Source organism: Erpetoichthys calabaricus, chromosome 6 (assembly GCF_900747795.2).
Source record: "Erpetoichthys calabaricus chromosome 6, fErpCal1.3, whole genome shotgun sequence".
Taxonomy (NCBI): domain Eukaryota; kingdom Metazoa; phylum Chordata; class Cladistia; order Polypteriformes; family Polypteridae; genus Erpetoichthys; species Erpetoichthys calabaricus.
This window is the reverse complement of record NC_041399.2, coordinates 14,856,536-14,928,624: the sequence shown is the minus strand read 5'-3', so window position 1 is coordinate 14,928,624 and position 72,089 is coordinate 14,856,536. Positions and strand designations below refer to the sequence as shown.

The 72,089-nt window shown below is 41.7% G+C and overlaps 1 protein-coding gene across 1 annotated transcript; it reads left to right on the top strand.

The window, feature by feature from the left end:
- The first annotated feature begins 34,174 nt into the window (after positions 1-34,174).
- LOC114653861 (selenide, water dikinase 1-like) lies at positions 34,175-35,447 on the top strand. Its single transcript, XM_051929283.1, has one exon. It carries the CDS (start codon positions 34,216-34,218, stop codon positions 35,386-35,388), a length of 1,173 nt encoding a protein of 390 aa, XP_051785243.1. The 5' UTR covers positions 34,175-34,215; the 3' UTR covers positions 35,389-35,447.
- Positions 35,448-72,089: the final 36,642 nt, after the last annotated feature.

Sequence of the window (72,089 nt, the reverse complement as noted above, 5' to 3'; positions counted from 1 at the left end):
TATATATATCTATATCTATATATATCTATATCTATATATTTATATCTATATATATCTATATCTCTATATACATCTATATATATATATATATATATATATATATATATATATATATATATATATATATATATATATATATATAAATCCTCGCGAAGTACTGCTTTTAAATTTTTATTAAGAAGAAAAGCTTTTTAAATTGAGGGAAAATATCCCAATAGCAATTTGTTAAGGATCTGTTTTTTTGTGAAGCAGCCTTAACACAGCTTTTCTGCTGTTTTATAAACGAACGCCATATAAGGTCTTCCTTTTTCCTTTCTTCGCCAAGGAAGGAGCCTTTTTATTAAATCCAGGGGTTCTTCGCTTTTTTTTTTGTTTGTTTATTACGATTGTTATAGTTCTGTTTGTATACGACATTGTCAGGTCAGCACTCAGGTTGTAATATGACCAAGCTGTGCAAGCTTACTGTTAAGAATGCAACATATAGTTGTACATGAGAAAAGCAATCTTGCCTGAAATCAATGGCAACCTTTTGTAGGTCTATGAACTTAATTTAAAGTTTAGGTTTGCACTCATGAATATGTCTGTATGCGTCAGTCGCTCAAATCCCCGCGCTTCGCACCGGCGAAGTACTGCTTTTAAATTTTTTTAAGAAGAAAAGAAAACCTTTTAAAATTGAGGGAAAATATACCAATAACAGTTTGTTAAGGATCTGTTTTTTTGTGAAGCTGCCTTCACTCGAGTGATCACTTCGAGCTGACTTGCTGGCTAACCATAAGCGTTACCTGGTAGGTAACCACCCATACAATCAGTTTGTGAATCAGATTACGAATGCCGTGAATGTAATTACCCTGATCTACATGCTGTCAAATAAACGAACCACATGCCGTGGCGCAATTTTAGGGGCTTCGCCTCTAGCGCTGACGTCCGAGGTTCGATTCCTGTAAGGGAGTGAAGTGAGTGGGTGGTTACCTACCAGGTAACGCTTATGGTTGGCCAGCAAGTCAGGTAACATCAGCCACGGCGCCTTCAGTTGTGAGAAGCAGATCATAGAATGGATGAAAATAGTTTACTGTCAAATAATGCAAAGAGTACGCGACACGTCTTTCCCCCTTATTCTTGGCTCATCAGGCGTACACACTCACTGCACTCGCTTACGGTAATCGAACCTCGGACGTCAGCGCTAGAGGGGCTTCGCAGCGGTGAAGTATTGCTTTTAAATTTTAATTAAGAAGAAAAGAAAACCTTTTTAAATTAAGTCTTAAAAAGAGGTGTTAAGATATTGACAATAAGCTACGCAGACCCACCAAGACATGCAATCTTTTAAATCAAGGCGCGAGTCAAAAAACACCATCCCATAATATTAGTTAACGATTAACACATTTCTATATGTATTGTAAGCATACAATACGACTGATAATATGTTGCGCTTATTTATCTGGTGTACTGACATTTTTGCGCGTTTAACGGCTGAAATCTAACGTGGCTTGTGCCCTTCAGAATGAAAAGAGTTTGCATTTACCTTTTTAATAAAAGGCGAGCTTTTAAGCATGAGAAATCACCCCGTAAATGCACACGTTTAATTGCACATGTGTTAATATGTATGCTTACACAGTATTAAAAGACACTCAACAATTACACAGTATTAAAAGACAGTCAACAATTAACGTCATTTACCTTCGTTCCCGCGTTTGACTTGTGCTGTAAATCTCTTCCTCGTTTTCAGTTCACGTGATTACGTAGGAGGCGTAATACGTGATGACGCAATACGTGACTCCGTTTCCTCCATTAGAGTATATGGACAAAAAACAGGTTCCAGTTATGACCATTACGCGTAGAATTTCGAAATGAAACCTGCCTAACTTTTGTAAGTAAGCTGTAAGGAATGAGCCTGCCAAATTTCAGCCTTCTACCTACACGGGAAGTTGGAGAATTAGTGATGAGTGAGTCAGTCAAACAGGTTCCAGTTATGACCATTACACATAGAATTTCGAAATGAAACCTGCCTAACTTTTGTAAGTAAGCTGTAAGGAATGAGCCTGCCAAATTTCAGCCTTCTACCTACATGGGAAGTTGGAGAATTAGTGATGAGTCAGTCAGTCAGTCAGTCAGTCAGTGAGTCAGTGAGGGCTTTGCCTTTTATTAGTATAGATCAAGAAGTAATCCTGAATACAGAGCAATTGAAAGGCACAAAAACACAATGACTCATAGGCATGCAAGACAAAGTGCAGGATACAAAATGCATGAAACAACAAGAGAGAAATGCATGCCGACAATTGAGAAGATCATTAAAAAAATACTACTGTTTTCATCTAGCCTTTTGTTTTGTGACACAACATGCCCTCTGACTCAAATGGCTCCTTCTAAAAACAACATGCTCATAGAAACAACATTCTATTTTGCAATGTATTGTATTTATTTCTGCGGTGGGCTGGCGCCCTGCCCGGGGTTTGCTTCTTGCCTTGCACCCTGTGTTGGCTGGGATTGGACTTATCTTGCTCAAGTGAAGAATCCTAACTCACCTCTTTTAAGTCAGTGGGTAACTGATGTCCTATACTATCTGAAATTGGGAAAAATCAAATTCTCACTCAGATGATCTGTTCAAAACTTTTTTTAAAATATGTCAGGATCTAATCAATAACATTTGAGAATAAACTTCTATTTTGGTGAAAAGGATACTCTTCTTTCCTTGCTGCTTTAAAAGGATTGCTTTGTTGGCTGACTCTCCTCTCTTTTGGATGCGGGTTGATTTTTGGTTTTGTTAAGTTTGATTTGATTGTATGGATTGTTATTTTCTTTTAAATAAAATTAATAAAATAAAAAAATAATTTTGGATATACCTGTAATCTTATTCTGTAATTGTCCCTTCAATGCCTAATGTACTAAAACTGATATTATACTCTCAGTTAAAGTGTATGGTCTCTTTCCATAATGGAGTCTGATGGGTCCAGCCTTTGTTGTGTCGGGCCTGGATGGTTGGCTTCCACTCTCTTTATGAAGTGAGGACTTGGGTTTACTTTCTGGGTGCCCGGGGGGAGTGGCTTAAGGTGGCAAACTCAACAATCTGTAAGATGGTAACCTGGTTGCACAAGCAAATTTTCAAAAAGTAATGTAACATGATCTTCTCCACTCGTATCTTTTATTTAAGCGCGTATCCATTTATAAGATAAAATTAGGAAACAGACCACCTTCTCCATCAGCTTTTCACCAGGACAAAACCTTCAGTTCAATAAAATCAAGGACATGTTTGGGAACTTTGGCAAGTTCAGCGAAATGCATTGAAGTCAGCGTGGAAGGAGAAACTGAACTAGTGTTGGGTGGATTGTAATGGTGCAAGGGTCTTTTAGGTGTCAGCTGTGCTGGACTGATTATTTTTGCCAATAACGTGACCTGAGCTATAAGGCAGCAGCACTAACCACTGCACTACTGTGAGGTAAAATGAATAGATTTAAGTATCACAACAGTAAAATTTGTTACTAACAGCAGTAGACAGGACGAATAAATTCACGGGGGCTTGCCCCCCACAGATTCAATAACAGGTACTCACCTATCTTCAAATGAAAAGCACACTTTGTTTGTTTCTGACACTTTTGCTTATTCACTGCCTCTGCTTCCAAATAAGCGCAACACTAAAGCATTGGGATTCTCCAGTACTTCCTGTTGGTATCAGCTGCACAGAACTCTGGGTAATGCTAATAAAGGGGTAGGGTGTCTTATTACACACAGGTCACATATAAATCATACAAAAAGACCCAAAGAGACACAAATATATCGACACATTATCAGTTCTATTCTGTGTGCAAATTTTGTGTTTAAATATATTCACAAGTTTTAAGTACATTTTCAACCCACTGCTAGGAACAGCGTTATAGACTTGGGGAGGATGCCCCATTTAACATTGGCTGCTACAGCTCTGTGATGTCAGACCCAGGAGTGCTTCCTGTGGCACATGATTATACCCCTGGAAGCACTTCCAAGTCAGGTGGAGCCTCCTTACAATGTGTGAATCTTCTGCCCACAGCTCCCTCTGGTAACACCCATGTACCCAGACAGAGCTGTCCATTAGGGTTACAGTTCCCAAGGTGCTCTGTGTGTGTACAAATGGGAGCTCTACCAGAGGAATTCTGCCATCTGGTATACTGGGGGATTACATGGCACCAAAAGACAATCCTTCCCTCTCCTTCTATTATATCATCCTGGCCAAGAAAGGTAGCTGCAACCACCCCACCTGGGACAACTGTCTATCCAGATCCTTCCCTTATGGCCTCCCGTCTGGGTTAGGAACCACCCTCCCTCCTGGTCGGAATGCCCGTCCGTTTGCTTTGACACCTACAGTATGTATGTACAGTACGTATTTACTTATTTTGGAGCTTTTGTAGAATTTAATTTTCCCCTTGGGGACAAATAAAATATAATCTAATTTAATCTAATCCAAACAGTACAATGTTCAGTTAACAATTAAAATGCAACAGTTCTACTCGTTGGAAAAGGCTTCCATCTAGTGGTCAAAAAGAGCTTTGGCTGCTTTCAAAATATGAAGGAACTTCTCGTTAGTACTGTAAACAGAGTGGATACAATTAAAAATGCCTCCTCTTTTGAATTTCTGTTAATTGAAATTATTTACCAATTTCCTGTTTAGATGTCTTCTTTAAAAATTATTCATGTATATATATACTAGCAAAATACCCGCGCTTCGCAGCGGCGAAGTACTGCTTTAAAATTTTAAATAATAAACTGAGGGAAAATATACCAATAATTATTCGTTAAGGATCTCTTTGTATACCAAGTTGTCAGTTCGCCCCTCCGGTTGTAATATGACCAAGCTGTGCGCTGAGCTTACCCTTGAGCATGCAAAGTATAGTTGGCCATGTGAAAAGCAATCTTGCCTCAAATCAATGCCAACCTTTTGTAGGGTCTGTCCCTGAGACTTATTAATTGTCATTGCGAAGCAGAGCCTTACTGGAAATTGTAGGCGTTTGAATTGAAATGGGAGATCAGAGGGTATAACAGGGATGCGAGGAATAAAAACTCTCTCCCCTGAGCCACCGCCAGTAAAAATAGTTGCCTCAATTAGGTTATTTTGCAGACATGTGACCTGAAGTCTCGTGCCATTACAAAGTTTCGGTGGCTGTAAGTTTCTCAGTACCATTATTGGTGCCCCAACCTTCAAAATTAGATTATACTCAGGAGTGCCTGGAGGATTCAGAGTGTGGACCGAGCTGCAGGCTATGGACGTATATATGTACGTAAGTAGGATTCAGTTAGCGTTGGGAACCCGCGTACCAAATTTCTTGAAGATGGGCCCATTAAGTAACAAAGACCGTTGGAAAGTTCAATATGGCGGCTGACAGTGGTGTCATACCACCGAAATAAGTACGTTCATCGGTTTCGGTTAGCGCAGGGAAGCCGCCTACCAAATTTCGTGAAGATGGGGCCATAAATAAGAAAGTTTAACATGGCGGACGTTGTCGACCGTTATGACTGTTACGCATAGAATTTCGAAAGGAAACCTGCTTAACTTTTGTAAGTAAGCTGTAAGGAATGAGCCTGCCAAATTTCAGCCTTCTACCTACACGGGAAGTTGGAGAATTAGTGATGAGTGAGTCAGTGAGGGCTTTGCCTTTTATTAATATAGATATATATGTGTATGTATATATGTGTGTGTGTGTGTGTATGTGTGTGTGTGTGTGTATGTATGCATATTATATATATATATATATAAATATATATATGTGTGTATGTATATATATGTATGTATATTTATGGTTTTGGCAGCCAAGCGCTTTTTTTCCAACCTAGAAGACGTCTCTTGAGATCCATTTAATCGTCTCGTTGATTGCATGTCTTCCAAGGTAGTTTCAATACCCATTTCCTGCACTGAGTCATCTCCCCTTTTATGAATGACTGTGTTAGTGGCCGTACTTCGTACAGGTCTTTGAACGCACTGAATACTTGTAACTGGTGTCGCCCGTCGGCTACTTTCGACAGGGAATGGAAGCAATTCTCGAGTAACAAAAATTATTTGTAAGTGATTTCGTATTGAAGAAATAGTAAAAACTTGATCACTTGGGTCAATACCTAAAGAAATACACACAGCAAATGCAATTGAGAATACACCAGAATCTGTATGATTGAATTGTTGCTGTGCATCTTCATAAACTATGGGAGGTTTGTAAGGAAAGAAAGCATGAAGGAAACGAAGCTGCTCCTCGGTGGGGTTGAAATTTTTATCAGCGTTTAAACTGTCATAGACATGAATTACAGCACCATCATAATAGGTACACACCCAGTGAGTCACTCGTTCAGTAGCTGCAGAAGGTAATATTTGAATATGTTTTGCATTTTGTGGAATGGGCATTATAGGTATGTCAGGAGTCCACATTAGCAAAACCTCTTGAGGTTGGAAAATTGTATAAGCAGCTAAAATTTTGTTGAATTTGCTCATGTGATCTGTTGATAAATAATCATTATTTACCAACTCATTCATTGCAAAATCTGACAGTGGTAAGATCACTCCTTCCATAACACTAAACACAAACACTAAGTAGACACTAACAGTAAAAAACGGCAACACCGCCGGGAACAACACTAAATGAGATAAAGTAAAGGTCTACTAAACACTAAATTACAAAAACGAAGTAGAAAGTAACAGTAAACCACAACACCGCCGGGAACACCAGCACACCGGGTCTACTAAACACTAAGAAACACTAAGTAGAAACACTAAAGGAAAAAATACTATTCAGTAAGTAACGCGTCTACTAAACAGTAAATCAGTAAAGGAGAAACGACTAAACATTATGGAAAAAGTATGGCAAGACCGCATCAGCTGCGGAGCTCGGAGCGAAATGAAGTGAATGAAATGAGGTGAATGGGAGAGGAGATGATCACATGACTCCCCCACCTGCCTTAACTCTTCATTCCTCCACAAACACAGTCTCTCGGATCCCAACTCTCCTTTTGCACACCGCGTCTACTAAACACTAAGAAACACTAAATGAAAAAATACTATTCAGTAAGCACCGCGTCTACTAAACAGTAAATCAGTAAAGGAGAAAGGACTAAACACTGTGGGAAAAGAACGGCAAGACTGCGTCAGCTGCAGAGCTCAGCTCGGAGCGAAATGAAGTGAATGAAATGAGGTGAATGGGAGGGAAGATGATCACGTGACTCCAACACCCACCTTAACTCTCCATCCCTCCACAAACACAAAAACACAGTCTCTCGGATCCTAACTCTCCTTTATATATATATATATATATATATATATATATATATATATATTTGACTAATGGTTAAATATATATATATATATATATTATATATATATATATATATATATACAGTATATACACACAGTAGATATATGGATACAGTACAGATATAGATACAGTACATATAGATTATTACTGCATATGTTTAGATCTGGAATTGCCATGCTGACGCTTCAGTATGCAAGCAATGGAATGCAGTCTGACTTCTTTTTTTGGGCACATGCACACTAGTGTATGTAATAGCTGCAGGTGGAAGCTGCCGTTGCACTTTTCATAACTGATCTTTTCCTGAATAAGAAGTGGCATTGTACATGTACTTTGTCAGCATGCCCTTGTCAATCAAACAAAGGAAGCTGTGCAGTCTACTTGTGACTTTATGCTGTGGGGAGATAAGTAAATGAATCAAGGTAAATAACATTCGATCTGGCTTTTATATAAGTAACATAAAAATATTTCTTATGTTAAGACCATCACAAAACATAATCACAAACGGAACTTTGCTTGATACCTTGGCAAGCTCTGTGTGCCCTGATGTTTCGTTGAAGGACATGTGTGTGGCAGATTGATTGGCAGAATAACGTCCAACCTGTTGCTGCATCCAAACGGTGCCATCTTTCGTCTTTATGCCTGGTCCAGCTGTGTTGTTCTTATGTGTGAGTGGACGTTTCCAGTGGGGAGGGCGTCTGTTCTTTTTCTCTGATGTAGAACCCTCATCCTTATCTGAGTTCAGCTCTGTTATAGCACATCTTTATTTGAAAACAGCAGTGTCAGATCAGGAGGAGAGTGAATGCGACTGAGAGAATAAAACTGAATAATAAAAAAAAAAAACGCTAACCTTTACATGTACCATACATTTACACCGGCTGTTACAGACTCAAATCAAATGGATGTTTTTTACTATATAATAGTAACAATAAGAGGAGCTCACTACTCAAAACAATAATTTTGGAGAGTGCCTGGAATCAATCCCGCAACCTCTTGATTATGAGTTAGCAGTTCTTACCGCTGCACCACTCAAGTGGTCATGTCAGTGTTGTACCCTAACCCAATTTCTTTTTCTTTGGTTATATTCTTGAATAAAAGCGCTCATTTTGTTATACGTGTACCTTTTGTGAAAGTGTTTATTTGATATTTGGCCTTCACACATTATACACTTCATGTCAACATTTTGTCGTTAGTACTATAATATGAAAAAAGTTTGATTCAGGTATGTGTTCAACATTTCTTGCATTTCCTGTCATCCTACACTTACAGAAATTGTTGTAGACACGGAACACACATGAAACATGTGTTCCAAATAACGAGATATTATTTACCCTCTACAACTCCAGGCAATTCATATGCAGGTAAAGAGAGTTGAGCTGGGAGAACTTTTTGCCCAAGTTGAGCTGCGGCAGTGGGGGTGGGGGTTTGATGTGGAATAGCAGGCTGCTTGCTGCTTGTGCTGATCGACACATTTACAACACAAAAGAAGCTGATGGAGAGGTGCGAAGGGATTTAAGGTGGCCTGGGATTACAAGATTTTTCATAGGCTTCAGGGATTCTAGTGTTAAGGAAAGCATTTTTAAGAAATTGTTGAAGGATGTGAAATTGTGTGCCTTTATGCATATAGTATATCAGATCAAATCAAATCAAAATACAGTCCCAGACTTATGAAGTTAGAGGGTAACGTTAAATATGATTGCTTGAAGGTAAATAACTGTCCTGGAACAATAATGTTGACTTTAGCCCAGAGGATAAACAGAAACCTGACACTATTAGTGAGGTATTTTGTCTTGGGATTTCTTAGCATCGTGGCCAACACTAGATTTCCCACGTTACACCTGACAGGATAGACTTCAGCTTCCAGAGACCCTGTAATGGAAAAAGTAGACACAGGAAGTGAACGACTGAATGAACGAGCAGTTGTCTAGACTTGGTTTGTCATCCACGATTGATTCCTGCTTTGCATCTAATTCTCCTGTGATGAGAAAAAGCTGGATGGATGGAAAGAATTCTAAAATTACAGGAACTTCACAAGCAGACATCGAAAAAACAAAGACAAAGTTCCAGAAAGCATGTAGAACAAAGGCTGAATTAGGGTTCAACAGAATGCTGGCTTTGCAGATATTAAAAGATTGCCTGACACGAGTGTGACTGGAAGAAGCAGGACACACAGGTGTTTGACTCAAAAGCTTTGTAATTGAGCAGCATGAAATGAAAACAGTGGCATAATGTAACCTCAACACATGAAGGGTTATGTGAATTCTGACCAGAGGTTCAAAAGTGAAAACCAGGCCCTCGTAAAAAGTGTTGGGAATTAAAGGCAGAATAAGAGTTATTTTATGGTATGTATTTATTCTTATGAGAATAAAGGAAAGTGCCAGTTTTAAAGTTGCAGGTTTCGTTCATGCACGGATGCAGTGTTATATAGGCAGGCAGGCATACACGGTGTAGTGGTTAAGGCTTTGGACTTCAAACCCTGAGGTTTGAGGTTTCTCACTTAGAACTTCCGACACAATAAAAGCAAATGTTCTTTTCCCTCCATAATAGAATTTTCAGATAAAAAAAATAATTTATAATAGTTTTGATTTTGTAAGTCTTTCCCTTCCACTTCTGACCAATACACTGACAAGCAATGTTAGATTTGTTTTTGTTAGGCAAACCACAGTTTGTGAGATTTAACCTCCTTAGCGTCACTCGCGCTGTGAACACAGTGTTAAAAGCGTTAGTCCGGAGTGTAACTCAGGCAACTCTATAGATGCGTCTTGCATAAGCGTTAGTCCCGAAGCTTACTCGGGCTGTAAAATTGCTAGCAGTGTTTGTCCTGAGCATTACTTGGGTAATGGCGTAGGTGTGTCTTATGTAAGTGTCAGGTATGAGCGTTACCTTTGCAACAGTGTAGGCTTGTCCTTGTAAATAACTTAATGGTGTCTGGTAAAAAAAACGTTTTTCAGCAGCCCAGGTGTTGCACGCTCTTGACTGTGAAAAGAGCACTGAAGTTGAGGAGCCTCTCATCAGCAGTGATGACGAAGTGAATCAGTCTTCAGGCAGCGAAATTGAAACGGACAGTGAAACCGAAAGCGACTCTGAGGAATCCGAAAGTGACGCTCGTGTTTGAGTTTCTGTTGGCCCTGCTTCAAATAAAACAGCACCACCTCATTTTGACTTTGTGGGTCAACCAGAAATAAAAGTGAACATGGACAGCTAAGGTCCACTTATTTATTTGATGTTATTTCTTGATGATGATGTAATGGAAAGAATTGTAGTTGAGATGAACCGTTATGCTGAACAGTGTCAGGTAAATGACTGCACACATAAGCAGTTTTCACGGTCAAACAGATGGAAACTGGTAGCTGCTGATGATAAGGACCTTTTTGCCTCACTAGCAGGTGGTCAACGCTTTAGTAAATTAGACTTGTCAAATGCCTGTCTACAGATGGAGGTGGAAGAGAAGTCTAGGAAGCTGCTGACTATCTCAACGCAAAAAGGACTATTCTGTTTTAATCGCTTACCCTTTGGTGTAGCGTCATCACCTGCTTTATTTCAGAAGGCTATGGACCAAGTGCTTCTCGGATTGCCGTATACTCACTGTTACCTGGACGACGTCCTTGTGAGTGGCCCTGATGAGCAGACCCACCTCAAAACTCTGGATACAGTTCTGGGTAGGCTAGAGGAGTATGGCCTGCATCTCAAGCAAGAGAAGTGCTTGTTCTTCCAGGAGTCTGTGGAATATTTGGGTCACATAATTGATGCAGCAGGACTTCACAAATCACCAGAAAAGGTGCGTGCCATTGTGGAGGCCCCAGCACCACAGGAGGTTAGTCAATTACGTTCTTTTCTGGGAATGTTAAACTACTATGGACGCTTCATCCCTGACCTGTCCACTATCTTGAAAACACTGAATGAACTGCTAAATAAGGAAAAGCGATGGCAGTGGACATCAGCCTGTGAGTCCGCTTTCCAGGAAGCTAAATTACTCCTAGTATCGCAGAACGTATTGACTCATTATCATCCAGAACTGCCCCTTCGACTCGCGTGCGACGCTTCACCTTATGGGGTCGGAGCTGTGCTCTCACACGTCATGCCTGATGGCAAAGAAAAACCGATAGCCTATGCATCACGAACTCTTAGTAAAGCGGAACAAAATTATGCTCAGATCGAGAGGGAGGCGCTAGCAATAGTCTTTGGAGTACACAAGTTCCACCAGTATCTCTATGGTAACAAGTTCACGCTGCTCACGGACCATCGCCCATTAACTTCCATCTTGAGCCCATCAAAAAGTACGCCATCAATGGCTGCCGCCCGAATGCAGCGTTGGGCACTCCTCCTGTCTGCGCATGATTACACCATTCAATATCAGAAAGGTGCATTACATGCAAATGCTGATGGTCTTTCACGCTTACCAATCCCCCATGCTCACGAAGAGAAACTAAGCGCAGTAGACGTATTTTACACATCTCAGTTGGACACCCTACCAGTTAGTGACTCTGAGATCAGACGGCACACCATGTCTGACCCTATTTTATCTCGAATGTGGAAATGGTCACCACTGGGCATTTTCCAGCTGCAAAGGATGCAGATGGAGAAATGGCACCCTACTTACTGCGCCGGCATGATCTCACAATATAACTGGGATGCCTCCTGTGGGGTGTGAGAGTGATTGTTCCACCAAAACTGTGCCCCCGGGTTCTGAAAGAGCTCCATATAGCACATCCAGGTACAGTGCGAATGAAAAGCTTGGCACGCAGTTATTTATGGTGGCCTGGCATCGACTCTCAAATTGAGCTCCAAGCTAAATCCTGCCACTCTTGTCAGAGTATGCAAAAAGAGCCCGGGCTAGCACCTTTACACCCTTGGATGTGGCCCACTAGTCCCTGGGAAAGGATACATGTGGACTTTGCGGGTCCATTCGAAGGAAATATGTACTTGATCGTGATAGATGCACATTCCAAGTGGCCTGAGATACATATTATGGACAACACCACAGCCGGTAAGACCATTCAAGTGCTCAGGAGCCTTTTTAGTCGATATGGCATTCCACACATCCTTGTGAGCGACAACGAACCTCAGTTCTGTTCTGAAGAGTTTGGTACATTCTTGAAGTCCAACAGAGTAAAACATATCCGCTCAGCACCGTACCATCCTGCCACCAATGGCTTGGCCAAGCGTTTCATGCAGACATTCAAACATTCCTTAAAATCTTCTAGAGGCACAGCACTTGTGTAACAACGCCTGGATACATTTCTTTTAACATATCGTAATACCCCTCATGCAACAACAAAGGAGACACCAGCTATGTTGTTCCTCGGACGCAAGCTGCGATCACGGCTGGATTTCCTGAAACCCAATGTTGCTGGTGTAGTGCATAGGTCACAAGATGCTCAACAAGAGCGCCGCCAACCACACTCCAAGGACAGACAGTTTGATATAGGAGAGCCTGTCCTCGTGCGTGATTATAGGAAGGGGGAGGAGAGGTGGACCCAAGGTGTTGTCATGGAGAAGACTGGACCAGTGCCATACAAGATAAATGTGGGGCAACAAGGAGTATGGAAACGCCATGTGGACCAGATGCTGACATGACCCGATCCAGAGCTTCAGCAGTCTGCAGTGAACCTTCCTGTGGACTCCCCGGTGTTACTACCCCAGAGTGATAGTAGTACCACACATCACCCTAGTACATCTCACCATGACAAGAATGATCCAGTTCCAGAGATAGATATACCACCGAAAACACCCAAGTCCACTGATTCACGAAACACAGAGCATACTCTGGTAACAGAGACTGTCAGATGTTATCCTGTGAGGATCACTAAACCACCACTACGCTACCATGATGAGATGATGAGTGAACACCCACTGAGATGGAGAACATACAAGTGTGTGACTGTTCAAGTTCAGAGACATATTCTTTTTCAGAGTTCTGAGATATATTTGTTATATATATAAAAAAAAAAAAAAAATATATATATATATATATATATATATATATCTTTGTTATTGACAATCAATCTCTGGGAGGAGATATGTTATGTATTGTATTAAGGTACCTGTTTCACATTGCCGATAGTAACCAGTAGGTGGCACCAAGCAATGGATATGTGGTGCATACTAGAGAGTTTTTTTGTTAAGGCAATAAAGAAGTGTGTGGTCGGATACTCCGCTCTATACGGAAAAAGTCAGTGTCTGTGTGTGTTTGTGAAATTAGTAGCACGCAACATAACAATACTTTACCTTGATTGTTTATGATATGGTCTTATGTATTACTTTCTAATCTGCTTTTATCTATACAGATAAAACATTGTCTGCCACGCTAAAACTCACACACCCCTGGCTTTTGAGCCTTGATCTTAGTCTCAGTTGACAGCTTATGCTGTGACAGGCTAATGCTGTGACCCCTTAATTACATGTGCGGCCTGCTCTGGCCATGAAATTGGGCTCCTTGTCACAGCAGGTGGCCGCGTGGACGTGCGCTGTGGCTGACATCCTTCTCATCTCGCACCTCATGGCAAGCAACAACACACACTGTACCTGACAGGACAAGCACAGCAGCGGACGCCATTGACAGGAACAGCATCATGGGAGATTTGAGGTCCTTCTCTCGTGACAAGCAGTGGCACAGACGCGTCATGTGCCTGACAGGACTGGGGGCTTCAGGCTTTTCATGGAAAGCAACGACACAGACACACACTGTGGCTGACAGAACAAGCACAGAATTGTACGCCATTGACTAGAACAGCATAGTAGGGTGTTCAGGTCCTTCTCATCAAGAGGGGAGTTTAGGGGTGGCAAATGGTGTGACCACCCCAGGCACCGCACCTAAGGGGGCCCCGCTTTTGAATAAATGTCCCATTCAAACTGATTTGCCAAGTTATATTCTCCAGTTATATTTTGATAAAGTCTGTGTGTTATCTTGCAAAAATTTAGCTGAATACTGTAATGAGAAAATCTGGTGTATGTTAACATTATTTTTATTAAATTTGCATGCAAGTTTATAAAGTCCACACATACCAGTAACAACGTTTGACGTAACCAGCCCCGCGTGAGGTTGGTCAGCCCTAAGCCCTATACACCCCTAAGGCCTCCTCTGCTTCTCATTATAAGAATCGACATAGACACAAAGTTTAAGGGCAGTTTCACTAAACTGTACCAGTGCTGGCACAGTGGTAGCTCTGCTGCAGAGCAGTCAGGAGAACAGGGTTTGTGTCCCAGGCCCTCCCTGCGTGGAGTCTGTATGTTCTCCCCATGTCTGTGTAGGTCTCTTCTGGATTCTCCACTATCCTTCCACAGTGCAAAGACATGCAAGTCAGGTGGGTTGGTGATCCTAAATTAGTCCTAGTGTGTGGTTGGTGTGTGTGTGTGTGTGTGCGTGCGTGTGTGTGTGTGTGTGTTCGCCCTGTGATGGACTAACTCCCAGTCCAGGATTTGTTCCTGCCTTGTGCCCTATGCTGGCTGAGATAGGCTCCAGCAGACCACCCACAACCATAGTCTGGAATAAGTGGACTAGAAAATGATTGACTGACTTTACTAGTCTTTCTGGCAGGAAGTGGCGTTTCCAGGTGGACAGACACTGGAAGTGACATCAGTGGCGTTACAGCCGTCAGTTTTCTGGTCTGCAGAGGGAGGAAGAGAAAAGGCATTAGGACATAGCGCCAACCCCTGGAGAGGTGGGGAATTACCACCACTAGGGCCGTTGGGCTACCCACTGTGCACACGCGTGTGACAGCCTATATCTGGATATTTCAAACTTCATCTGGTGAATCTGTGAAGTTTCTGTTTGGTTGTGAATCATCATCACGTAGTGTTCTCCATTATGTACAAATCATGCCTGGACTTTTTGACTTATGATAAGACAAAATTTACACCTTCTCCAAAAGGTTGTTCCCTAGTGGGTTTTTCATCACTGTCATCTACATCTGGAAACTGGACTGTGTTTGTGTGTGTTAGTTATTTGTTTCTTTTGTTGAGGCCTTCAGGATTTATTTGCTGAAAATGGATGGGACACATGCCAGGATTGAACACAGCTCCTTACCCAGTGCAATGGAAGGACTTGGGGACACGAGCACTTCTGAATATTTTCTCACCCAATAGGCTAGATGGCAGCCTCCCTGGGTTAGGATTCCCATACAGACAGCTGCAGTGCATGCTGGGATCTGCATTTCCATGGGGCAGCCGTGTTGGGGGCTGCCAGGGTTGAGCTGCTGGGATTCACAATCCATACTTTCAGGGACTTCCGTTCGACCTGGAAGTGCTTCCAGTGGGTTATGTCCTAGCACCAGAAGTATTCCCAGGTCTTAGTTAAAAAGGAGCTGCTCGATCTTAGTCACGCAAGTCGGAGTAGGGAGAGGAGCTGGACAACACTCACCTGGGAGGAGAAAGAAGAACAACAAGTTTGTTTTGCTCTGCTGTATTGGGCTGTGCTAAAAGACAAAGCAATTTAAAGGTATTTTAGTTAATAACAAATGGTTTTTTTGCACCTGGGACTGTCTCTGTGTGATTGTGTTTGGGATTTGGGAGCTCAGTGGCAGTCCCTGGTGGTCACACTTGCATGTTTGCATTTCTTTTACAGTTAGGTCCATATGTATTTGAACAGTGACACAATTTTCATAATTTTGTCTCTGCACACCACCACAATGGATTTGAAATAAATCAATCATTATGTAATTGAAGTGTAGACCTTTAGCTTTAATTTAAGGGGTTAAACAAAAAATATATGAGCCATGTAGGAATGACAGCCATTTTTCTGAATAGCTCCCCTATATATATAGTCGACTATACTTCCTTAGAAGGCTGGCGTCCTTCAACATCTGCAATAAGATGCTGCAGATGTTCTATCAGACGGTTGTGGCGAGCGCCCTCTTCTACACGGTGGTGTGCTGGGGAGGCAGCATTAAGAAGAAAGACGCCTCACGCCTGGACAAACTGGTGAGGAAGGCAGGCTCTATTGTAGGCACAGAGCTGGACAGTTTGACATCTGTGGCAAAGCGATGGGTGCTGAGCAGACTCCTGTCAATCATGGAGAATCCACTGCATCCACTAAACAGGATCATCTCCAGACAGAAGAGCAGTTTCAGCGATAGACTGCTGTCACCGTCCTGCTCCACTGACAGACTGAGGAGATCGTTCCTCCCCCACACTATGTGACTCTTCAATTCCACCCAGGGGGAGTAAACGTTAACATTATTCAAAATTATTGTCTGTCTGTATACCTGCATTGTTATCACTCTTTAATTTAATATTTTCTTTATCAGTATGCTGCTGTTGGAGTATGTGAATTTCCCCTTGGGATTAATAAAGTATCTATCTATCTATCTATCTATCTATCTATCTATCTATCTATCTATCTATCTATCTATCTATCTATCTATCTATCTATCTATCTATCTATCTATCTATCTATCTATCTATCTATCTATCTATCTATCTATCTATCTATCTATCTATCAGGTAGCAGAAAGCTGTGACTTGTGGGTTTATAGTGAAGAGAGCACAAAACCAAGTAACATGGTAGAAATCTATCTATCTGTTTTCCAGGGGCCTGAAAAGTATTTGGACAAACTAACATAATCATAAATTTAATTATCATTTTCAGTATTTGGTTGAAAATCCTACACAGTCAATGACAGTCTGAACCCACAGGCATCTCCAATTATTGGGTTTCCACCCCACTGATGCTTTGCCAGGCACTTTATTGACGTTGTCTTCAGACGCTGCTCATTTGTTGGACTTTCTACCATCAGTTTTGTCTTCAGTAAGTGAAATGCATGTCCAGTTGGGATGAGGTCGGTTGATTGAGTTGACCATTGAAGAATACTCCACCAGTTTGCCTGGAAAAGCACTTGGTTTGCTGTCACAGTATGTCTTGGCTCATTGTCCATCTGTACTGTGAAGTGCTGTCCTATCAGTTTTGTAGCATTTGTCTGAATCTGAGCAGACAGTACAGCGCCCTCTACACTTCAGAATTCTTGTGCCAGCAGTCACAGCATCAATAAACACCAGTGACTAACTTCCATTCACAGCCAAATGTGATCAGGCCATAACACGGCCTCCACCATGTTTTACAGATGATGTGATATTTATTGGATCATGAGACGTTCCTTCTCTTCAACATACGCTTCTCTTTCCATCATTCTGGTATATATTGACCTTAGTTTCCTTTGTCTGAAGAAAATTGTTCCAGAACTGAACAGACTTTTAAAAAATGTTTTCTGGCAAAGTCTAATCTGTCCTTCCTATGTTTGAGTTTTACTAGTGGTTTGCACCTTGTGGTGAACCGTCTGTCTTCACTTTCATTAAGTCTTGATTGTAGACTTTGCCAATGATAGGCCTACCTCCCAGAGAGAGAGTGGTCTTAGTTGGGCTAAATGTCGTGAAGAGTTCTTCTTCACCAAGTACAGAATTCTGCAATCATCCAGTACAGTTGTCTTCTGTGGTTTTTCAACCCGTCTGGTGTTGCTGAGCTCACCTGTGTGTTCTTTCTCTTTAAGAATTGACCAAATGGTTGATTTGACCACTTCTGGTGTTTTTGCTTTCTCTCTAAGGGGTTTGTCTTGTTTTCTCTGCCTAATGATGGCCTGTTTTTACTTTCATGGGCAGCTTTTTGGACCTCATGTGGAGAGTTCACAGTGACAGCTTCCACATCCAAATTCCACACTTGGAATGGATGGATGGATGGATGGAATCAATTCCAGACCTTCTACCTGCTTAATAGTTAATGAAATATTGAAGGGCCTACTCACACCTGGCTATGGAACAACCTGTCAATCAAATGTCCAAATACTTTTGAGCCCCTGTAAAGGGAAGGGGGCTTTGCAGAAAAATGGCTGTGATTCCTAAAAGGCTCATACGATATGTTTGGTAAACCCCTTAAATTAAAGCTGAAAGTCTACACTTCAATCAGATAATGGTTGTTTTATTTCAAATCCGTGGCGTACAGAACCAAAATTATGAAAATTGTGTCAATGTCCAAATACATATGGATCTGACTGTATACTGGTTTTTCATTAACTGTTTATTTAACTCTTTCAGGGCTCATGTCGACTTTTGTCGAATTTCAGGGGTAGAGGATGGTAATCAGTTGTAAACTGCAACAAAACTTGCCCTTACCTTTAAGTTTGACTCTCTTTGCTAGAAGGAAAATTAAGTAGCTTTGTTGATTTAACTGTGATTCCCTGCGTGAGTAGTGAAGAGCAAGCAACCTCTAAAATGGCATCAACATCTGGAGAGAGACTAAATATGCCATGGACATTTTACATATTATCGCTGAATCGGACTCTGACTGGTAAGACTTGGAGTTTGATGAAAGTGATCAGGAGATGGACATCGAATATGAACGTGAGGTAGCAGCTTCAGCCGATTGGTCCCCAGTTGATCGTGGTGTTGAAAACATTTGTGTAGCTGCGTTCGCCTGGGAGGACCACCACTTATGATGACAAGAGGTACAAACCATATTGCGTCACACTACACTGCCACCCACCTGCTGTGCTAAGGCAGCCAGCCCACCGTGCATTCCTACAGGCTATCGAGGTGCCCCCGCACAGCCACTGCCTCCAGAGATGCCGAACATGCGCCAACAGCAACCACAGCACATAGCAACAGACGTTTTATGTTGATTTATGCGTGAAACCATTTCTTTGTGTGCTTTTCAGAAAACTGAGTTTTTTGGAAAAAATATTCAGCTCTCAAAAAGTTAATATCTTATTCTGATTTTCTTTATCTCAGTGTAATTGTCTCTGTGGGTGGGTGGCTGGGTGTGTGTGTATGCTGAGCCAGACATGGGTCCATTCTGATAAATTAAATACATTTTTTTAAACAGTGAGAGTCTGAGTGCCTTGTGACTGCTACAAATCTGTGAAACAAACCTCAGCTATTTCATAAATCTCTCTTTGATATGGACAATCACATGACTAGCTCAGACATCCAGTAGCAGCCCACCATTCAGAATCAGATCAGGCGGTCTGTTCCCCTCCAGGTATCTTCTTCATTCCTCACGTGAACATCGAAAAGCTGTTGGTGAAGTGGGATTGAACTTGAGAAATTAGGTTATCAGCTGGAAGGGGATAGTAGTGGCCATTAAGAGCAGACTCTCACTCTTGGTGACCCTAAGGATTGACTACTGTCAATCATGCTTAGCAAGTTTCAAGGCTATAAAATTACGGAGGTTTCAGTTACTCTTACTGTACATTTGCTAGACAAGTGTGAACAGTGCAGAACAAAATAGCAGCTTTTATGTTGAAATGACTGGCTTCTGTTAAGCATATGCTATATTTAGTTTTCTGGTCACATTCCAAACATAAGCACATCAGGTTGATTAGTGACTCTAAGTTGGCCCAACATGACCAAGGGTGAGCATTTCCATTACTGTGTCCTGTGATGCCTCATCCAGGTTTGGTTCCTATTTTCCTCCAATGATGCTAGGATAGGTAGTGGTGACCGACAACTCTGAACTTTACTGCCATCATGGCCGTCGTAGTAGGGAGAAACAAGGGTAATGATTACCCAGGGTACACTGGGGGTGGGGGCCTCAAAGACTGGAATGAAAAGTTTGTTTTTGAGAGGAAGGTGCCCACAGAGACTGCTTATGTATAGGGCCCAGATTTCTGTGCTACACCCCTGATTGCCATGTTAAAAATACATCTGCTTGACCCGCTGCTATCTCTATCTCATTTTTCTTGTTGAGGGTCACGGTGGCATCTGGCCAAACAGGTCAACCCAGACTTATCTGTCCCCACCTACAGATTGTAGCTCTTTCTGACTAACCCAGGACCCACTGCACCAGCATCGGGTCTGACAATGGGTCCAAGGATTTCATCCTGATACCTAATGGCAGTCAAGGTGCCATTGTCTAGCCTGTAGAGTTCTGTGTGTCCCTCCATGGATATGCCTCCCCAGACCATCACTGACCCACCACCAAACTCTACCAAAGATAAGCACATCAGGTTGATTAGTTACTCTAAGTTGGCCCAACATGACCGAGGGTGGACATGTGCATTACTGTGTCCTGTGATGCCTCGTCCAGTTTTGGTTCCTACTTTCCTACAACGATGCTAGGATAGGTGGTGGCAACCGGCAACTCTGAACTTTACTGCCATCATGGCCGTCACAGTAGGGAGAAACAAGGGTAATGATTACCCAGGGTACACTGGGGGTGGGGGCCTCAAAGACTGGAATGAAAAGTTTGTTTTTGAGAAGAAGGGGCCCACAGAGACTGCTTATGTATAGGGCCCAGATTTCTGTGCTACACCCCTGATTGCCATGTTAAAACTACATCTGCTTCTATAATTCTATTTTTAAATTATTAGTTGCACGTCATGTTGTTACACTGTGGACCCTGAGCTTCGCAATTTCGTCTATCTGTATACTTGTATATGGTTGAGATGACAATAAAGTTCACTTTGACTTTGACTTTGATATTTTCTTCTGATCGAACACTTCATCGTAGATAAGGGATGCTCTTACGATAAAGGTGTATGAGATACAAAAAACACAAATCAGTGCAGACGTCGCTTCATAATAGTTCGGGTATTACCGTGTGGTCACATAGGCACAATACATAGCGCCTTGAGCATGGGAAAGGCACTATATAAATAAAATTTAGTATTATTATTATTATTATACATAGAAGACGAAGGCAGTGTGCTCCGTGGTTACTCTCTCAGGTGGGTGTTAGCATAACATAATCTCTTGGACCAATAGCATGAGTTTTCCATATTTGACTTATACAACTGACATTATAAAATACCAGAAATTATACAGTACAATCAAGCCGCGACTTTTCCACGGGAGAACTTAAATGCGAGTATATACGGTAGTTCCCGGGTGCAATAACGTTTCCGCTCTTAAGTGCACAGGTGTGGGGTTACCCGTGGCCTTAATTGATGCCAGGAGCTGCTAATCGCCACACCTGTGGTATGTCCCCATTACAAAAAGGAGAAACGCGATTGCAGAGGGAAGAAATAAAGAAAGGACAAAGAATAGATGATGGGGGTTAAGGAGAGGAGGCAGGAGGCTGTAAAAGCCAGTGTGGGAGCGAGCGAGCGAGAGAGAATGCAGGCTCGCTGGTGAATGCAGGAAGCTGGGAGCAGAGCCCTGGAAGAGTGTTTGGCCGACACTCGGGGCGGATGGATTAGGTCACTCCTGCTGAGCGTTTCAGAGGAGCAGGAGTGACCAGGATTATGGACGGCTCTCCGCAGAAAGCAGCAGAGGTCGAGGAGGCTTGGGAGGGAGAGCCCCACTGTGAGCGCCCTGGTCGCTGGGGACCAAAGTTTCCATCTGGTGAGATAGCTGTACATAGCCAGGGGATGGAAGGCAACCAGACCAGAGGAAGGCCAGCTGCACCTGCTCATAGGGCGACCCCCTTGCTGCCAGGCCCGTATGGGATAAGTAGGGGAGCAGCCAGTTAAAAGGGAGAAGGCACCAGGTTTTTTCTTAAAGGACAACTTCCTGCCATGGTTTTAACCTCGTTTTAAAGGCTTTGTTTTTGTTGTATTTTAACCTCCACTTTTCACCTGATTTTATGGATTATCTTTGAGCACTGCACTATTTATCTGAACACTGTTTTGATTTGTGTTTATAGAAAAGCACTTCACACTTTGGCACCTTCCCCTCGCTTTGTATGGTGTCCTTATTGCATAGCTCATCTCATCTATCGACGGTGCAGGGGTTCGAGAGGATCCCAAAACTGAAAAGAGGGAGCATTGGATCAGGACCCACACTGTCACAGGGACCTGCCCAGAGCAGTTCTAGGGGGAACCACTCTTGTGGAATTCTTATGATCTGCCCAAACAACTTCAACTGGCTCCTCACAATCTAGAGCAGCAGTTCTCAAACTGTGGGGCGCGCCCTGAATGTTGCCATATGTGGTGTAATTTCGCTATTCGTAGGAAAATTTTAACCTTGTAGTGGTGTATCGGCAGCAAAAAATATAGGAATAAATTTTATTAGGGTTTCAAAAAAACGTTAGGGGGCGCGATTAAAACTGTTATGAAAATTCGGGTCACAAAAACTTAAAAGGTTGAGAAACGCTGATCTAGAGGAACAGTGACTCTACTCTGAGGCTCTCCCAAACCACTGAGCTTCTTACCGTTCACAGAGTGTCAGCCCAGGTGGCCCTGCAAAGAAGCCTCATTTCTGCTGCTTGTACTCACGATCTCATTCTTTTAGTTGTCATCCACAGCTCATGACCATAGGTTAGGACAATAATTTAATGTAGATCAACATGTAAAGCCACCACAGTGCATGCAGGCCCCCTGCTATCTCACATTCCCTTTTTTCATTACTCGTGAACAAGATCCTGAGATGCCTGAATACAATACAATTTATTTCTGCATAGCCCAAAATCACACAAGAAGTGCCGCTATGGACTTTAACAGGCACTGCCTCTTGACAGCCTTGACTCTCTAAGAAGACATGGAAAAACTCCCAAAAGGGAAAAAAAAATGGAAGAAACCTTGGGAAAGGCAGTTCAGAGAGAAACCCCTTTCCAGGTACGTTGAGTGTGCAGTGTGTGTCAATACAATACAATACACAGAACAAAACACAAGTAATCCTCAATACAGTATAATAGTAAAATAAAAATATTACATGTACAGAGCAGAATTTAACAGTAGAAGATATCACTTAATATGATTTGGATTTGCTTAGAGTCCTGGAGACCTTGGCCATCAAGTTGCCTCCCCCTATTGGCCAATCCACAGCTGAGTCAGCACTGGACCAGTCAATCCAATGAAAGGACCCCTCGACCAGACGATTCCCACAATCCTCCATCAGAGATGACTTTACCTTAGGAAGGCAAAATAACTTGGCAGGTGGGCAGTGGCACCAAGTGCCACATTTGAGTACCGAGAAGAGAAACAGAATAGGTGAGGGTTAGTAACAAATTATAACTATTATATTACTTATGTTTTAGTGCTAATGACTTACAACAGAGATGCAGTCTGTACAGCTGATCAGCAGCTCTAGTCAGGGTATGCTAAACTGAAGTAGTGAGTCTTCAGCCGGGATTTGAAAACTGAGAACGAAGGGGTACCTCTTTATAGTAGCAGGCAGACCATTCCACAGTTTAGGGGCCCTGTAACTAAAAGCTCAACCTCCCACTATTATTTTATTAATCCTTGGGATCAGAAGCAAACCGGCATCTTGAGATCTTAATGTGCGCTCTGGTTTGTACTCCTCCACTAAGGGCAGTTACTTCTGCCCACTAACCAGGAGAGAGTAATCCACTCTTATCCATAAGAGAACCTTGTCCTTAATCTTGGAGATGCTGATCTTCATCCCAGCCACTTCAAATTCGCCAGTAAATCGCTCAAATGCATTCTGAAGTTCACAGCCAGACAAGGCAAAGAAGACAACATCAATGATGCTACTCCTAGCCCCCAACTAGGACACAAACATGACACAACCCTGATGGACTCCGCTACCCAAACTCTGAACAAATTTGGCTTTTCACATTTACATGGTGAGACAATGAGGGTCCCCTCCTCCATGCTCCATCTTCATATTTGGGAGCCTCTCAAACCCAACACCGTCAATAGTTATGACTGAATGAGCTGACAGATGGGGACATATCACACACAGAGCATGGGGATGGTGTTAAAAGTGTTCCGTGTTTTTATTAAAAAAACAAAATCAAAACAAAACCAAAAACATTGTCCACTGTGCTGTGCTTGGACAACGTCCATGAATAAATCTCTCTATTATAACAGGAAATCCTGGGACGAGGCTTTCTCAGAGATAATTTCAACTCCCATGAGAGATAATTTCAGGTCCCTGGAGACAAGACGTATTGCCAAGAGATTTTTACAAGTCCTGCTCTCCTCTCAAACATTTACCACCATGCCCACAGTCCAATCACTTCTCATTCATGTGAATGCTATTGTCAGACACAGTTCCTGCACTCTCAGCTCCAAGCGGGGTTGGAAATAAAAGACAAAGAGTAGAAGACAAAGTAGAACGTTGTAAAGAGGTTCAAAAACGTTGGCGTGACACACATGCAAAGCAGGTTAGTGATAATGAAAGTACTAAAATTGGAAAGTCTCAAAAAACTAATAGTAAAGATTGCATTAGCGCTAACAAACGGAAAATATTACGGAACAGTGAAAATAGATTGAATATATAAATGTAGGTGATATGACAGAAGTATGTAGATTTTGTTCTGCTTTAAACTTTAAGTCAGAGACTTGTAGATCGTCTAATTTGTGTTGCCATCAAGGAAAGGTGGTGTTTCTTCCCAATGAAGATGCGTATCCAGGAGAAATAAAAGATGAAATTCACATACATGAGTGGAAGAGATGTGAAGTGGCTGGCGCATAGCGCAGGCCGGGGGGTTGGCGAGCGAAGTGAGCGGGGGGGCAAGGCCCCCTAGTAATCCATAAAAACAAGTGAATAGTGGGAGATAAAAGCACAATTAATAAATCCATTACAAGCAGAGGTCACTGGTTCCTTCAGATCCCAGCCCACCTCCTTCGTCATCTCCCTGTCTCACCCATCACTCGTACAGCCGGCGGAGACTCAGCAGCCACGAACTTCATCCACTGACCCTCGTCTTGGCTGCATCCTCACAGCGCAGCCAGAACGTCTGAAGTCGGCACTCCTCCCATCATCCTTCAAGTACCCACAGTCATACCTCAGATCCCTGGGGAGGGGGGACATCCGGCATGCTTGCCCCACTCCAGGCCAACCAGCCCCCTAGAGCGCCACAACCTGCGCTCCTTCGTGGGGTCCCTGTTCATGCTTCCTTTCCCTTCTAGGTGGCTGGATTGTCCTCACTGAAACTGCTTTTCAGCCACCTTTTAACCTCGGTTCCTTTTCATTTCTATTTTTCCCCCTTCTCGCACTCACACTGTTCCTTTTACACGTGGGGACATGGCACAGGTGTGGTGATTAGCAGCTCCCGGCATTAATTACGAGCACGGACAATTCCTCACCTGCGCACTTTAGTTGAGGAAATGTCTGTGCCTCGTCGCGCCCTGGAACCGCTCCAGCCACACTCCCACACCCTCTCCTTAAGCCGCGAGTGTGGTGATTTTTTAATTGAAGCCACGGACTTCAGCTTACCACACATGGATGTATCAAACAGGCTTCATGTCACACAAAGACATTGCAGGTTTTACAATCTACCTATCCATCCATTTTCTGAGTCCACATTGTACAGCTAGTAAAGAAAGTCAAGGCTGGAAACAACCCAGTGCAGGCCGTCTGTGCATCACCTTCTTGAGCACACCAAACTCACTGACAAGATCAGGGATGCTGACCTTAGAGGCAGAGTTTCAAAGAAAAAGCCATATCTGAAGCTGGCAAATTAAAAGGATTAGGTTAAAACGGGCAAAAGATCACAGACAATGGACAGAAGATATAGCGAGCGTGCTGACCTCCTGTGTCACAGTGTGTTACAGAAGCTACTGTGTACTGAGCAGACAGGAGAGGACTTCAACGTGTCATCAGTACAGCTCCGGAGATTGTCAGCTGCTCTCTACCCTCCCTACAAGACTTGTAAAAACATTATGAAGGACCCCTCGCATTCTGCCTTTTCCTGTTTGACCTGTTGACCCCTGGTGGGCACTACAGGTCCATCAAATCAAGGACAAACAGACTCAGGGACAGCTTCTTTCCTGGAGCCATAACTACATTAAATGTCAACATGCACTGAGCATCTCTCTGTGCCTCTGTCTCTGTCTCTTCTATCTTCTATCTCTCCTTTGTTTCTCCTTCTCACCTTGCCTTTTATTTTGGATGTGCAGTACTAGGGTGTTGTATGGAGTTATGGAGTTCTCTATTACTCTACTTTCCCCTTTTATATTATTAATGTGTAGCCTTTGTCAGAAGGCCTCAAATCTCACAGACTTGCCACTGTTTATAAGGCATTGTACTCTATAACTTTTCCTCACCTTCCCTTCTACATCTATAACCTCAGGCAATTAGGTGTAGTAAAAGACAAGCAGGAGTTAAGTTATACTTTAAATATTGTATTATTGATAATATTCATAAATATTAACAATAAGCAAAGTACAAGTGAATATAGGCGGCACAGTAGCGCAGTGATTAGTGCTGCTGCCTCGCAGTTAGGAGACCTGGGTTCGCTTCCCGGGTCCTCCCTCTTTGGAGTTTGCATGTTCTCCCTGTATCCTCCCACAGTCCAAAGGCATTCTAAATTGTCCCGAGTGTGTGTGTGTGTGTGCCCTGTGGTGAGCTGGTGCCCTGCCCAGGGTTTATTTCCTTCCTTGTGCCCTGTGTTGGCTGGGATTGGCTCCAGCAGACCGCGTGACCCTGTAGTTAGGATATAGTGGTTTGGATAATGGATGGATGGACAAGTGAATATTGGCAACCATACAACCTGATAAATACTGATGTTTAGTTGCAGGTGGCACACAGACTTGTTTGTTTCTTTAAATGTCTCTAGTTAAGTCCTCAGTTTTGGTCAGCTTTCTTCTGCCTTCTGTCTCAATATGGCTGCTGAGCTGTGCTCTTCAGTTTGGTCTTCATTTCAGTTCATGGTGAACTCATCATGATGATGATGCTCCTTCATCACGATGGTGAGAGAACAGGGAGAGGTAAAGCAAGCAAATTTATGGACTCTTTGTCCAAACCATACAGCCAATAGGGCGTCGTGGTACTTAATGGCTTCTGATTTAAAACCAATCAGGCAACTTTAGACCAACAGAATTCTGGTGTGACACAATGGGTTTCACGCCTACCCCCAATACCATTTGGTAAGGTGATGCTTGCCAGCTAGATAGTTGGCTTCCTTGCAGGGAGTTGGTTGAGAGAGTCCTGCTTGCCAAACTGGTTTTAGGCACTTCCTCCAACCCTGTCGTAAAATTCACTATCCTGACTTAGTCCTAATGGGGTAAACATGAATGCTTCTCACTAATGAAACACTAATATTACATTGCTTTGTCTAACTTACAAATAAAGACATAAAATATTTATCAACTTATATACAAAATTTCACACCACAACAAGTGAGAAGTCAAGCAAAATGAGACCTTTTATTGGCTAACTAAAAAAGATTACAGTATGGAAGTTTTTGAGGCAACTCAGGCCCCTTCTTCAGCCAAGATCCATATTACTAACCGAGAATCCATATTACTAACCGAGAATGCTAAAGCGGATGATGGACGCAGGCACATCCGGCCATGGGCCGTAGCTGCAAAAAGACGTACTGCGCCGGCGCAACAAACAGTCCGCGAGAGTCGGCTGAGGACCCGAGAAAGGCAGACAAAAGAGGGCGAGAGAGGCGGATGAGGGTCCGCGAGAGACGCAGGCGCAAAAAGAGTCCGACAAGAGCACAGAAAACAGGAGTGAGCACATACAGAAAGGAGTCACAAAAATGAGGCTCAACAAGCACCAAAATAAGGAAAAGGCACATAAAAGAGTACTCAAACGAGGGGAAAGCACGAAACACATTGCACACGAAACTAAACACACCAAAAAAAAAAAGAACAGACGAGCGCACAATAGCAAGGCACGACCATACCCCCGCCACCCTACAGGCACGGGACGGGACGGGACGGGACACACACCAAGAGGGGGATTCAACAAGCCCATGGAAGACCAAAAAAAAGAACACAAAACCACCCCACAGACCCTACAAGCAAGGGACGGGACACACACAAAGAGGGGGATTCAAACAAGACACAGGAACACAAAAAGAAACAAAACGCTCGCGCAACAACGATCCCCCCCACACATCCATAAGAAGTGACACCCAAAGCCACATATTCGAAAGTGAACGTCAGCACCTTCACACTAGGCAGCATAGGTGTCGACATAGGTGTCAGCATAGGTGTATGTCCTTTCAATAAAGCACTATTAACCGTTCAACTGCAGAAAAGGATACATATTAACAGTGAGTGCGATCATCCTTATTACTTATCCATATTTCGCATGCTGAGAAAGAAACAAGTCATGAATACACGCTCACGGGTACAAAACGATTCGGAAAGGATAACGGGAACAAACACACGTACACGAAAGAAACAAGAAAATAGACAACGGCGCATAAAACGCGCTTCTGAAACACCGGGAGAGAAAATGTCAAGGATCGAAAAAAGGAAAGCACAAGTGACACCGTTACAGAGACGTGCCCAAATGGACAGACACAATGAACATAGACGCATTCAGCGCGCGGGTCAAAATGCTACATCGAAAGAAGCACGATTACAAACCGAAAGAGCTCGCGTGTCAGACAGTTGGCTGACAACGCCTTCAATAATGAGTCCACTATTGAGGAAAATTCATTGGGATTAATGAATGTTATTTGCAATCATTGTCATTCACTTAACTTCCCAGAAGAAACAACTGGCAATACAAATAATGAATTTACACGTTGTTGTCAAAAGGGGAAAATTAGACTGCCTCCTTTACATATAATCACCACGGACCAAGTGTCATTGAAACAAAACCAGAATAAAGCACGGTCAGAAATTAAAGACAGAGTAGAAAGGAAAGTAAAACGTCATAAACAGGTTGAACAAGGGGACCACGCACATGGACAGCAGGTTACAGATAATGAAGACATAATTCAAAAGCTTGAAAAACATGAGCTCAACTGACCACAGATACAAACTGAAACGAGAAAAACTACGGGGTCCGCAGTAGTCCACAATGCACCACGTAATAGTACGGACGAAGCTCTGTATTACCGGTGGAGGACTCCAGAATGATACGGGCAAACGCTCCGTATTAAACGTGCGTCATCCGGACACGTAGCTGCCCAGCGGGCACGGGTTCAAAACGCCGGGGGTAGGCGAGCGAAGCGAGCAGGGGGCGAAGCCCCCTTGTGTAATTCAGAAACCAGAGTTCCCTGTGTTTATATAGACACCAGGACAGATACAGCATTAGAAAACCTTTAAGTGAGACATCTCAGATGTAAAAAAATTAATAGACCTCTTCAAACTAAGATTCATTTAGCAAGAGAGGAGAACAATGTCTAGTCAAGATCTTTGAATAAGTTAACTGTCCAACAAAGTCTTTAGAAGTTTCTGATGAGTTTTTCAATACAATGTGGATCAGTAGTCAGGTTGTCTATGTCTTTCCAAGAGATGCAAGCAATCCTCATATCTGGCTGTAAAACTCTTGTCTCTGTTCACACCATGTTGTAATGTATTCAATTTTAGCATGAGTTTATATTCCCGTTCTTTTCTCTCTTGCTGTGTTCTGAAGTTGCCCATAAGCACTGGGACTTTAAAGTTCCTCTCACAGTGTCCATGGCTGCTGAAGTGGGCCGCTACAGGAACATCTGTGTTGCCACTTTAATGTGGAACCTGTGTGAGTTCATTTTATGGCGTGTTTTTCCTACATAGCGTGCAGTGTCAGGACATTTCATACAGAGAATGAGGTAGACTACATTAGATGATCTGCAGGAAAACAATCCCTTTATGCGATGTTCTAGCCAGCAGTGTGGCATAACTACACAATCTATATCATAAATGTAAGCACATGTTTTATATCTTCTCTGTAAGCACAGAGATGTGCCATTTTCTGTTGGTTCACTTAGGGAGCTTCAGACATTTAGTTGCTGCAGGTTTGGTGGGTGGTCCTGGAAACACATTTTTCAGCGTTGCATCATTGTTTAGCATTGGCTGAAGTTCTTTTATAATTTTTCGAATCGCTTCAAGATGTGGGTTATAGGTGACAACAAGAGGAATGTGGTTCTTGTTGTCTTTGTTTTTATACCGTTGTGGCCAAAAGTTTTGAGAATGTCACAAATATTAATTTTCACAAAGTTTGCTGCCTCAGTTTCTATGATGGTAATTTCCATCTACACAAGCATGTTCTGAAGAGGGATCAGATGAATTGCAATTAATTGCAAAGTCCCTCTTTGCCATGAAAATGAACTTCATCCCAAAAAAAACATTTCCACTGCTGTTGTGAAGAAGGCTTCAGGGTGCCCAAGAAAGTCCAGCAAGTGTCAGGACCGTCTCCTAAAGTTGATTCAGCTGCGGGCACCACCAGTGCAAAGCTTGCTCAGGAATGGCAGCAGGCAGGTGTGAGTGAGGTGAAGACTTTTGGAGGACGGCCTGGTGGGTGTCAAGAAGGGAAGCAAAGAAGCCGAGAAAAACATCAGGGACAGACTGATATTATGCAAAAGGTACTGAGGACTGCTGGGGTCAAGTCATGTTCTCTGATGAATCCCCTTTCCAATTGTTTGGGGCATCTGAGAAAAAGAAAAGGTGAGCGGCGCTACCATCGGTCCTGTATCATGCCAACAGTAGATAGATAGATAGATAGATAGATAGATAGATAGATAGATAGATAGATAGATAGATAGATAGATAGATAGATAGATAGATAGATAGATAGATAGATAGATAGATAGATAGATAGATAGATAGATAGATAGATAGATAGATAGATAGATAGATAGATAGATAGATAGATAGATAGATAGATACTTTATTAATTCCAAGGGTAAATTCACATACTCCAGCAGCAGCATACTGATAAAAAACAATATTAAATTAAAGAGTGATAACAATGCAGGTAAACAGACAGACAATAACTTTGTAAAGCATCCTTAGACCATTCATGTCATGTGGGGTTACTTCTTAGCCAAGTCAGTGGGCTCACTCACAATTTGGCCTAAGAACACAGCCATGAATTAAGAATGTGACCAAAACATCTGCCGAGAGCAACTTCTCGCAACCATCCAAGAACAGTTTGGTGACCAACAATGCCTTTGCCAGCAGATGGAGCACTGGGCCATAAGGCAAAACTGAAAACTAAGTGGCTCATGGAACAAAACATCGAAATATGGGGTCCATGGCCAGGAAACTCCACAGACCTTAATCACATTGAGAGCTTGTGGTCAATCCTCAAGAGGCAGGTGGGCAAACAAAAACCCATCAATTCTGACAAACTCCAAGCATTGATTATGCAAGAATGAGCTGTCATCAGTCAGGGTGAATTGCAGAGGTCTTGAAAAAGAAAGAAGAACCAACACTGCAAAGGAGGAAAACCTGATGCAGTCTGCACGAAACCTGTGCCTTGGGACAAGACTTGTTTTCCAGCAAGACAATGAGCCCAAGCATAAAGCAAATACGTCACAGGAATGGCTTCAAAACAACAATGTTACCATCCTGGAATGGCTAAGTAAGAGTGAAGATCTCAATCCAATTCAGAATTTGTGGCTGGACTTGATAAAGGCTGTTCACTCACAAGCTCCATGACACCTGAAAGAGCTTGAGCAGTTTGGTAAAGAACATGAATTGAGAAAAATGGCAGAGCTGATAGAGGGAGACCAATGCACACAGACTCAAGGCCGTTGTGGCTGCTAAATACTGACTTGAAGGAGTGAAAACTGATGAGAATTTATTTTGTTGGTTTATATTTCTACTTTATTTAGACCACTTTGCACAGATTGGTCTTCACTTTGACATTAAGGAGTCCTTCTTTTTGTTAATCAGTGTCAAGATAGCTAAATTAAAATATGAAAACTTCCAAAAACTGAAACATAATGTAATTTTTAGAGTTATAGAAAATTCATTTTACTTTGTCAGGGAATAAGAAATGGGTTAACAACTTGCAGCTTTTCAGCAGCAATGGAAGTTAATTAAGCCCCTGAAAGCTGATGACTGCAATTACTACCAGTGTGCCATCTTTAGATGATTACTTGTATGAGGAATAGCAGTAGTGGAATAAGCAAACAGTTCTCATGCAATCGATTATTTTGTGCTTTAGAATTGTAATGAATATAGACCATTTTGAAATTAAAGGGTCATTTTAGATTAGTTTAGATTAATGTTTTAAGGTAAGGTCTACAGGGCGGTAGTGAGACCAGCTATGTTATATGGGTTGGAGACGGTGGCACTGACCAGAAAGCAGGAGACAGAGCTGGAGGTGGCAGAGTTAAAGATGTTAAGATTTACATTGGGTGTGACGACGATGGACAGGATTAGAAATGAGGACATTAGAGGGTCAGCTCAAGTTGAACGTTTGGGAGACAAAGTCAGAGAGGCGAGATTGCGTTGGTTTGGACATGTGCAGAGGAGAGATGCTGGGTATATTGGGAGAAGGATGATAAGAATAGAGCTGCCAGGGAAGAGGAAAAGAGGAAGGCCTAAGAGAAGGTTTATGGATGTGTTGAGAGAGAACATGAGGGTGATGGGAGTGTCAGAACGAGATGCAGAGGACAGAAAGATATGGAAGAAGATAATCCGTTATGGCAACCCCTAATGGGAGCAGCCGAAAGAAGAAGAAGAATCCCAAGGGGCACACAGTAGCAGAAGCATAACAAAGTATACAGACTCACAGAACAAATAAAACAGCCAAGAACAAATAAAACAGCCAATCAATTAATCAATCAATAAACAAATATTTCCAGATAGCAGTGGGCAGAAAAGACCCCAAGAGGTGCTACACCATGGTGGAAGGAGCCTGTGGCTAAAAGTACTCTTAGAGCAGGGATCTCAAACTCCAGTCCTGGATGGCCCCAGTGGCTGCAGGTTTTCATTCTCACCCTTTTCTTAATTAGTGACCCGCTTTTGTTGCTAAATTAACTTCTTTTGAAGTAATTTTAATTGACCTGCTTTTGAAGACTAAGACCCCTTAACTGTTTCTTTTTCCTTAATTAGCTGCCAAACAATAATGAGGTACAAAATGAAGAAAAACATGACCAGTAAACTGTGTCCATCATACAATATCTGAAAATAAAGAAAGGCAAAGGTCTCAGGAATGCCAATCTGCTCAGGTCCCTAAAACATTTCACCAGCACTCTTGGAAAAGAGAAAATCAACAATTTCAGAAATGTCTGTTCTTGTACAATGAGAGCAGCAACAAGCCATGGAATTAAAGAACGGATTTAATTAACGACAAGAATCGGTGCCTAATTAAGAAACTGGTTGGAGTGAAATTGGTTGGAGTTTGAGGCCTTGACTTAGTTGGTGTTCTGTTGGCTCACTCACGTCACATTTCATTTTAGTTTGGGTGCCATTTAAGGAACGAAATAAAGCAATTCTGAGGAACAATGAAGAATTTCAGGGAAACAAGTCTTAAAAAATCAAGTCAATTAAAATGAATTCAAAAGAAGTTAATTAGCAGAAAAACATCACTAATTAAGAAAAGGGTTAGAATGAAAACCTGCAGCCACTGGGGCCCTCCAGGACTAAAGTTTGAGATCCCTGGGTTAGTGATAGCGCCTCCTGAAGGGGATTTTTCATGATGGCTTCCAATTTTCCCATAACAGCTTCCAGCATGTCCAGTGTTCACCCTGTGATGGAGCAGACTCTCCTGATATGTCTGTTCAGACATTTTTCACTCAGGTTGCTTCCCCAGGAGCCTACAGCATAGAATACCACACTGGCAACTATTGACTGGTAGAACATTTCCAGCAGCTTGCTGCACACATCAAGTCACCAAACACCAAGAACAAAGCCAATACAGACAGTGTGTAGACTACGAGTGAATTCAATTGCCAACAGCTACAAGACAGCAATGCTAACCACTGTGCCACCCTCACAAGTTTTCAGGCTTGTTTTAACGTGTTATTCGTCCACTATCCATCAATCCATTTCCTAAACCCACTTACCCAGAGGAGAATCGTGGGACAGCTGGAATCAAACCTAGAAATGACCAGGCACACGGCAGGAGAATCCTATAGCATCGCCAGGCCACCTAGTTTGTTCATAATCTATCAATACACTCCATTTGGAGGAGTCTACAAAACACAGTTTGTCATTCCTAATTAAATATGCATGGTAAGCTGAATGCTAAGTCATTCAAATGTGGAGCTTGGAATTGTGGGTAAGTTCACTTTAAAGAAATTAGGAAGGCTGCAGCGTTGAAATGCTAGAGGTAGGAGGTGACTAATAAACATGTTAGCCATGCCATGACAGTGCCAGTCTATTTATGCTCTTCTTTTGAGATGTCAGCACTGGACACTACAGTTGGCAGACGTAGCCTTTTTGGTGAGAAGGGTCTTCTGCACAGACATCAGGTTTGGGCAGCGGTAGAAGCTATTGTCAATGAAATGGCCTCTCGACTGCTAAATGCGGAGAGTTACCAACCTGAGAGAAAGTTTGCATTGACTCAGTTTTCAGAAATACGGGAGATGGGTTGCAAGGTGCCTCAGCATATATTGCAGCAATATTTAGAAAATCTACAAGAAAGCCGTTTTGAGGAAGACGACCTGTTTTTTGGACCTGGTATGCCGAGACTGGGAATTGGAATGGATACTTGCGTCGTTCCCCTTAGACACAGAGGTCTTTCTTTGGTCCAGACGACTGATTTCATTTATCCGATTGTTGATGACCCTTACATGATGGGTCGCATTGCCTGTGCCAATGTCCTAAGTGACCTATATGCTGTAGGGGTCACCAAATGTGATAGCATGTTAATGCTCCTGGGGGTGAGTAATAAAATGACAGGAAAGGAAAGAGACAAAATCATTCCATTGATCATCAAGGGATATAAGGATGTGGCAGAAAAGGCTGGAACAACAATAACTGGAGGCCACACCATTTTAAATCCATGGATTCTTGTAGGTGGTGTGGCAACCACCGTATGCCAGACCAACTGCTTTATTATGCCAGACAATGCTGTCCCTGGAGATGTTCTCGTTTTAACAAAGCCCTTGGGGACACAGGTCGCTGTTGCAGTTCACCAGTGGCTGGATAATCCTGAAAAATGGAATAAAATTAAGCTGGTGGTAACGGAGGAAGAGGTCGAGCTGGCATATCAGGAGGCGATAACCAACATGGATAGACTAAACCGGACAGCAGCAAACTTGATGCACATCTTCAATGCCCATGCAGCAACGGATATCACGGGGTTTGGGATTTTGGGACATGCGCAGAACCTGGTCCGGCAGCAAAGGAACGAAGTGTCATTCGTCATTCATAATCTCCCTGTAATCGCCAAGATGGCTGCCGTGAGTAAAGCCCGTGGAGAAATGTTTGGCTTAGTGCACGGCATGTGTCCGGAGACGTCCGGCGGCCTGCTCATCTGTCTGCCTCGTGAGCAGGCCGCTCGTTTCTGCGCCGAGATAAAGTCTCCAAGGTATGGCAAAGGCCACCAGGCCTGGATCATAGGAATTGTAGAGAAGGGCAGCCGCACGGCACGGATCATTGAAAAGCCCCGCATCATTGACGTAACATCTTCACAGTCCACCTCCCAGAACGTGAGTCCTGCTGTACCCCCTTAATCCATCGAACAGCAAAATGTGGTCGCGTGGGTGTGGGATTGAGGGGGATTCCCTGGGTAGAATTTCGAGCAGGAAATGCATCTAATTTCATAAAAACACAAGATTACTATAAAGTTTGTGTGTCGTAATAGAAATGTATTTACTTTATAAGAAATGAGAAACTTTTGAGATCTTTATTCATATCGTAACATGAAGCATGTTATCTTGTAATAAATGAAAGATTACAGTGCACGGCCTATGTATCATTTTAATGCCTCTAAAAATATTTCCTTAAAAACAAATTGTGTACTAATTACCATAATTAAGTCATCCTATTTAATGCTTGGGTGGCACGGAGATATAGTGGTAGCGCTGCTGCTTCACAACGAGACCAGGGCTCAAGGCCTAGATACATCCAGCATGGAGTTTCCAGTCTCTCTCTGTGTCCATGTGAGTTTCCTGGTGCTCTTGGCTTCCTCTCAAAGTCCAAAGATTTGCAGGTTAGCTGGATTGGTGATGCTAAATTAGGTCTAGTGGGTGTGTCTGTGTGTGTGTGTGTGTGTGTGTGTGTTCACCCAGTGATGTGTTAACACCCCAGCCGAGCATTGTTCCTGCCTTGTACCCAAAGCTTACTGGGATAGGCTCCAGCTTCCCCATATCCTTACCCTGGATAAGTGGGCTTAGAAAATGGATGGATGGATTGATGAATAAATGAGTGGATGTTTTAATGCTATTCATAATTTCATCTCAAAATATGTGCTATTATTGTCACAAGACACTATTTATAACGGAAAACAAAGGAGGAATGCACAAGTGTTAAATTGGCCCCTGATATTTGTCAGTGTGTTCACCCTGTGATGGGCTGGTGGCCCATCCTGGGATTGTCTCTGCCATTGTGCTCGAATCTGGTGGGATGGGTTCCAGCTTCCCCACTGCCCTGCTCTGGATAAGCAGGTTTAGAAAATGAATAGATGGATTTAATGCTATATCTCACCACCCTGCTCTGGATGAAGTGTGTTTAGAAGATGAATGGATAAATGAGTGGATGTTTTAATGTTATTCATAGACGGACTTTCATCTCAAATTATGTCCTATTATTGTCACAGGACACTATTTTCCAGCGTAAAACAAAAGAGAAATGCACAAGTGTGTCATGTGATGGGCTGGCATTCATTCCAGAATTCAAGAATGGACTCCTGCCTGGCACCCAATGCTGACAGGATAATAAACAAAAGCCCCCTAGAAATGGATTAAGTGGGTTTGGTAATATCTGGATGGATTTATTTTACAAAAACATTAATAAACACTATTCTTGAATGTTGAAATAAAATAATAATAAACACACTATCTTGGAATCTGGAAATAAAATATATAGCATCTGCAAGCAAATATGTTGTAGTAATAAAATAATATTTTCCTTTTAAAGCATGTTTGACCTGATTAACGTGGATGCATAATAATAATAATAATAATAATAATAATAATAATAATAATAATAATAATAATAATAATAATAATAATAACAATAATAATGCTTTTATTTGGGGTGGCAAAATGGCATATTGGTGATGCTGCTGCCTCACTACAAGGAGATGAGCGCTCAAGCCCCAGGTACCCCTCACATGGAGTCTGTATGTTTGCCCCATGTTAGGATCTGTATCCTCAGGGTGCTTCCGTTTCCTCCTAAAGTGCAAAGACATGCACGTTGGGGGGGACTGGTGATGCTACATTAGTCCTTGATATTTCTCAGTGTGTTCACCCTGTGATAGGCTGGTGTCCCATCCAGGGATTGTCTGTGCCATGTGGGATGGGTTCCAGCTTCCCCATTGCCTTGCTCTGGATAAGCAGGTTTAGAAAATTAATGGATGGATTTAATGCTACAATATATCTCGCCACCCTGCTCTGGATGATGTGTATTTAGAAGATGGATGGATGGATAAATGAGTGGATGTATTAATGCTATTCATAGAGGGACTTTCATCTCAAATTATGTGCTATTATTGTCACAGGACACTATTTTACAGCGTAAAACAAAAGAGAAATGCATGAGTGTGTCATGTGATGGGCTGGCATTCATTCCAGAATTCAAGAATGGGCTCCTGCCTGGCACCCAATGCTGACAGGATAATAGACAAATTCCCCCTAGAAATGGATTAAGTGGGGTTGGTCATATCTGGATGGATTTATTTTACAAAAACATTAATAAACACTATTCTTGAATGTTGAAATAAAATAATAAACACACTTTCTTGAAATCTGGAAATATAATACATAGCATCTGCAAGTAAATATGTTGTAGTAATAAAATAATATTTTCCTTTTAAAGCATATTTGACCTGATTAATGTGGATGCATAATAATAATAACTAGCCAACCCGCTGCATAGCATACGCTGCATAATTATGTATTGATGGGTGAACACTTCCTGAATGACACAGTTGTCCAAATGGGGTGGATTTGAGGATACGACTGTGAGTGAATGAAAAGATGGAACTCTGGAGAGAGCAACATACAATTGTCCATGACTGAAAACTGGTTCTGGCAGATACAGGCATATCTTTGTGAAAGTTTGTCCCTGCGCCTTATTAATTGTCATTGCAAAGGCCAATCTAATAGGAAATTGTCTGTGTGTAAAAGTAAAAGGCAAATTTCAATCTGATGGGGTCAGGGAAATCCGGGGAATAAGGACAGTTTGTGAGGTAGCAGCTGCGATAGTTTTACACGCCAGTACATTGCAGTGAATGCTGGTAACAGTCCGTCTAGTGCCTTTACAGAGACTTCTTGCTGGCATGAGGTCTCTGAGAAGCATGACGACAGAACCAATTATAAGTTTGAGTTTATGTGGAGGCATGCCAGTGGGAGTAAGACTGCTAAGAAATTCTTCGGGGAATGAGAGATGATGTGTGGGATTGTCTGTGACGATGGAGTCAACGCTGATGAAAGTTACTTCGTTGGTAGGGATAAGTTTCAGTACCTGTTCATTAAGGTGTAGCGAGTCTTCATTGGTGACGCTTAATATAGCTCGCGTTCTGAGTTGTTCCAGAGTCACAGTTAAGTCGATGTCGCCACATAGTTGTTGAACGGGATCAGAAATAAAAGGAAAACAATGTGAAGGTAATGTTGTAGGTGTTCCGTTTTTCCCGTCTTGTGAAATCTTGTTCATGAGGCAAAGCTGTCATATTTGTCGTCAGTGTAAGTGCATGCATGTGACGCCACAAAGGTTACTTGTTAATGCAACCGGCGACAGTAAGTGCTAGAGTTGGCATGCGGGGCTCTGTCGTGAGGTGTTGCGTGATGGCACATGAGGCTCTGTCGTGCGTATCCTATGACGCGGGAGGAGGGTTAGAGTTGGCAGGCGAGGCTCTAGCGTGTGTACCCCATGACGCGGGAGGAGGGTTAGAGTTGGCGGGTGGGGTTCTGTCTTGCGTGCGTACGTATCCCATGGTCGGGCAACTTGGTGGATTATATATAGAAAAGCAGCCGGAACCGAAAAGAACAATGAAAAGTCAACGTGGCTCAGAGGTGCATGTAGACTGTAGCAGAGACGAAAGCGACTGAGGTGGTGTTTGATGAGGTGCTGCGTGCCTCGAGAGCGAGGGTGGACTCGGGAGGAGGGTTAGAGTTGGCGGGCGGGGCTCTGTCGTGCGTATCCGATGGTCTCTGTCTTGCGTGCCATGGTCGGCCGCTTAGTGAATTTTTGGTGGGCGGGGCTCTGTGAGTTGGTGGGCGTGGCTCTGTCTTGCCATAGACTTAGTGAATTATATATACTGTATAGATAATAATAATAATGCTTTCTTTTGGGGTGGCAAAATGGCACATTGGTGATTCTGCTGCCTCATACAAGGAGACGATAGCTCAAGCCCCAGGTACCCTCCACATGGACCCTGTATGTTCGCCCCATGTTAGGATCTGTATCTTCAGGGTGCTCCCGTTTCCTCCTAAAGTGCAAAGACATTCACCTTGGGGGGACAGGTGATGCTAAATTGGCCCCTGATATTTGTTTGTGTGTTCACCCTGTGATGGGCTGGTGGCCCATCCTGGGATTGTCTCTGCCATTGTGCTCGATTCTGGTGGGATGGGTTCCAGCTTCCCCATTGCCTTGCTCTGGATAAGCAGGTTTAGAAAATGAATGGATGGATTTAATGCTATATCTTGCCACCCTGCTCTGGATGAAATGTGTTTAGAAGATGGATGGATAAATGAGTGGATGTTTTAATGTTATTCATGGAGGGACTTTCATCTCAAATTATGTGCTATTATTGTCACAGGACACAATTTTACAGCGTAAAACAAAAGAGAAATGCACAAGTATGTCATGTGATGGGCTGGCATTCATTCCAGAATTTAAGAATGGGCTCCTGCCTGGCACCTAATGCTAGCAGGGTAATAAACAAAAGCCCCCTAGAAATGGATTAAGTGGGTTTGGTAATATCTGGATGGATTTATTTTACAAAAACATTAATAAACACTATTCTTGAATGTTGAAATAGTAAACACACTATCTTCGAATCTGAAAATAAAATATATAGCATCTGCAAGCAAATATGTTGTAGTAATAAAATAATATTTTCCTTTTAAAGCATGTTTGACCTGATTAATGTTGATGCATAATAATAATAATAATAATAATAATAATAATAATAATGCTTTCTTTTGGGGTGGCAAAATGGCACATTGGTGATTCTGCTGCCTCACTACAAGGAGATGAGCGCTCAAGCCCCAGGTACCCCTCACATGGAGTCTGTATGTTTGCCCCATGTTAGGATCTGTATCCTCAGGGTGCTCCCGTTTCCTCCTAAAGTGCAAAGACATGCACGTTTTGGGGGACTGGTGATGCTACATTGGCCCCTGATATTTCTCAGTGTGTTCACCCTGTGATAGGCTGGTGTCCCATCCAGGGATTGTCTCTGCCATTGTGCTCGATTCTGGTGGGATGGGTTCCAGCTTCCCCACTGCCCTGCTCTGAATACGTAGGTTTAGGAAATGGGCAGATGGATGTAATGCTATTTATATTGTGGCTTCCTTCTCTAAATATTAATAGGAAAATAGATTTCCCTGTGGTGTTATTTTCATAAGACACTATGTAGAATATGTATGAACAACCTAAAACAAATTCATTTCTTTCTAGAAATGTGTGCCTTGTGATGAAGTGGCCTTTCTTCCAGAACAGGTTCCTGCCTTGCACCCAGTGCTGAGAGGATAATAAGCAGAAGCCCCTTGATACCTTAGAAATGGATTAAGTGGGTTTGATAATATCTGGATGGATTGTTTTACAGTGCCTTTAATCTAAAAATATTAATAAACACACTGTCCTTGAATCTTGGAATAAAATATACAGCATTGGCAAGTAAATGTATTAGTAAAAATAATAATAATAATAAAGATGATGATGATGCTTTCATATGGGGTGGCACAATGGTGCTGCTGCCTCACTACAAGGAGAGCAGGGCTCAAGTCCCTGGTACGCCCCACATGAACTTTGCATGATCTCCCCACGTTCAGGTGTTTTATCCTTGGGGTCTTCAGTCTCCACCCACAGTGCAAAGATGTGCAACTTGGGGGGATGGGGGGACAACTGGGGGTGCTAAATATGTGTGTATGCGCCAGTGTGTTCACCCTGTGGTGGGCTGGTGCCTCGACCAGGGATTGTCTCTGCTTTGTGCCCAGTTCTTGCTGGGATGGGCTCCACCTTCCTCGTGGCTCTGCTCTGAATAAACAGATTTAGATAATGAGCAGATGTTTTGTAATGCTATTTATATCAAAATTATCATAGATAATACATTTCTCTGTGGTATTATTTTCATACGGCACAAGGTTAAATATGTATGAACAACCTAAAACAAATTTTTTTGTCTGTAAGACATAAACATGCGTGCCGTGTGCCATAAGTGTGTTCAGAAAATGAATGGGTGGATTTAATTCATCCCGTAACACTCCTTAGGATGAATTGTGCTTAGTAAATGGACAGATGGACGGATTTAATGCTATTCATAGAGTCACTTTAGTCTCAAAATAAATAAATATTGTTATTATTGTCAGGAGACACTATTTTAAATATGTATGAGAAGACTTGAACAAATTTAAGACATAATAAATATGTATGAGCAGACTTAAACAAATCTGAGACCTACAGTACACATGTGTGCCATGTGATGGACTGGCATTCCTTCCAGATCGGATTCCTGCTTTGTACCCAGTGCTGACAGGATAACAGGCAGAAGTCCCCTGATGCCCTAGAAATGGATTAAGAGAGTTTTGTAATGTCTGGATGGATTTGTTTAATCAAAAATAATGATAAACACACAATCCTTGAAACATGAAATAAAATATACAGCCTCTGCAAGTAAATGTAACAATACAAGTAATAATAATGTAAAGCATATCTGATCTAATGAATGTATAGAAAACTATACAGTGCCATCAGAAACTATTTGGACCCCATTTGACACATTTTAAAGCCTTATGTTAAAATCATTTAAATTCATTTTAAACAACCACATAAAGCAACACTCACTACACCAGAATACCACATTGACGTAAATATTCAGATATTCCTTTATTTAGAGTTAAAGATGTTAAGATTTGCATTGGGTGTGACAAGGATGGACAGGATTAGGAATGAGGACATTAGAGGGTCGGCTCAGGTAGGTAGGTAGGTAGGTAGGTAGGTAGGTAGGTAGGTAGGTGGATGGATGGATGGATGGATGGATGGATGGATGGATGGATGGATGGATGGATGGATGGATAGATAGATAGATAGATAGATAGATAGATAGATAGATAGATAGATAGATAGATAGATAGATAGATAGATAGATAGATAGATAGATAGATAGATAGATAGATAGATAGATACTATATTAATCCCAAGGGGAAATTCACATACTCCAGAAGCAGCATTCTGATAAAAAACAATATTAAATTAAAGAGTGATAACAATGCAGGTATAACAGACAGTAACTTTGCATGTTACTGTTTACCCCAAGGGGTGGAACTGAAGAGTCGCATAGTGTGGGGGACGAACGATCTCCTCAGTCTGTCGCTAAAGCTGCTCCTCTGTCTGGAGATTATCCTGTTCAGTGGATGCAGTGGATTCTCCATGATTGACAGGAGCCTGCTCAGTGCCCGTCGCTCTGCCACAGATGTCAAACTGTCCAGCTCCGTGCCTACTATAGAGCCTGTCTTCTTCACCAGTCTGTCCAGCCGTGAGGCGTCCCTCTTCTTTATGTTGCCTCCCCAGCACACCACCACGTAGAAGAGGGCGCTCGTCACAACTGTCTGATAGAACATCTGCAGCATCTTATTGCAGATGTTGAAGGACGCCAGCCTTCTAAGGAAGTATAGCTGGCTCTGTCATCTCTTGCACAGAGCATCAGTATTGGCAGTCCAGTCCAGTTTATCATCCAGCTGCACTCCAGGTATTTATAGGTCTGTACCCTCTGCACACAGTCACCTCTGATGATCACAGGGTCCATGAGGGGCCAGGGCCTCCTAAAGTCCACCACCAGCTCTTTGGTTTTGTAGGTGATTCGAGTCGCACCATTTACCAAAGTCTTTGATTAGGTTCCTATACTCCTCCTCCTGCCCACTCCTGATGCAGCCCACGATAGCAGTGTTGTCAGCGAACTTTTGCATGTGGCAGGACTCCGAGTTGTATTGGAAGTCCAATGTATATAGGCTGAACAGGACCGGAGAAAGTACAGTCCCGTGTAGCGCTCCTGTGCTGCTGACCACAATGTCGGACCTGCAGTCAGAAAAGCAAGAGAGATGCTGGGTATATTGGGAAACGGATGTCAAAGATAGAGCTCCCAAGGAAGAGGAAAAGATGATGACCTAAGAGAAGATATATGGATGTAGTGAGAGAGGACATGCAGGTGACAAGTGTAACAGAGCAAGATGACGAGGACAGGACAATGTGGAAGAAGATGATCCGCTGTAGCAACCCCTAACGGGAGAAGCTGAAAGAAGAAGATGAGTAGGGAGCAGGTTGAGGAGACCTTGGAGAGGTGCAGATACTGTATTCTCTAGAGAGGAGAGGAATGAAGGTCAGTAGGACCACCAAGACAATACATGAGTGTGAATGAGAGGGAGGTCAGTGGAATGGTGAGGATGCAGGGAGTAGAGTTGGCGAAGGTGGAGGAGTTTAAATACTTGGGATCAACAGTACAGAGAAATGGGGATTGTGGAAGAGAGGTGAAAAAGAGAGTGCAGGCAGGGTGGAATGGGTGGAAAAGAGTGTCAGGAGTAATCTGTGACAGATGGGTATCAGCAAGAGTGAAAGGGAAGGTCTACAGGATGGTAGTGAGACCAGCTATGTTATATGGGCTGGAGATGGCACAGGAGACAGAGGTGGCAGAGTGAAAGATGTTAAGATTTGTATTGGGTGTGACGAGGATGGACAGGATTAGAAATGAGGACATTAGAGGGTCAGCTCAGGTTGGACGGTTGGGAGACAAAGTCAGAAAGGCGAGATTGCGTTAGTTTGGACATGTGCAGAGGAGAGATGCTGGGTATATTGGGAGAAGGGTGCTAAGGATAGAGCTGCCAGGTAAGAGGAAAAGAGGAAGGCCTGTGTGGGTATGGTGAGAGAGGACATGTAGGTGATGGGTGTGACAGAACAAGATGATCCTCTGTGGTGACCCCTAATGGGAGCAGCTGAAAGACGATGAAGAAAATACATTCATTTAAAAAAAAGAAATTGTAAGTCCACTCACACTTTCTATTTTGAATTAATTTTGTTACCACTAATTTCAATTCACTCACCAAAGAGGTTAAGAGCACATGCTGCCGCATCCACCACATGACAAACCAATTCAGGATCCCAGATTAGGACCCAAGTGCAACCATGCAATGGGTGACACCTCAGCACCACGCTAGTTCAGATGGAGTGGAACAGGGTGAGGTTTTCTTTATGGTGGCTGGAGTACCAATTCTGCCACCAACCTCCAGGATTCCCCAGCAGGTCGGAGGGACTACCAGCAGGGCTAGATACAGATTAACGTTATACCCAGGATGGAGCAATTGCAGGTTAAGGGTCTCGCTCGAGGGCCCAACAAAGTAGAGTCACTTTTGGCAAACCAGCAACCTTCCAATTGCCAGTGCAAATCCCTAACCTCAGAGCCACCACTCTGTGTATACATTGACTGCCTACAGTCTTTAATTGCTGCCCCTTCAGCAGACATTCTAGCCTGGAGTCTCCTGGGGTATGACACAACAAGCTTGGTGTACCAGGATTTAGGAATTTTTCTGCCATTCTTCTTTGCAGGTCCTCTCAAGCTCTGTCAGGTCAGTGCACGGCTGGTTTCAGGTCTCTCCAGATGTGTTTCACTTAGTGCAAGTTTGGGCTCTGGCTGGGCCAGTCAAGAACATTCACAGAGTTGTCTCAAAGCCATTCTGCTTTGTGCTTAGGTGTCGTTGTTCTGTTTTATGGTGAACTTTGAGCCCAGTGTGTGGTCCACTCTGCACTCTGGAGCAGGTTTTCATTAGGGATATCTCCATACTTTGTTCCAATTCAGCTTTGTCTCAACCCTGAGTAGACTCCCAGTGCCTGCTACTGAAAAACAACCCAACAGCATGATGCTGATGCCACCGCCATGCTTCACCATTGGAATGGTATCGTACAAGTGATGAGCACGGCTTGGTGTCTTCCAGACATGATGCTTAGAATTGAGGCCAAAGAGTTCAAAGTTGTTTTTATCAGACCAGAGAATCTCGTTTTTCTCATACTTGAAGATTCTTTTTGGCCTTTCTGCCCAACTCTCTAAGCGGGCTTTCATGTGTCCTGTGCCAAACAGCTGAAATTATTGGGGTGTTGCAATGGTGGTGGTTAGTCTGCAAGTTTCTCCCCATCTCCACACAGGATGCTTGGTCAATTTCTTACCACAGCCTTTCTCCCATGATTACTCAGTCTGACCAGCTCTACTGTAGACAGTGTTGTGGTTGCTCGGGGCATCATTCATTTTGGAACTATGAAGGGAGCTGTGCTCTTGGTGGCCTTCAGTGCTGCCGATTATTTTTTTGTTGCCTTCTCCAGATCTTTGCTGTGAAACAATCCTGTATCTGAGCTCTGCAGGCAACTCCTTTGACCTCGTGGCTTGGTTTTTGCAATGACACACATTGTCAGCTGTGGGACCTTCTACAGACAGGTGTGTGCCTTCCCAAATCAGTCTAATCGATCAAATTGACCACAGGTGGACTCCAGATAGGTGTAGAAACGTCTCAACGATGATCAATAGAATACGATGCACCATAGCAAAGGGGGCTCTGAATACTTGTGTCAAAGTCATATCTCAGTTTTATTAGTTTTAATACATCTGCAAATCCTGTTTTTCATTCTGGGGGACTGAGTGTGGCGGCACGGTGGCGCAGTGGTAGCGCTGCTGCCTCGCAGTAAGGAGATCTGAGTTTGTTTCCCGGGTCCTCCCTGCGTGGAGTTTGCATGTTCTCCCCGTGTCTGCGTGGCTTTCCTCCCACAGTCCAAAGACATGCAGGTTAGGTGCATTGGCGATCCTAAATTGTCCTTGGTGTGTGGTTGGTGTGTGGTTGTGTGCGTTTGTGCCCTGTGGTGGGCTGTTTTTTTTTCCTGGCAGGGGTTTGTTCCTGCCTTGTGCCCTGTGCTGGCTGGGATTGGCTCCAGCAGACTCCCGTGACCCAATGTTAGGATATAGCAGGTTGGATAATGGATGGATGGATGGATGGGACTGAGTGTTGTTTCAAGAGGGTAAAAAAATAATGTCAAAATGAAAAAGATGTTTTCAAAAAGGTTTGCAAATTTAATACAAGTCAAAAACCGAAGTCTCCGTATTCATAGATGTATTCAGATAATAAATTCAGCACTTTTGCAGAGTGTCTTCTTGAGTAAGCTTCTACAAGCTTTGCACCCCTGGATTTGGACAGTTTATCCCATTCTTCCTGGCAGATCCTCTCAAGCTCCATTAGATTGGATGAAAGTGTATCTGTAAACTGCAGACTTCAGGTCTCTCCATGCATGTTCTATGAGATTTACAGGTAAGTCTGGGCTCTCACTGATCCACTTAAGGACAATCAGATACTTGCCTGGAAGTTCCTCCAGTCTTGTCTTGGCTCTGTGCTTTGGGTCAGTGTTAGGCTGAGAGTTGTCCTGTACCCCCACTCTGAAGTTTGGTGCAGTCTGGAGCGGGCATTCGTTCTTCTGCATTTGGCTGCTTTCATTCTTTCCTCAGTTATGACCTGTCTCCCTTTTTGTGCCACCGAAAAGCACCTACAATCAGGTCAGGTAAGTCCTTGCATATCATTCTGAAGTTGGATTTCTAGGTACATTGACCTAATAAGCTATTCCTACAGTTTTAAACTAAAACAAAAACCAAATTTCCCAACAAGAGGTTTTGTTAAGAGTTGTTTTAACTCTCATCCTTGCTGTATGCTGCCATCTGCTGGATTTGTATGAAAATAGCATCTAAAAAGGACTACAATCCAAAGCACTGCACTGGGCTGCAGCACCCCTGACATTAACAAGCCCCACTTCCATTGCCTGTACAATTGTTGACACGTCTCCATTTCTGAAGAGAATAATTTTGAATTATGTAAAATAGTTATGGAGCCTGCCATGCTGGCTTACTACTTTCTTTTAATTTCTTCAGAGTATTATTCAATTTCAGAAGCATTATCAATTTAAATTTGTCAGTGTTGTCTGAGTTCTAACTCATTATGATATGTTTCAGTATTACTGAACACATTAACTGCTGGACCATTTATTACCAGGACAATGCTGTGTAGATCTATGCATATATGAAAAGTAATCAACTCTACCAAAACTCATAAAAAATGTAAAGAAATATATTAGAAAGCAGCAGTTTTATTATCAACAGTAACAATTTCAAAAATGTAAAGAAATTTAATTACGTTATTCTCACCAGCAGCATGACAAAAAGTCTCAGTTTGATTGACAGTCCTTGAAGGATGGCACCATGCAGAGTACAGACTTAAAAGCACATGTGCTGTAAATATAATGTGTTTCTCTTTTCCAAAGGGAAAATGTGATTTCAGTACCTTGAGGCATTGATGAAAATATGTTTAAACAATTAAAACAACCAGTGTAGATTTTTTAGAAACATCCACTTTAATAAAAAGATAAGTGTCTTGTGTGTCTGTCGGTTTGGTATGTCTCTATCATTCCAAAAAGAGTTTGCATCACAAACATTTTTAGTAATAAAATGCTTTGCATTTGTCATTCCAACAGATGGTGCATCAGAAACATTTACACTGCTTTTACAAATCCCATAACAAATGGCACATAAGAGACACGCGCATTATAGGTAAACTGGTAATATTAACGCTGAGGTCTGCATCAATTACTTAGATTTCAGATTGTCTTAAACGCGCAGTGCAGCTACTTTGTAGTAATAAATGCAAATAACCCACTTGTGTAAATAACAGTGCCTGAAAGTTACTAAATAAATATTCCAATGAAACGCAGTGTGATCAAAAAGACCATTAAAAAATGAAGCAAGACTTGTATAGATGGTCAACCCTTCATCTCACTTTAGCTGGAAGAATTAATGTTGTTAAGATGAATATCCATCCGAAGCGTCTCTTTTTATTTCAAAACATTCCAATATATATCAATAAATCATTTTTTAAGAAATTAAATTCAACCATAAACACATTTATTTGGAATTCCAAACATCCACGTATCAAAAGGGCGACCCTACAAAGACCTAAGGCAGAAGGTGGCATGGCTCTTCCTAACTTTCAATTTTATTACAGGGCAGCAAACATACAAGCTATAAAAACCTGGACACAAATAGATGAACAGACACAGGCTTGGTCCGCAATAGAAATAAAATCCTGCAATACTTCTTTAAACTCCTTGCTTTGTACCCCAATAAGTACAAGTCATCACCAATATACAGTACTAACAACCCAATTGTGCTTCACTCACTCAGAATATGGAACCAATGTAGGAAGAATTTTAAGACAGAGAAGCTTTTATCTGTGACACCTCTGCAACAGAACCACCTTTTTCAACCCTCGCAAACATGCAGTTTCTAATATCTGGAAAACATTTGGGATTAAATCACTTAGAGATCTGTACACAATCAACGTTTTTGCATCCTATGAACACTTACACTTCAAATTTAACTTTCCAGCAACACATTTCTTTCACTATTTTCAAATAAGAATCTTTGCTATATAGAACCTGCCTGATTTCCCTCACCTCCTACCTCTCTCTATGCCGGAAAAAATATCGATCACTCGTTTCCTTCACTGCTCTCTTGTTCTTCTACTTTCCCCTCTGGCTCTCCCTTATGTTCCTCCTTGGATGCAACGGTTCAAACACAAACCATAGGAAGCCAATGAAGCAATCAAGACAGAACACTCCCTCACATACAGGTGAACCCTGTCTCGATCGCTCCTCCATTTACACTCAGACACTTGAGCACACACACTCACGGAGATCAAGTCGGCTATTTATTTATTCATTTAAAAACCAATCGCCAGCAGCTTTATCCCTTTGTTGCGACGACATTAACTGCCAACTATCTATCTATCTATCTATCTATCTATCTATCCGCTGAATCCGAACACAGGGTCACGGGGGTCTGCTGGAGCCAATCCCAGCCAACACAGGGCACAAGGCAGGAACCAATCCCAGGCAGGGTGCCAACCCACCGCAGGACACACACAAACACACACCAAGCACACACTAGGGCCAATTCAGAATCGCCAATCCACCTAACCTGCATGTCTTTGGACTGTGGGAGGAAACCGGAGCGCCCGGAGGAAACCCACGCAGACACGAGGAGAACATGCAAACTCCACGCAGGAAGTACCTGGGAAGCGAACTCAGGTCCCCAAGTCTCCCAACTGCGAGGCAGCAGCGCAACCACTGCGCCACCATGCCGCCCTCTATCTATCTATCTATCTATCTATCTATCTATCTATCTATCTATCTATCTATCTATCTATCTATCTATCTATTATATAGTGTCTTTCATATCTATCCATTATATAGTGTCTTTCATATCTATCTATCTATCTATCTATCTATCTATCTATCTATCTATCTATCTATCTATCTATCTATCTATCTATCTATCTATCTATTATATAGTGTCTTTCATATCTATCCATTATATAGTGTCTATCTATCTATCTATCTATCTATCTATCTATCTATCTATCTATCTATCTATCTATCTATTATATAGTGTCTTTCATATCTATCCATTATATAGTGTCTTTCATATCTATCTATCTATCTATCTATCTATCTATCTATCTATCTATCTATCTATCTATCTATCTATCTATCTATCTATCTATCTATCTATCTATCTATTATATAGTGCCTTTCACATCTATCTATCTATCTATCTATCTATCTATCTATCTATCTATCTATCTATCTATCTATCTATCTATCTATCTATCTATTATATAGTGTCTTTCATATCTATCCATTATATAGTGTCTTTCATATCTATCTATCTATCTATCTATCTATCTATCTATCTATCTATCTATCTATCTATCTATCTATCTATCTATCTATCTATCTATTATATATTGCCTTTCATATCTATCTATCTATCTATCTATCTATCTATCTATCTATCTATCTATCTATCTATCTATCTATCTATCTATCTATCTATCTATCTATCTATCTATCAAATAAAATCAGCCCCAGACAGCCTGGGCCCACTCACTGACTCACCCACACCAGAGCCAGTTTAAACTCACCAGTTAACCTGACTAATCCATCATTAAGGAGGAAATTCAAGTCCACCCAGGTGTAAAATCTACACAGACATAGTGAGAATATGCAGACTACACAAAGCCTACAATATGCTGTTGAATCTGTGAGGCAGTAGCACCACTGTGCTGCCCTATCTAATAAATTTGGCCTGATATTAAATCATATGTGCCATGTTCACAACTATATGTTAGAAAGCGTCCTTTGATTGTTGAGATTTTAATCTATTGTATATTTGTTATATCTTTGTCTTTTTAAAATACCCCTATGAAGGAATCTCATTCCTCATTGAACAGAATTCAATTTGAATTGAATTGACCTTTTTAAAGGCCCTTCCATGTCTGATCCCAACATTGTATACAAATACATCAAAGTCACAAGACGACTCGGAATGATACGTAACAAAAACAGAAACGCATCATGTTAGAAAAGCAGCAAAGAAACAATCTGCCCTTCATTGGAAAAATGTGTTCATGTTGTTGTTCAAAATTTAGTCCACAAGGTGGCAATGTTGTATAAGTCACAGTTTAACTTGGACATTTGAAGGCAGGTTTATCATTTTGTGTATTTTCTAGACCAGTGGTTTTATTTTTATTTATCTCAAACTCGGTCTTGATGACCCACTATGGCTACAGGTTTTGTTCCAACCAGAATCACAATCAGTGATAATAATTGATCTCATTTAATTAGCTGGTCCTTTTTTCTCTTCTCTTATTCAGTATTCAGAAAAGCACAACAGTATGATTTTTACATTTATGCAAACCACCACTCCTGTTTGTAGGGATGTGGATAAAATAAACAGGAAGAGATCAAACGTAAGGGCATGTCAAAGACTGTTGCATGCCATCATTAGTTTTTGAGGATTCTAATATTCAATGAGTATGGAATCCTTAACGTTACATTAAATTATTATTAACACCCCAGTTATTTTACTATCCATCCATCCACTCATCCATCCATACATCACTTTTCTTAATCTGCTTATCCTGGGCAGGGAATCTGCAGAACTTCTGTAGCCTATCCCAGCAAGCATTAGGCAGGAACAATCAGTGCGTTTACATGCACACACATAAGGTGTGTTAAGGTGAATAACCCGAATAAGCCAGGAACCTAATTTCTCAATATTCTGTGTCTACATGTGCAAGAAATCTTGTGAAGTTCTCATTTGGCAAAATGCTCCGACATCATCAATCTGTGGAAGAAAGAGTTGTTTGTCGTCATCAGCCACCGTGAAATAAGCATGATGCCTGTGATCATTTTCTTGTGTTTTAGAAATATGTTTAGTTACGGTGATGATTTATTTATAGGTTTCTGTTACTGGATTGCATGCAGCACTCTTTTCTGCTTGGTTGTATGATTTTGCCCTCCAAAGGAGCAGCATACCGGTACCCAGTGCAGCTGGAATAGTAATAACGCAGGTATCTTCAGTATGATTAAGTACTGCGTTAGGTTACTTGTTACTTTAAAAAGCAACTGGACTATGTAACGCATGTGACTTTTAACAGGTTGCCCTACTGCTCTCGAGACTGTGGTGCTGACTTTAGCACTGAACGTTCAGCTCATCAACTCAAATTTAGCAATTTTTGAAATACTGAGACAAATTTTTTCAGCCAGGAGAAGGAATAAGGCCCAAACATTTTGCCTCTGGAAATGTATTTTGTGGACGCTTCCTCCCATGGCTGCTGAAAGCGTGTGCCAAGGACATGCGCCGACTACAAAATCCTTAACAAGGCTTTACATGAGTGGATTATTCGCAGAGAACTCCACTTCTGATAATCAGAATTCTCAGAGGCCAATGACCCGATTTCTCTATTTGAAAAAAGGGTTTACATGACATTTTAGAAATTAGACTTCTGTAAATAATAGTTATTGTAAATGTACATACAGTATATACAATATATATATACATTGTACATTGTCATGAAATAAAGAAGATTCCACAATGGAAAAGAGTTGGGGAACCTCCCCGTATAATATCCAACTGACATTGTGGTTCAAAATACTTCAAACAGTAATTGACAATGGAGTTTACAAAGATAGCGTTTTTATACTGGAGAAAATGGCGGACGGAAATGATATGGCAGGAGATGACGTCGTAACTGGCAGACATCATCAAAAGGAAACTGGAAGTTATGTCATTGAGATGGAGCCAGAAGTGACGTCATCAGTGGAAGCCGGACGAGGAAGTGATGTTTGGTGGCCACGGAATCTGGAAGTGTGTGATGTAAGTTATTTTTCTTTTTCTTCTTTTGGCCTGATGGAAAAGAGAGAGAGGCGTTAGCACCACAAATCAACCCTTCGTCTCACGATGTTTCACTCACCTCTGGGCTTCTTGACTCCATCCTAAGCACACGTGTGTGACAACATATTTGCCTACATGTATACTGTATAACGTATGTTCTTTTATTTAAATATCCATATTTCTAACCGAGAATGCTAAACCGGATGGACGCAGGGACATCCGGCCATGGGCCGTAGCCGCAAAAAGACGTACTGCGCAGGCGCCCCAAGAAATGAGGGGCCGCGAGAGGCGGACAAGACCACAGAAAAAAGGAGTGAGCACAGAAAAAAGGAGTCAAAGAAATGAGGCGCCAAGAGCACAGAAAAAAGGAAAAGGCACAGAAAAAAGTAGTCAAACGCAGGCGCCGCACGAAACCCATTGCACACGAAACTAGCACACAAAAAAAAAGAAGACGCTCGCGCACAACAGCAAGGCACCGCCACAGGCCCCCCCCACCACAGGCACCGGACGGGACACACACCAAGAGGGGGATTTAACAAGCCCCTGGAACACAAAAAAAAAGAACACAAAACCACCCCACACACCCTACAAGCAACGGACGGGACACACACAAAGAGGGGCATTCAACAAGCCCCTGGAACACAAAAAGAAAGAAGACGCTCGCGCAACAACAATCCTCAACAAATCAATAAGAAGTGACACCCAAAGCCACATATCTAAAGGAAACGTCCATATTAAACATACGTCATCTCAACACCTTCACACTAGGCAGCATAGGTGTCAGCATAGGTGGATCTCCTTACAATAAAGCACTATTAACCGTTCAACTGCAGAAAAGGCTCCATATTAACAGTGAGTGCGATCCTCCTTATTACTTATCCATATTTCGCACACTGAGGAACAAACAAGTCATGAATACACGGTCACGGGTACAAAATGATTCGGATCGGATAACGGGACCAAACACACGAACACGAATGAAACAACAAAATACACGGCGGCGCATACAACGCGCTTCGGAAACTCCGGGAGAAAAAATGTCTTGGATCAAAAAACGCAAAGCTCAAGTAACCCTGTTACAGAGATGTGCCCAAATGGACAGACACAATGAACGTAGACGCATACAGCGCGCGTCTCAAAGTGCTGCATCGAAACAAGCACGATTTCAAACCGAAAGAGCTCGCGTCTCAGACATACAAAAAAGGGAGCGAAGAGACAGAATAAATGAACGCAGGCGTGTACAACGCGCATATGAACTGCCAGAAAACAAGCAAGCAAGACTCCAAAAGCAGAAAGCTCAACTGACCGACATACAAAAACGGACAAGGCTCGATACAAACAATGCACGACGTAGACTGAAAGGGACTTTTCGCAAAGCGGAGGCGAATCAATTAAAACTCCAAAATAGCGCGTCACAAATAATGGACATGCAACAACGCGGCACTCAAACGCCACAAGCAAAACATGCCCGTCGCAGACATCAACGCCAGACACCTGCTAAACGCTTACACCAGTTGGCTGAGAACGCCTTCAATAATGAGTCCACTATTGAGGAAAATTCATTGGGATTAATGAATGTCATGTGCAATCATTGTCATTCACTTAACGTCCCAGAAGAAACAACTGGCAATACAAATAATGAATTTACACGTTGTTGTCAAAAGGGGCAGATTAGACTGCCTCCTTTACATTCATATCCTGAATATCTACAGAAGCTTCTAACTAACAATGTGCCTGAAAGTAAAAACTTTATGAACTGCATTAGATCCTACAATAGTTAATTTGCTTTTGCATCTACCGGAGTACATATCAGGCCACCAAAAGGCAATGGCCCATACTGCTTTCGCATATGTGGTTAACACAACGCACTATATTATGTCCAAAAAATATTAATGTTAATCACATTAATAACCAGGTCATTTCATTACTTCCTGGAGAGACACGGCTCTTTCTAAGCTCTGACAAAGTTGACTCTGATGACGACAGTGAACATCTGAATTTCCCCTTAGAATATTTGAACACTATTAACCCGGACGGATGACCACAACACAACCTTACCCTTAAAAACGGAACAATAATCATGCTATTAAGAAACCTTAACACTAAACAGGGTTTATGCAATGGCACACGGTTAGTCGTCAACTCTATGACACACAATGTTATTCAAGCAACAGTTCTTACAGGATCACATGCTAACAATACTGTTCTCATTCCTAGAATTGACCTTACGAGTTCTGACCTAGAATTACCTTTTACATTGAAACGCCGACAGTTACCCATTAAACCTGCATTTGCCATGACCATCAACAAATCACAAGGACAAACCATGGACAAGGTTGGCATCTACCTCTCTGAACCCGTTTTTGGACATGGACAACTTTATGTTGCCTTCTCACGTGTTTGATGTTCATCTGACGTTAAAGTTAAAGTTATAAATGATCCATGCCAAGGAAGACTCATTCAAGAACAAGACACCATCTTTACAAAGAAATATTCCAATAAAACATTACTCTATGCCAAACACTCTATTTTTTATTTCTATAGACATCATCCAAACCTGCACACTATTCTATATCTAATTCATACATCTCTCTCTTTGTCATGCCCCAACGCCAGGGGTTGGCGAGCGAAGCGAGCAGGGGGCGGAGCCCCCTAGTTAGTTCATAAACTACTTCCAGAAAATGCACTTGTGAATGAAAATAAAGTCCTTTATTTAACAATATTTTAGCAAAAATACAGATGGTTGGGACGATGTTAGCATATGGCTGGATTGCTACAAAAAATAAAAACAATAAAAACAATAAACAAAAAAAACAATAGCCCCTTTCCCATATTATGATCAGCAGCTTTATTTCATTTTGTTTTCTCAGAAATCATGGATGGATTTCTACAATCTATATATCAAATTAGAGTTTTTAGAACTCCAATATTACAATTTTTACATTACATTTTGTAAATTGACCAAATTTAATATTTTTACCATTGTGCCACAGTGCCATCTTTTTCAAGAGTAACCCCATCTCAGGAATTTTATGTCGCTTGTTATCACAATAATTCTCCCAGAATTCCCCAAGAATATGTGCCGCTTCTGACGTCATTGGGGCAACGGTTTAAACGTTACCTTCGATGTTCCCAGAGAATCCGAGTTTGCGGATAAACCTTGCAATGTGAGCAACTAAAAGAATCTTCTGTTTGTGAAATCACAGTTTTTGAACTCTCGGTCTCGTTTCTGACCCCTGATTTCTGTTTCATGCCCTTGCTTTGTCAAAACATAAGACTTACTCACAGTTCTAACCTTGGCTTGATTTTTCATTATGTGCATCTCCTGAGTATTTCTGTTAAAGATATTTCTCCGAGTCAGTATATGGATGACTTGACATGTGGATTATGTAACATTAGATGACGTTACATTTTTTTCATGGATGTTTTTATATTATTTGCCATTGTCCAGTATAGGACACCATAGATGCCTGTTCTATAAGAAGCTTTGTAATTTACGTTCTGCATGAAAACACAAGATGAAAATTTCTTCTTGACCATCACTATAAACTTCATGGGGTAAGTAACAGATAAAAAATATTTAATTTTGGGGGTGGAGTATTCCTTTAAATTAGCAAATAACACTAAAGTAGGAGATGTGCTGAATACATCAGAAGGGTATGGAGCGCCAAACAAAGTCACTTGTTGGGATACACCAAATAAACAATTAGATATTTCCTGTTATTTAAAAAATAAACAATTACACATCTGCAGGGTTTGTTTCCTGCCTTCTGCCCTGTGTTGGCTGGGATTGGATCCAGCAGACCCCCATGACCCTGTAGTTAAGATATAGCGGGTTGGATAATGGATAGATGGACAATTAGACATTTCCTGTTATTTCACTCCTGCTTTCCTCAGTCTACCCTTAAGGACTGCTTAGGTTAATTTTTTGGTGTAGTTTTTTCTTTAAATCTATGGTACTAAACCAAGGTGAGCATTTGTGCCCCCTGAAAACATATATGTACATTTGAATATATGCGTTTATTTATAATTCCAGCTATATTGTGACACTATGTCTAAATAAACATCTGATCTCATTTGGTATTTCCACTAATGAGGTAGTAGCAGCATAAAAAAATCGAATTCTAACATATAGGTCTCCTTAATATTATGTCACTAATAATTATGAATTCGCAGTTTGTCTTTTAACAAAATAGGAACTTACAAGTTGACACTTTTCAATAACATCATATCTCAAGGTGTGTCACAGTGACTTTAGGGACCGTGGCATTTTTGGTATTGAAAGGGGGCCAGCTTAAACCTCTTTATACGTGTGTGTGTGTGTATATATATATATATATACTAGGGGGCTGTGCCCTCTACTTGCTTCGCTCGCCCACCCCACAACCCCCACCCTCAGGGGCGCGCCTCACGCTAGCCACTTCGCGTCTCTGTCGCTTGAATTGTGAAGGGGGTGGATGAACGCACACTAAGGAGTGGCGGACGGATCAGCTGCTGGCTGTCTGCTAGCTGCTACTGAGCAACATGATCTACATGTCGCGCTGCGCGTTGATCAATTAAAAGCCTGTACAGAAGCTGCTGCTGCCGTACTGCGTGATCTGCATGTCATGCTATGCGACGATCATTTAAAAGCCTGTACAGCAGCTGTTCATTTGTCTCACTTCCTTGTCTCGTGGGATGTTACAAGTGTCTTTGAGAAATTGTTTATAAGTAGGACGTGACATGCAAGAAGGCTCGTGGGACTTCAAAGTGTCACCCCAAGATGATCATGTCTCGACCCAAAATTTTTTTATATAATAGATATATATATATAAATATATATAAAAATATATATATATTGTGGACCACCAAGGCGGGCTCCGCCGCCCCAACCCGACACAGACAGACACAGGAGGCACAAGTGTAAGCACATGCTTTTTATTTTCCTTCTCCCTTGTGGGAAACGTCTTCCCCGTCTCCCACAAGCACAACACAACATAACTCTTCTTCTCTTCTTCTTCCTCTTTTTCATTTCCTCCTCCACTCCTCTAGGCAAGCTTTGTCTCCCTCCTCCCGACTCTGGCTCCCTGAGTGTTGGCAGCTGTCCCCTTTTATAGAGCACCCCAAAGTGCTCCAGGTGTTACATGATCTCCTTCCACCTGCACTTCTGGGTGTGACACCATCCCTGCAGAGGAGGGCTCAGCTGTTCTCCATATGCACCCTGGCAGTGGACATGGGCACCAGCCTAGTTGAGCTTCCTTGCTCTGTGGCACTGTAACAAGCCAGGGGGGCTGCCCTCTATCAACCCGGGGGAGGTATTGCCCTGAGCAAGCTGCTTCCCCCGGTCCTTCCGTTATGGAGGTGTCCTGGCCGGGTAAGAATCCTGGCTGCCCGTTACAATATATATACCTTGTTAATCCCTGAGGGAAAATTGTATTTGCGCATGAACTTTGGGGGTCAGAGCACAGGGTCCACTATTATCTATCTATCTATCTATCTATCTATCTATCTATCTATCTATCTATCTATCTATCTATCTATCTATCTATCTATCTATCTATCTATCTATCTATCTATCTATCTATCTATCTATCTATCTATCTATACAGCACCATAGAGCAATTTTCAGGTTAAGGGCCTTGCTCAATGGCCCAAAAGGGTAGGATCCTTTCTTATTTCTTAATACTGGATGGGTTCCATCTGATATGGAGATTTATGTGTGTGATCAATAGTAAAAAAAGAGAGGATGATACCAATAAATCTAAAATGTGTGATCCAGACATAGAATTCATTTATGTTACCACCAAGAGAGATAAGCTACACCATCATGATTAATCTTTATTAACTCAGCTACAGAAACAATTCAATCTGTTGCCAAAACTCTAATGATGAATCATTCTGACCTCAGAATGCCAGGGAAACGTTGGAAGCAACAAACGTCTGTCAGCATGTTCCATTTGTGGACACAACAAGCTGGACCTGCTTTATTCAAACGGTAACACCTTTAAATGGAAACCTGGGGCACAACTGGGGAGGTCCGACCACATCTCACTATCACCCACAAACCTTGTATCCCAGCCAGACGTTCTTATGGGTGTTTGTAGAGTTATTGTTTATTACAAAATTCATATTTTGTTGAGCTTCTGTAACTAAGCATTTAACTACAATTTGCACAGTGTATAATTTTATGCGTGTATTATCGTAGTATTTCCCTCTACTTACCCTTTACCTGTTTTCTCAAGGGTAAATGTTCTAATCAGGTTCGTTATCGGGTTGGTCTACTGTTGCACTTTAAAATGAACACACACACACATAGATAAACACACACACAGACCCTAACCACAACAGTGCCCTATGAATGACACACACACGCTGATTAACCCTTTGCACTTTATACCACACATCAGCCTGTCACTCAGCACTTCAAGAGACTTACTTATTATCGGCACGGACAACATATGTTGTTTTAAATAGACCTCAGACCTAAATGTTACTTTTGGTCTCCAAGAAAATATTAAAACATACAAAGACTCAGTATCCTTGACTATAGGCCATTTATCAGCCAAGAATACCTTCTTTTCATACTGTCCCTTCTTTTGAGTGGCGCTCCTCACTGTCAGCCTTATAAACCTCGCAGCACAGAAACAATGGCAAAAATCTGGCTACCCCAGGTGCTCAAAGAAATCTAACTTATTAATTCAATCACTCTAGACATTAAAACAAAGCATAGAAAGTTAAAAGCAGCATGGTATTTATTACAAGAATAATAAGAGAATAATAATAATACCACTGGAACAAAGAATAGAAAATAAGTACTGATAGGAAAGTCTGAATATATATAGTCTTTAGGAAAAGCTGACGAAAAAGTTGAAATGACAAGGATGAATGTCCCAGGGAGGCGTTTGATTTAGCAATGGATGTTCATGATGCCTTTCTGACGACCAATGTCATCTTCGTCTGTTCCTCTTCTTCTTCTCCTCTCTCCTGCTCCTTCTTCTTCCTTCTTCTTCTCCTGCTCCTCCCTCTGTTCCTCTTCCAAACCAAGGCATATTTATTATGAAATGCCATGCCTTGGTTACACAACACATGAACCTGATTGGCTGGCTGTCAATGTGATTGATGAATTTTGCTCAAACTCTTTCCCAGATAATAAAGTTCTTTGATATTTGCCTGTTTCCCTTTCCCAGGCCATAAATCCCAGATGTCCATCCATAAAGTAATCAATAGCCTGGGGTGTCAGCAGAGCATCCTTTCCCGGGTTGTAAAATAATTGAGCCCCAGAATGTCTTCCTTTCAATGTAGGAAACAGCTGTTTGAAAGTGAGGGACAAAACCTGCTTTGATCTGTCTTAGTTCATCTGTTGTCTTGTCTCGAACAAAATATAATGGAAACCAAAATGTACACATTTTATACAATGCGACATAAAACATTTTAGTTGATTTGATTTTATTTGGAGTTTGTTTTACAAAAGCAGAACTATGAACCTATGAAGAAGTGTGGTGTGAAGTATCTCCATTTAAACTTCTACCTTACTGTAAATCCAAGAATGGCTTTTATTAGTGTTGCTCGTATGGAGGGTGAATGAAGAGGGATAAGAAGCGGCTGTGTTAGTGTTTAGTGTTAGTGGATTTGAGAAGTGTGCACCATTCACAACTGGTAGGTTTCCTTTTTGAGAAGCTGTTGGTTTAATCTTAGTCATTAAAGCCACACATAGTCACCTTGTGAAGTGCTTTCTCTAAGTCACTTTATGACCTTTACTAGGCTACTTCTCCATTTGTAAAAATATATATATATATATATATATATATATATATATATATATATATATATATATACTAGGGGGCTTCTCCCCGTCTCACTTCGCTCGCTAACACCCCCGGCCTGCGATACACGCCAGCCATCTCTGACGTTTGTGTTTGTGGATTTCACTTTCACCAAACAACAAATCTTTTAATTCTAACGGATATGCCTCTTCATTGGGTAGAAACACTACTTTTCCCTGATGGCAACATGAACTAGACGATCTACAAGTCTCCAACTTAAAGTTTAAATCCAAACAATATATTTGATCTCTTTTTGCTGTTCCATTATTTCACCGAGTAATAATTTCTGTTTGCTTGTGCTAATGTGATCTTTACTGTCATTTTTTGAGACTTTCAAATTTTATTACTTTCATTATCTCTAACCTGCTATGTATGTTTATCTCACCAACATTTTTGAATTCTTTACGACATTCTAATTTGTCATCTACTCTTTGTCTTTTATTTCCAGCCCCAAGCGTGGTCAAATCTCTTAGCACAAAGACTCATCTCACGGGAATTAAAAGTATCTCTGTGAAAAAGTCACGTCTCGTCCCAGGCTAAAAAGTTTCGTCTTGTCCCAGGATTTCTTAATATATATATAGTGGCAGACAGCCAGGGATCTTACTCGGTCGGGACTCCCTTCACAGGACAGGAGAGGAGAGGAGGCAACAGAAGAATAAGGAGAAGTGAAAGAAAGACAAGACTGAGCCTAATTGGGGTGATTTGTGCACTGTATTGTGTTTGCTAAAGCAAAGAAAATTAAAAGTGTTTGTTCTGGACATTGTAGGTCTGAGTCTCCTTACATAGCCCCTCACTCAGCTGAGCACTGTGGGGAGAAGCATCCAGTCCTGCGAGGGTTGTCCTTCTCCAGGAGGGACTGTGTGGGTTTGCCGGACCGTGGCTTCTTCCTAAAAGGCAAGAGCAAGAGAACTGTGGGGAGATACTGCTCCAATGCTTCCATCTAACGTCCCCGGATCTCATCTGACATTTCCTCCACAAGTTGCCCGGCCAGCGGCATTCATAACACAGCCACCTCCCTCCTGACATGTGTGCCCTCAGGGTCTCTCTCTGACTGTGTGGAGAATGCCCCTTTGGTGTCACCCTGCTGGGAGACCCGTTCTTCCCTTTCCGGGTCCTCCCCTTACTCTGGGGCACAACGACGGTCTACCTTTTCTTCTAGTATGAGTGTGATTTACTTGGAACAGAGCAATATAAATTAGAGTAACTAATAGTGTTATTCTGGAGCAAGGACTACAGTTTTATAATTAAAGTAAAGTGTTTTAAAAAAACCGAACCGTCTCCGACTGGCTGGCTCGAGTTAACATACAGGTGGGTGCCGTCACAGAGCCTCGTTGTCACGACAGTGTCAGCAGCCCCAACTGTGCATTAGTAACGAAGCTGTGAGCCAGTGGGTACAGAAGTGCGTGAAAGAGATCTAGAAGATGTATTCTCTGCAAAAGAGGATTTGCACACAATTGACCCCCGAAGAACATGAGTATGCTATCTTTCAACAGGATGGAGTGACATGTCACACTTCTCCTGAGTCACTTTCTCGAATTCACGTCTTGAGAGAGAAACGAACTGTCAGCAAAAGTTTGTGGGCACCAAGATCACCAGACCTATCCACTTTCGACTTTTACCCGTGGGGCAATCAGAAGGGAAAAGTGTATGTCAATAATCCAAAGACATTCGAGGAACTGAAGGACAATATTCGGAGTGAAATTGGAAAAATTGGAGCCGTGTAGCGTCTATGACAATATGTTGTGGCATACAGAAAAGTGTATTGACGCACAAGGAAATCATTTCCAGCACCTCCTCTAACCAGTAAGTACAGATTTTTGTATTGCATATCTTTCGTTTCGTGTATGGGCTAAGAAACGTATGTCAATGTTGGAGTCGGGGATAGTTCGGTTTTTCATGCGCCGCCCGGTATATCAAGACACTACTTGGAAGATCATTGTATGATCAGAACCCTTCTTCTACTATAGAGTTCTCTGCTGAAACTGAAGACGGGACACTAGTGAAACAAATCTGAGGAACAGGAGACAAAAGAAAACGTCTCCATTTGATTTCTGTCTGATCTCATTGTTGGGAAACCAAAAAGATAAGAAGATCTCTTTTTTGAGTTTTCATTCCTATGGGATGGACTCATATAAAAAAGAAGTTACTTTTGCCATTGCTTTTTTCCCCATTTTGTAAGAACACTAAAGACCATCCATTTCAGACATCGCCCACCACTTCAGACCTGACACTTCTGTACCGTTCTCAAATATCAATGTCCATTGTTCAATCAATTATAGTTTTGTGAACCAATTTCATATTTCTACTGTCTTTGCAGTGCTTCAATTATTTACTATGAATTTTTATTTTCTCCCTGTATATTTGTTTTACCTATCACGTAACATACGTAATTAACCTGTTCTTATCACTAACACGGTGTAGCGAGGATTTTGCTTTCTGAACACTTTTAGGTGTACCTTACATAAAGATTTAGGCCTACTAATTACACAAATAACCTTGAATTTTTTCTCTCCTATTCGATTTTATTGCAGTTTCCTATTTTTACGGTTTATACAGCACAATGGCTACAACTGACACATCCCTGGTAATTTACAGTAACTGTAATGGCACTGTGACTAAAAATGCAGTTCAGATATGCCAAGTGCTGTGAAAGGGACAGCCATGCTAAAAAGTCTCATTACATTAATAAGAACTACCCACTTGGTAAGCATTTGGGCTGAAAAGTGTGCCACGTGAACCACAAATTGTACCTTTTCCTCACATGCAATTTGGACTGCAGACAAATTTTGTGAAAGCGAAGAACAAGGAAGGTGACTGCTTTCCAAATTTGAGGCAGATGGTTTGAAGAATAAATGCCAAGATAAAAAAAAAACATTTTTGTTGGTCCAAAACTCAGACACGTCGTCAATGAAAATCCGCTAGTGGGGCCGGAGGAAATCGCATTGGAAGGCATTCAAGGATGTCGTCAAGAATTTCCTTGCCAACTGTCGAGCACCAAACTACATCCAGCTGATGCTTCCAGCTTATAAAACCATGAAGTGCAACATGTTGCTAAAGATTCATTTTCGGCATTTCATGTTTGGATATCTTCTCTGCTCATCTTGGGAGAAGTCAGTAACGAACACGGTGAAAGGTTTCAACAGGACAGTGAGATTCCAGTTCTGATATAAATTGTAGTTTTAGTTTTTATTTTATTTTGTAAAATTAATTTTTACTTTTATTCCATTCTAGTTTTCAATGGAGTCAACCATTTTTATTTTTATTTAGTTCTGTGTTTAAAATTTTAGTTTTATTTTATTTAGTTCTGGCCTTTTTACATAATATTAGTACAATTTTAGTTGTTTTTTTTAGTTGCACATATTTCAATGCAAGTTATGTTTCAGTCAACAAAATCCACTCACCGTGCATAATGCCATTAAACACAGCTTGACTATCAATAAGTAGTGGCCTAATGAGTGTAGTCGGCAAGATCGAATGTTTCAACCCAAGAAACCAGTCTGTGCAAGCATGTTGCTGTTACGCTTTAAACAAGCACACATTTCAAGAGATTTGTTCATGTTGCAACGACGTCCGTTGCACAGATAGCCAGACGGTGAAAACGTTCGCTCAATGAGCACCTGTGATGCAGGTGAACAGACAAGGCCTTCAGCCAGTGTCACAAGCAGATTGTATGTTCATGATTTCTGCTGCCATTACTGAAGTGTACTCATGGTGCCAGAATTCCACTAAGTGCTGATCCAGCTGGTCCAGTACTGAAACTCCAAGAGTTTTACTTACCGTCTCATTTGCTCTTCTCAGCTTTAGTCTTGTTTTCCACATCTAATACACTTAAATTCATTGGATGATGTCAAGCTAAATGAGCCCTCAGTTTCGTAGTATTCTTCCCACTAACTAAAAACCCGCACTCTTTTTCTTCTTCTTGCATGTTACATTTGCTTTTTATTATCATCTGTGCTGTAATTGAAGTATTTCCACACGTTACTTTTTCGCTTTCTACCCACAAACATCTGTGCAAAACTCACCATCGGCAACCACATGTGCTTACTGCTTCTAACCAACGAACCAAATGTGCTCAACAAACAAACAATGGTCCTTTATGGATGTTGCGCCATGTGACTATAGTAAGCCCAAGGTAAAAGGTCACCGCATAGTTAACAGTGAACGTTCAGGGCGACCTACAAACAACCCCTCCGCACGACTGAACCAGATTGAACGAAAATCCTATTGCTGTTTTTTTTTCGTTGTCGTTTTAGTTCATTCACGTATCGCAAATTTTTATTCTTATTTAGTTTTAGTTTCTCTGTTTGCCTTCATTTTAGTTCTCGTGCTTGTAAAATGAAAAATAATACTTTTAGTTCTATTTCTAGTTCTGGTTTTCGTTATGAAAATATCACTGATTGCAACAAGCGAAATAAAGGGTACTAGGGCATGTGGAATCCATAAATGCTGGCTGACTGAAATGAGAAGCAACAGATGGAGAATACAAATGAAAATCATCAGCAAAACATTTGGAGCCTATCTGAACTAATGAAATGTGTCAGCATCCTTACGCAAAGGTAATTTCTACATCTTCCAATGTAATACATTCAATAATAATAATAACAATAATAATTAATTACATTTATATAGCATTTTTTCCCACTACTCATAGTGCTTTACAGAGATGAGAGAAGCCACTTCAAGCACCACCAATGTGTTGCACCCACCAAAACAATGAGATGACAGCCATTATTGTGCCAGTACGCTCACCACACATTAGCTATTAGGTGTTGGTGAGAGACAATTAGAGACAGGAGATGATTAGAGAGTCAGAACAGATCAGGTTGTGATGGGTAATTTAGCCAGGACATTGGGGTAATCCCTGCTGTTTTTGCATAATGCCCAGGGATCTTTTATGACTACAAAGAGTCAGGACCTCGATTTTATATCTCATCCAAAAGATGGCACCATATTTTCCTGAACAGTGTCCCCTGTCTAACTGCACTGGGGCATTGAGATCCACACACAGACCATAGGGTAAGCGCCCCCCTGCTAGCTTCATCAACACCTTTTCCCAAAGTTTTCCTAGATGGTCTCCCATCCAAGTACACATGTTGCTTCAGGTAGATGACATTTTCTGAAGTTCATGTGGTATTGTGGGAGCACATAAATGTGAAACAAGCCCATATGCAATGTAAAGAGTCATGCCCAATGTGAAAATGAAGAACTAAACCTGCACAGATGAAGGATGGATTTAGAGTGTTAAATAACCTGTTTTAGAAAATGAAATGTTTGGAGGAGACATCACCCTCTGAGATGCTCAGGTCCAATCAGAAATGTTAAATTTTATGAAAGGATTCATTGGGACAACTAATTCAACTCCCTTCTGCTTTTTACTTCCTTCACCAAATCATACAACACTCTATAACACAAATGCTTTAGTTCCTTTATAAAATCATAATGCATTTTATTGATTAGGCATAGAAATGTTTTGATTTTGTGTGCCAAGCACTGGCTGGACCTCATCTTGCTTAGCTTCAGATGGATAATCTGGTCTGAAGTGCAGGGGGCAAAGCTTCAATCTGAAATCATGTTCACCTTAAAGTTGTTAATCGTGACCATCAAAGCATTTTCAGGAAAATAAACTTTTGTCGACCGTTGTTATCAGTACTGGTATCAAATTTATAAAACTTTTCTTTGCAGAAAAAGAGGCCCAAAATGTGCGTATGCAACTTCACACCCAAAAGATTGCATTTATTAAAGAGAACTTGTGTATTCATCTACAGCAACTCTCACCCATCTGTATACAACATTTCACAGAAATGGAGAAATGATCACCCTTGATCAAGTAGGGAAATGCAGCCAAACTTGCTAAATGACGACTCGCACGTATAATAATTAATTTGACTGACTCGTTATTATAGTGTGCACTGACGTGACAAACATATTAAACCTTGACAAATATGATGTACAAACTCTATGTTGGTTAAGATGGACAACTCCGGGTATTTGTACTGAAGAACTTTTTCGTTTTCTTCATATTGTCTACCTGAGAACTGGCCAACAGTTCAGCAATATCTCAGCAAAGCTTCACTCCGCCGTGCCTACTGTGCTGGAAGCCATTAACCAACTAATGAGGCACTACCCTCAGTAGTCATATGGTGTGGGTGTACATACATAAAACATAACATGTTTTTGCAAATGTAAAAAGATGATTTACAACAGCGTCCAAAATTCCTAACGTAATCGGAGTACTTTACTGCATTCATATCGCAATATGGGCACCTAGTGAGAATGAAGTTGCTTTTTGTTAATCGAGCAGTTACATTCCATTAACAGACAAGTCATCTGTGATGCCAAGAAGAGACTGACAAACGTTATAGTTCAGTGTCCTGGGTCAACCCAAGATTCATTCATTTTGAGGCCAAGTAGTTTTGATAGACCTGATGGCACAATATATACAATACAATACAATTTATTTTTGTATAGCCCAAAATCACACAAGAAGTATCACAATGGGCTCTTGACAGCCCCCCAGCCTTGACTCTCCAAGAAGACAAGGAAAAACTCCCAAAAAAAACCTTGTAGGGAAAAAATGGAAGAAACCTTGGGAAAGGCAGTTAAGAGAGAGACCCCTTTCCAGGTAGGTTGGGCGTGCAGTGGGTGTCAAAAGAAGGGGGACAATACAATACAATACAATACACAGAACAGAACAAATCCTCAATACAGTATAAAAAAATTTTAGAAGTATGGAGCAGAATTTAACAGTAGACGATATCACATAATAAGATTTGGATTTGTTTAGATATGGTGGCTGGCTTGTTGGTAAGGTAACTGGTTGAAGCCTCAGTGTTTCATATAGCCTGTACTAGTTGTTGTAAGAACAATCATGTCATTAAGAGGTGACAAGAGGATTAAGAGGTGACATGATCAAAGTGTTTAAAATTATGAAGGGAATTAGTCCAGTGGATCGAGATGGTGACTTTAAAATGAGTTCATCAAGAACACAGGGACACAGTCGGAAACTTGTTAAGGGAAAATTTTTCACAAACATTAGGAAGTTTTTCTTTACACAAAGAATGATAGACACTTGGAATAAGCGACCAAGTAGTGTGGTAGACAGTAAGACTTTAGGGACCTTCAAAACTCGACTTGATGTTTTAATAGAAGAACTAAGTGGATAGGACTGGCGAGCTTTATTAGGCTGAATGGCCTGTTCTGGTCTAGATTGTTCTAATGTTCTAATTATATGTGCCAGGTGATAACAGCTACACACTCAGATGGTGATGACACCTTACGCCTTTCCCAGAACCCAAGAACACAAAGGAGAGGCACTATAATCCCATGCATGCTCCTGCGCGGTGAGTTGAGGAGCACAGCATAGGGGCTTGATGCCTCAGGCAGGTGGGTTGCTGCTCTACTAGCCAGTGAAGTTCTGCAGCATCATGAATGCACATGTATGAGGTTGATTAGCATGCTCCATATATGGTTGCTGCATGGTAGCAACTGAATGGTGTTCAAAGTTGATTCACGTAGTTCATTTCCAAGATGAATATGATTTCATCCATCCATTTTCCAACCCGCTGAATCCGAACACAGGGTCACGGGGGTCTGCTGGAGCCAATCTCAGCCAACACAGAGCACAAGGCAGGGTGCCAACCCACCGCAGGACACACACAAACACACCCACACACCAAGCACGCACTAGGGCCAATTTAGAATCACCAATCCACCTCACCTGTATGTCTTTGGACTGTGGGAGGAAACCGGAGTGCCTAAGTCTCCTAATTGCGAGGCAGCAGCGCTACCACTGCGCCACTGTGCTGCCCTAAATATGATTTGTAAAGGAAAATTGCGTAAAAATGTGCTCGTGGCAGATCTGATTTTTATTTTATTTTATTGCCACTCACAGCTTCCTGTTTTTTGGTATACACATAATTTCATGCTTGAATCCACACAAAGTTTCTTAAATGAGACCCCCGGACATTTGGGCCTCACCATGACCCATTTTAGCCAGAACAAACAGTGAATAATAAAAATAACAATTTTTTTCATCAATGAAGTTTAGATGACACTGTTATTGTCTGAAAAGAAAGAAAGAAAGAAAGAAAGAAAGAAAGAAAGAAAGAAAGAAAGAAAGAAAGAAAGAAAGAATTCTCAGAGTCACCCCTTGCATCCAATTGAACAGGCCTTCCATATGCTGAAGAGAAAACGTAAGGGGACAAGCCCCACGAAACAAGCAGGAGCTGAAGGTGGCCGCATTAGAGGTTTGGCAGAGCAACACCACAAAAGACCCTTAGCACCTGCTGATGTCTATGAATCACAGACTCCAAGCAGTTATTGCATGCAATGGATATGCGACAAAGTATTAATCATTATGGTCCTAAAAAATATGGTGTCCTGAAATTCGATGGTCATGTAGAAAAAATATGGTTGTTGTCATGTCTATATGGTGAGACCACAATGTTTGCAGATACCCTTAAATTACAATCTGCAGTGAGTACTTTAATCACATCTGAATTATTTGATTTTTAATTTTAAACTGAAGAGCAGATGGGGAAATCAAGGCAAAATGTCTCTTCTTTGTCCCAAACATTATGGAGGGCACTGTACACTTTCCAACATTCTGGTTCTCCTTCCACGCATCCTCAGCTCTCTCACATAATGTGGCAAAGGAAGGGGGGTTGGGGTGGTACTTCACAACAAGCACTTTTAGGGGTCCAGATGATACCACCAGTCCTTGAAGATGGTCTTCTGCAATGCCCTTATTGGGTTAGGATGCAATGGCCCCTTGGGGTTTGAGATGATCAAATCTTTCCGATACTGTTACTCACATTATATTCACCATATTACTAGGACTGTGTTTTTTCATTAAAGGAACACTGCAATATTTAGTTAAAAGATACTGAAAAATGAATTCACAATTTTGTTTTTAGGAGGATAGATTTCTGGAATCCACCTTAATAAAAGGACAAGTGTCTGTCTGTGTATCGGTATATATACCACTAGATGGAGATACAGAACAGGATATGAGATGCACTAGAGAGTGAGAGAAGGTGAGGAAGAAATCGTGGAAATGTTTAAGCTAACAACTGTGATCCAATCACAATTGTAATATGATATTTATAAGCTGTTACTAACGTGTACCTATTCTGCTTCTCTTCTCGGTACTCACATGTGGCACTTCTTGCCACTGCTCTACTGCCAAGTTGTTTGCCTGCCTATGGAAAAGTCATGTCAGATGAAAGAACACTGGAATCATCAGGTAGCAGGGTCCTTTCATCTGGTTGGCTGGCCAGGCACTGAATCAGGTTTGGAATGTCCAATAGGGGGATGTGATTTGTTGGCTGAGGTCTCCAGGACTCTGAACAAATCTGTGCTCTCATATGTGATAGTTCTGTATTTAGCAAGTGGTCTTGTATTTTGCTTTGTACTTTGTACTGTTGTGTTGTTTTTCTGAGGTGGCCATCCAGCTCTGTGAAGAGGATTACTTGTGTTCTGTTTTGTATGTTCTACATTTTTTGACACCCATCGCATGCCCAACCTTCCAGGAGAGTGGTCTCTTTTTGAATATCTTCCATTTTTTTCCCTACAAGGGTCTTTTTTTCCTTGTCTTCTTAGGGAATCAAGGCTGGGAGATGCCAAAAAACAGGGCCTGTTAAAGCCCATTGCAGAACTCCTCGAGTGGCTTTGGGCTATACAAGGAATACATTATTGTTGTTGTTCATTGCTTACTATAATTGGATTAAGTCCTTAACTGTTTAGACCCTGAATACTAATGACTGATAACTTTGTGTGGTGGACAATCCTCTTCTTCTTTCGGCTGCTCCCGTTAGGGGTTGCCACAGTGGATCATCTTCTTCCATATCTTTCTGTCCTCTGCATCTTCTTCTGTCACACCCATCACCGACATGTCTTCTCTCACCACATCCATAAACCTTCTCTTAGGCCTTCCTCTTTAATTCCTGCTTGGCAGCTCTATCCTTAACATCCTTCTCCCAGTATACCCAGCATCTCTCTTCTGCATATGTCCAAACCAACGCAATCTCACCTCTCTGACTTTGTCTCCCAACCTTCCAACCTGAGCTGACCCTCTAATGTCCTCATTTCTAATCCTATCCATCCTCATCACACCCAATGTGAATCTTTAACTCTGCCACCTCCAGCTCTGTCTCCTGTGCCACCGTCTCCAGCCCATATAACATAGCTGGTCTCACTACTGTCCTGTAGACCTTCCCTTTCACTCTTGCTGATATCCGTCTATCACAAATTACTCCTGACACTCTTCTCCACCCATTCCACCCTGCCTGCACTCTCTTTTTCATCTCTCTTCCACAATTACCATTACTCTGTATTGTTGATTCCAGGTATTTAAACTCATCCACCTTCACCAACTCTACTCCTTGCATCCTCACCATTCCAGTGACCTCCCTCTCATTCACACACATGTATTCTGTCTTGTTCCTTCTGACCTTCATTCCTCTCCTCTCTAGAACATATCTCCACCTCTCCAGGGTCTCCTCAACCTGCTACCTACTCTCACTACAGATCACAATGTCATCAGCAAACATCACAGTCCACGGGGACTCCTGTCTAATCTCATCTGTCAATCTGTCCATCACCATTGCAAATAAGAAAGTCTAAAATTTTGCCAAATTAATATGCGGACAACAATATGTGTGGTGGACAATGAAGGAGTGAAAAAAATGATAAATCGACACACACATCGATAAACCAAAACCCCGACATGACAAGGCTAGAGTTGCTAAATCAGGCCAATGTGATTGCAGCCACCATCACATTTCCAAAACACTTTCAGTATAAATGCAAGGGACAGTTCTACGTTACTGGGCTGATCGTACCTAAACCTAAAATCGTACCTGATCGGAACTGACCTAAAACACCTAAAACAGCAGCTTCAGCAGAGAGAAGTTTGAACACCCTTTCTGGCTCTGCAGCAAACACTCAATTAGACATATTCACATTTGTGTTTTATCTAAACAGAAAGAAAGAAAAGAAATACAGTAAGTACACAAGTACATATGGGAGTGCATATACAAACATAAAAATTCTAAATGTCAAAACTGATACATTATAGATTACCCAGACAGAGTAATTCCAACTACCACATTTTCACTTCCTTTAGCACTCTGAACGTGAAGTACAAGCTAAGTCGTATCTAATTGAGCCTGTCTAGGCCCGACATATTAGAGAAGTCATATCTCAGTACACAGCCACTACAAATGCAGCCAGCTTGCTGCTGTGTCTCTGTGACCTGCTGTAGCGCTGCCATCTAGTAGATAGACATTGAAGTTTTTTTCTTTGGTGGCAACAGCTGGCAGAAAATAGTGCTATAAATAGACTGTTCATATTATGTTGTTCAAAAAAGATATAAAGCCTCTGATGTTTTGAAACAAGTAGATTTATTATACCTTCAACTGCTAGTCAGGTGCTTTTCCCAAGAACCTCACTGCTGCCGTTGACAATAGCAATCTCTCCTGCCCTGGTCAGAGGAACTTGGTCTGGTCTTTGGCACTACAAATGATTTCTGCAATTACGTAAAACACCTGGTCATGGTGCCATCAATAGCACTCCTCACCCAGTGCTTTTGGGCAACTGCATAGGATGTGTTTGAGTGTCCATCCACTCTGGCTGAAGGAGCATGCTGGAGAGTCAACCTTGCCCCGGCATGTATCAAGAACTTGATGTGTATGGGCACAGCTCAGACCAGGAGATCTTACAGTCCATAACCCATTCCCATTTTAGTGCTTGTGCTTTGATGCTGCATTCCCAAAGCTTAACTTCGTGTTGTATTAGTTGTCACTTGTCTACTTATTTATTTCTAATTCATTATTTTACGTTGCGTTATACGATTTTGTTCTGTTTGGCTTTGAAATTAACATGCAAATACTTTTTAAACTTACACTTTTACTGTAAAACTTCAGTAAAAACAATTTTTTGA

Bases quoted from the DNA above. Each gene is read 5' to 3' on its own strand.
- LOC114653861 (XM_051929283.1), top strand. From the start codon at position 34,216: ATGGCCTCTCGACTGCTAAATGCGGAGAGTTACCAACCTGAGAGAAAG.